This window comes from Megascapheus bottae, chromosome 15 (genome assembly GCF_031878675.1).
Source record: "Megascapheus bottae isolate mThoBot1 chromosome 15, mThoBot2.hap1, whole genome shotgun sequence".
NCBI classification, from domain to species: domain Eukaryota; kingdom Metazoa; phylum Chordata; class Mammalia; order Rodentia; family Geomyidae; genus Megascapheus; species Megascapheus bottae.
The window spans coordinates 38,897,674-38,969,762 of record NC_143523.1 but is presented as its reverse complement, the minus strand read 5'-3'; the positions used below and the strand labels follow the sequence as shown (position 1 = coordinate 38,969,762).

Genomic DNA, 72,089 nt, shown 5'->3' with positions numbered 1-72,089 from the left:
CAAGTCTTAGAGAAGAAAAGAAGGGGGAGGAGGAAGCAGGAGGAAGCAGGAGGAGGAGGAAGAGGAGGAGGAGGAAGAGGAAGCTGAAAAAGAAGAAAGAGGAGGAGGAGGAGGAGGAGGAGAAGGAGTGGAGGAGGAGGAGGCAGATGAGAAGGAGAAAGAAGAAGAGGAGAAGGAGGAGGAGGAGGAGAAGGAGGAGGAGGAGGAGGAGGAGGAGGAGGAGGAGGAGGAGGAGGAGGGGAAGAAAGAAAAAACTGGTTAGAATATAGAGAGAAGTTTCTTGAACCACTGCTACAGCCCTGGAATTCAAAATAACTTATAATAATTCTGTTGCTAACTTGCTAACTTAAGGGTCCTAATTCAAGTCTCTGGGATTCTTGTTTCTCAGAGTGAAGTGAAGACCTTGGAAAGAATGACAAATGAGGTCACTTCCACTCTTCAGATTCTGTGAGCCCCCAAGATGATATCACGTCCTCCGTCTTTGATCCTTGTGCCCTGGAGAAACAATACGTCATTCAGAGCCTCCTTTCTTGGGGTTTGGAATCTGTTTTGCAGGGAAACCAAAGAAGATCCTAGTATCTCCAGGCCCCTAGAATCTCCAGAAGCAATGTCACAATCAAAGATTTCGTGTTCCTGACATTTGTCCTCTATCCCTGTCTCCATGGAGACCTGTCATATATGCAACACAAGCCAGGAGGAGGAGTACCCCGAAGCTTGATTGCACCCTGGGGAAGGCCAAGAGAATTATTCTGAGTTTGCTTGGATTATGTTGAGCACTTTTCCATTCTACTTGACTCCATCCTTTAACAATGGTGAAAAAATCAGTCCAATACTTTTCCTTTTTGGTTTATTCGAGATCAAGTAATCATTTTGACTGATTTTTCCTTTTATTAACCAGTTTTTTGGCTCCTCTATTTTGAACTTGAATCTTCAGGTTGCAGCATCCTGAGTAGATAGAATTACAAGTATGAGCTGCCAGCATCCAGCTAACCAAGTGCATTTAATTTCTTTTCTGCTGGGTAAACTTTGCCTCTGAATTTTAATGCATTGCTAAGATAGCATGTCATCTGGGAAGCACTTGATGATGCTCTTTCCCCAGGAAGAAGTCCTGTCCTCTGTTTATTGGGTGCTGTGCACTCCTTTCTTTCCTGGTGTCTTGCCATCTTGTAGTAGAAGAGGGAACAGAGGAAGCATTTTCTGCTTGGGAAATACTTGGGAAATTTTCTCCTTATGAGTATGCTGAGGCTAAATGACATACTTCATAGAACAAAATGTGAGAGCACCTTTGGTCATGCAGAAGAAGAAGCCATAGTGGTTAACGTTACTGAACATTTTGCTTCTTGTTGTTTCCTGTAAGTGAGTCCATTACAGCTTGACTTTTGGTGTGTGGAATCATTCACAAGAAGATATAGAGATGTGGGGGCATGAGGAATGCCATCAGACATCTTTGTATGTATGTACTTACGTGTTCATTTAGTGCTTGACTGATTTGGTAATACTGGAAGTGGAACTCACTATCTCACACTTCTAGGCAAGTACTACTCCAATCGAGTCATGCCTCAAAAATCATTTGCTTCGGGTTATATTTTTGGATAGAGTCCTCCTCCCCATTTTTTCCAAGATCCTCCTATTTCTGCCTTCCAAATAGCTGGAATCATAAGCTTGTAATGCTATGCTGGGTGTATTGATTGAGTTGTGGAGCTAACTAGCTTTTTGAACTGAAAGGTCTTGAACTGAAATCCTCTTGATGTCCACTTCCCAACTAGCTGGGAAGACAGGTATGAGACACAATGTCTGGAATGAGTCATTTTGTCCTGAAAGAACTCGTTCTTTGCATTTACCCAGAGAGTAAGCTATAAAATAACTGCTTCATTCTTAGATAGCACTTTCCTACTACAGAGTAGTTGTCTGAAGTCTGTTTTGTCTTGAGGAGAACAATCTAGTCTAAGAATTATATTTCATGAGATTATCCAGAAAGAGATGCAGTTAGGAAAATTTGGATAGTATCACTGCTGGAAATCTACCAATTAGCCTGGTGGTCAACAAATTTCCTATCTTACATATTTAAAAGTTACTGGCTTATGCGATGTTTCAGGATTTCAAGCCTCTAAAGGTTTTTTCATATACTTTTTATTGTAATTAATAGAAGGGTTACATGATATTTGCCAGATAGAAGGTGCATTAATTCACATACATTGATACCCTTCCACCTGTCTTGGTCCCCATTTCCCTCCCCTCCACCCCCACCCCTCATCTTGTTTTCCCCCCATTCCCTATCCAATTTCAAATATATTTGTATTTGGTTATTTGAAATTGGATAGGTTTTTTTTTATTTCTCTGCTGAGTAGCTAAAGATACCTCAGTTTACCCCTTCACTATCCATCACTAGCAGTGCAGGTGCCACAGGATGAATTTGCACTGTCTGTCCACTAGGGGCCTTTGTGGGGCTTTTTGTTTGTTTTTTTTATTTTTTAAACCATGGGGCATTCTCTGATAGACTCTTACAGTTGTAATATTGGTGGTGCTAGAGTCAACCATTTCATCTATATTTCAACATAGGGCAAGAACAAAGCCCTACCAGGTGTTCATGTGTTCTTAATGATGGCTGGGAAAACAAATTTAGTCCCTGTAATCTAATCCTTGAAAATATAAAAATGTAGTTTATAAAAGACACCATCCAATCATTTCTAGGTACTGAGCACTGCTCCAGGTCCTTAGGAATACATCAGTGAAGAAGAACAAGATCTTTGTCTCCAGAAAAAAGAATGTACTCAATATGGAGAGTAGACAGAAAATAGACATAATCAGTAATTTCTCTAATGTGCTAGAAGATAGCAAGTGTCATGATGAGAAGAGTCAAGACTGAGGAGATAGGGGTTAGGATAGAAAGCATCCCTTCCCACTCATATGTACGTTTAAGGCTCGATCCTCGGCTGAGACACAACTGACAATAATTGGGCTGTGAGGTTTACTGACCTTTAGGTGACTGTGGTCATAGCTTTGAAGATTATAGCTTGTCCTCAGTTCATTTTTTCCTTCACTCCTCTTTCTGGCCACCATGAAGTAAGCATCTCTGCTTCCTTTTTTTCCTCTTCTACCATTTTTTTGCCTCATTCTGTATTCAAAGTGATGGGATCTAGTAGCCATGGATCGCAGCTTCTTTTAAACTTGTTTCTCAGGTATTTTGTCACAGTGATGGAAAACAGACTAGTACAGTGGAGTAGCAGTAAGTACTGTGGATAGGGAACATGGAGATGATTATAGATAAACAAAGACCTGTAGAAGGTTAGGGAGTTGGTCAGCATCCTACCTCTCAACTTTTTCCAAGTTGAGAGACTTGAAGAAAAATATTCCAGAAAAAGAAAACAGCAAGTGTGAGGATTCTAATTTGAAAAAGTCTCTATCCCATTTAAAGAATAACAAGGACACTAGAGAGAAGTAGAGGTAAGAAGAAAGATCATGGGTTGAAAAGGATTACTTTGATCCAGTCAAAGTAATGGACAACATCATACATAAACCAAGGTAACATGGATACATTTTTCCAGAGAAAATCCCGAAAATAGGATATTTCATCAAGAAGAATCAGAAGATATCACATGCAAAGAAGAGCATTTGGATTCTACATTTCAGAATGTCACTGTGGGTGTACTGTCATGCAGTTTGATTGAAATAGCCATTATATCCATATTTATAACAGATTCCACCCTTCTTCCAGACTGTCTTAGAGTAGTTATTCTCTTCATTTACAATTGTAAATGAAGTTGTCTCTTCATGACAGTTCAAGTAAAAAAGAAACCTTCTGCAAGCAATGCTCGGCTGTCAGAGAATATGACAATTAATACACAGGTGGGCACTATATAATCTCTGTTCTCTTCTACAGTTCTCAGAGAAAATTCTAATTCTTGATCTTAAGTTGATGTACTTATCTGATAGATATCTGGTATGTGCTTTTTTTTAGATAATCAGTTGTTGTTGGAGAAGAAACATGTGTACAAACTCATAAAAAGGTCTTGCTTGTGAGTCTGGATCTTGCCTAATATAGATAGAGTTCTGGGTTGTGTTCTGTTAATATTTTTTGAACTCACTCTTTCTAGGCAGGTATTACACCTCTGAGCCATGCCTCCAGACTTGGCATTGATTATTTGAAGATTTGAGTCTCATCTTCTGCCAAAGGTGTGCACCTGGAACCAGGTCTGCATATTTTAGCTAGAATGATGGACACATACCATCATACCCAGCTTACTTCCTTTGAAATGGAGACTTTCAAGGGTTTTTTTGGCTGGGGCTGACCTTGAACTATGATTTTCTGAATTTCAACCTCCCTTGTAGTTGGAATGACCATCTTGCTCTATGCAGCCCAGTTATTGGCTGAAGGTATGCCCTGACTGTCCTCCAACTACAGTTCTCCTTATCTCAGCCTCCCAAGAAGCTAGGATTACAGTTATGAACCATGGAAATCTAGATCTGGTTGAAATTAACTTTAAGTGATTATTTATGGAAAGTGACAGATTTTTGACTCATCCATCAAAATGGCTGGGAGTAGATAAAAATGGTGGCATGCAAGAACAGAAAATTTCAGGTTCTTAATGCATTGTCTCTAAACCCAAAGGGTAATGTCCAATCAGAGAGCTCATAGTAGTGGTAAACATATTCCACAGGTACAGCTGAGAAGCTAGAGAGCTACCAATTATTTTTAAAAGAAATTTTAATTTATTAATTTTTTGTCAGTCTTGGGACTTGAACTCAGGGCCTGGTCACTGTCCTTGAGCTTTCTCAAGGCTGGCACTAAACCACTTGTGCCATGGTATCTCTTCTGGCTTTTTCTGTATAGGTGGTACTGAGGACTCAAGCCTGGGTTTTGTGCATGCTAGGAGGCACTGTATCATGCTCTCATCTGAGCTACCAGTTTTTGTGAGGTTGTCAGAACTCATATTTTTTTTTGCCAGTCCTGGGCTTGAGCTCAGGGCCTGAGCACTGTCCTTGGACTTTCTCAAGGCTAGAGCTCTACCACTTGAGCCTCAGCACCATTTCCAGCTTTTTTCTATGTATGTGGTACCAAGGAATTGAACCCAGGTCTTCGTGCATGCTAGTCAAGAACGCTACCACTAGGCCAAACTCCTGGCCAGAACTCATATTTTTAAGACAGAAAAGCAGGTGTCATGCTAGTTGGCTAAGACTATAGTAATTAAATAGCATAGCCTAGATAGTTTATTTCTTCTTGATTCTAGAAGGTTTAGAAAGTTTAAGATGAAGGTGTTGGTTTTTCAGGTTTCTCCTGGGCCTCTTTCCTTGTCTTACAAATGGAAAACTTCTCACTGTGTCCTTCTATGGACTTTCCTCTGTGTTCATATCCTTGGTGTCTATGTTGTACAAATTCATCCTTCCTATAAGTTATATGAAATTAGTTACATAGTTATATATATTAGTTATATTAGTTATTTTGGATTAGTGCCCCTCTGATAGTCCCATTTTACTTAATCACTTCTTTTCCCAAATACAGCCACATGCTGAGGTATAATGCATGAAGACTTTGACATGTGTATTCACTCCATAACAGGATAGTATTCTTAATTATTCAAGTATAAGATTAGTATCTGAGAAGTGTTTAGGTATTTTTCACAAAGGAAGTTTATTTGCTTAGGAATTGACTCTTGGCACAAAAGGATGAGACATGCTATAGGCAGAACATAGATATCAATTAGTCTTCCAAAGAACAGAATGGAATTGCACAGTCGTCTCATAGAAGTACCTTAGGAGCAAGCAGTGGTTATGGAATGTATTCACATGAAGGACTGGACTAAACTTGGCCTTTCTGTGTTGTTCTATATGATTCAAAGCCAAGTAGGAAAGCAGTGATTGATGGAGAAGTGTTCTTTCACTTAGCATTTAGTTCTTCTCCTTAATTTACGACTATGCAATGATCTAGAAACCTGGCAAGAGATGATTCCCTTCCATGGTTAAATGTCTTTGTGATTACCAAAGTGGGATTTTGATCTGAAGTCTGAGCATGGTCTGACAGACAAGTGCTTGCTTCAGAAAAGGAATGGCTTGTTTCCACACTTCCACTTTTTCAACCCTGTTTTTCTACTTGTCTAGTATTCTCATGAACACTAGACCAATACTTCATTGTACTACAACCTTAACTTACCCTGCAAGTTTCCAAATACCGCTTAAGTCAGAGGATCTTCTGAGTAGAATCACTTAAGAAATCATTAAATTGAAAAGTTACAAAGATACATGTTATACTGCTATATAAAGATGACTGAGTAATTTAGCTGGTGCAGGATGGCAGTTCAGAGATATCTTCACCAAAAGTATTATCTTGGTGGGTCTGCAGTGGTTCTTCAGAATTTTGATTACTAATTATTTTTATACTAAAACATAAATTTTTTTGCCAGTCCTGGTGCTTGAGCTCAGGGTCTGAGCACTGTCCTTGGACTTGCTCATGGCTAGAGCTCTACCACTTGAGCCATAGCAGCACTTCTGGCTTTTTTCTGTGTATGTGGTACCAAGGAATCGAACCCAGGTCTTTGTGCATGCTAGGTAAACAATGTACCACTAGACCAAACTCCCATCCCTTAAATGGTTTTTAACCAGCAAGTTTGTGAAGCCAATCAAGTATAGTAAAGGGACATAGCTATTTAAGAGGACTTGACACTCCTATCTCCTGAAAAGTCTATCTGGTTTCTGTAACATCCTTGGGAAACTATGTTATAATCAGAAGGCTGTTTGGTGAGTCAGACTTCTAAACAAAAGGAGTTACTTGTATAACTTAACTGTTTAGCATAAGGATGAAAGATAGGTTTCATTTCCTGTGATTTCTTGTTGATTGTTAAAGAGGTATGAGGCCATGTTTGGGCTTTGGGGGAAAGCAACAATTGATTAGTGATGTCTTTTCTGGACACAGAATCTGGCAGAAATAATATGTGTGCTATGTTTAAGCCATTCCTAGTATAAAACCATTCATCAGAGGGAATCATATACATTCACACACATACGCACACACACACACACACACAGAGGCACATATGTGCTCATATACACACTCACTAGTGTTGTATAGGAATCTGATTAGCGAAATACACAAAAGACACACTTTGAGAGGTCGAATCAGAAGTACTTATTAGAAATCCAGTGACTGCAAGTAGATTCACATCCCAGAGAACCTACAGCTCGGAATAAAGGCAAAAGCCACTTGATTCGTGTGGGGGAACCAAACCTAACAAAAAAAGTGTTGTATTATATATAAACAAAACAAACTAGCTAGCAGAACAATCACAGGCAATCAAGAGCCAGTTTTGAGGGGATTGGGGTAGCAATCAAAAGAAAGTATTTTCTGAAGCAAAACTTTCCAGGAGGCAAACAACATGACACATGTTACGATTCAAAGAATGATCTATTTCATCTCTAGGGTTGAGAACAGGGTGAAAAGTCCCCATCATCTATTAGGATGCCAGGATGGTGGTGATAACAAGGTGACATTACTTAGACCCAGTATTCATATTTCATTCCCTACTGGTTTTATGAATATGAAATTGAATCATTGATTTTTTTTCTATGAGAGGGCTGCTCTGGGGCCCTTAGGGCCATGAGTATAACTGAGTTATTACAATTTTAAGCAATATTTACAAAACAATTGAGAAAACCTATGGCTAGACCAAAGAGAAGTTGAATTAAGGGCCTTATGATTGTCGATATTGTTAGCCATGAGGACAATTAAACAATTTTCGGAACTTGTCAACCTTTTCTTTCTTGTTTCTATGGTTTGTCTCGCCATAGAGAGGCTCTCTTGAATTTACACAGTTAATGTTATGCATTTCTGACCCTGGGCAGATGCAATAATTAATCCTTCGAAGGCTCTTTTCAACTGACTAAGAGCCACAGGCTACAGCCTGCACTCCTGCACTTCATTATGGGACTTGCTAAGTTTTTTTTTTTTAAAGAGGAATTATCTCTTTGAAAAGGTCATACAAGTCAAACTGGAACTTAACTTGCCCTTGACTTTGACTAGTGAGGTTAGCATAAATATTTCCTGAAATTTCATTTCTTAGCTCATACACCCATTGAGGTCTTGGTTTGTGGGGATTAGCACTACAGACCAGAGAAAGAGAACAAAGAACAAATAACAGCCCTAAGAAGTGAAGGGGTTTGGCCTAGAGGTAGAGTGCTTGCCTAGCATGCACAAAGACCGGGGTTCCATTCCTCAGCACACATACTGAACAAAGCCGGAAGTGGTGCTGAGGCTCAAATGGTAGAGCTCTGGCTTTGAGAAAATCCAAGGGTAGTGCTGAGACTCTGAGCTCAAGCCCAGAACTGGCACACACAAAAAAAAGAGCATCAGAGTCTTAAGAAGTGACAAGATACTGAAGTGACCCAAAAGTCTTAGCTTCAGCGGATCTGAAGTAGCTTGTGCCTCCCATCCCAAGTCAGCAGATTTCAGTCACTTGTGATGGAGCCAGGCAGGGATGCGGCATGTGATGTAGAATCTCTTGCAGTGGAAGTGAGGCCATCTTTGATGAACTTCTTAACCCAAATGAAATCTCCATGTTGGAAGGGATTGACTGGATCCTCTCTGGGCAGTGTCGGCGTCTCCTGGACCTGTTTATATACCTACCACTGAGTTGCCTGTAAGTTCTGTAGAAACTTCAGTACGGAGACATTGCTAAATTCAGCTAATGTTTCAGGAGTAAAGGAGGGAGTCTTCCAGATATTATAGAGTAGCCTATACTCTATAGGGAGTTTGGGTTTTGTTTTGTTTTGTTTCTAAATAAAGCCAGAGGTTAATGATTGGCCCAGTTTTCACTTGTCTCTGAAATGAACTTAATTAAGGTTTCCTTGACTAAGAGTCTGATTTCCTTAGAGTCCAACTTATCCATTGATTTGCCCCAAACTCTGAGGCCAATACGCAGTTAAGTGTCCAGTTAATGTTTAAGACTTTTTCCACTTGTTGGGAAGTTCTTAATGTAAAAGCCAGACCATGATCAGAGCTCAAGACTAAGTACAAGCGGAAGTGAGGTATGCGTTTATGAAATGGTTTTTTAATCACAACCATAGCTGTTTCCTGTCTTGTGCGAAATCCTTCCACCCATCCTGAAAAGGTGTCAATGGAGACTAAGATATTTACAACCTAAGGTGGGGGGTCACTAACTTCAGAGAAAGCTATCTCCCAGTGTTCCTTCCCCAGGCCTTCACTCCTGCCGGTGGCTTTTTACCCTCTTGTACATTTACCTGAGCACAGTCAGGGCATCTATAGGCTATTACTTCAGCTGTCTGTCCTAATTTAAGAATAAAGTAATACCCCATTAGAAGGCTCACTGTCTTAGTTGTTTCCAGGTGAGTTGCTTGGTGCACCTGGCCACTCAAGGTTCTGTCTAGAACTTCACATAAAGAAGTCTTACCATCTGGCTAGATCCACCACCTTTCAGACTTTTGTTTTCCATCCAATATCTTGGCTAGAAGTTATTCTTCCTCTGAGTACACTGTCTTGGATGGCAAGCTGGGGTTGGGAACAGTCAATGTATATTGAGGAATCTCGCTGGTTTTAAGGCAGCTTTTCCAGCAGTAGGATTAGCTGCATGTTTTCCTTTGGCTACCACCGAAATCTCCTTTTTGATGCCTTGGGAAATGTACCAGAGCAACAACTTTTGCTAACCAGATTGCCTCCACTAAGGCCAAGATCTTTTGTTTTTGATGTTTTTTTTTTCCCTGTGGAAGTAAGTACACCTCTTTCTTTATAAATGGCAATATGGATGTGGGCTATGGCAAAGGCATATCTTCTGTCAGTGTGGATGGTCACAGTTTTAGCCCACGGAAGGGCCTGTGTCAGGGCAATCAGCTCTTCTTATTGAGAAGTGCCCTGGGGTAAGACTTGAGCCCAAATGACTTGATGCAAAGTCACACCATGGCTCCTTTATACCTTACCCCCCTGCCTGTACAAAGCTACCACCATCAGCGAAAAGTGCTGCTTCTGGCTCATCCAGTGGAGCATCAGTCAAATCAAGGTGAGCCAGCTGAGTTAAATACATTACATCTACACAGTCAGGGAAGGGCCGAGTAGGGTCATATCTATCAGGAGACTAGCTGGATTCATTATCTGAGTTTTGCTAAACCATATAATGGCATGGTCCGGCAGAAGGTCCTGGGATTGAGTAATTCTAGCATTTGATAGCCAACACTGGTGTGCTGTCAAGCCAAACCTCCACTGCATGTGGTGCAGTGGCTAAGAGTCCCTGTCCCATAGTCAATTTATCAGCTTCCTTTACAAGCATGGCCATGTGGCTATGGCTCCAAGACAAGTGGGCTGTCCTGAAGCTCCTAAGTCTGGGTTAGGACCCCCTTAGCCACCCCTTTTGCCTCATGGATGAATAAATGGGAAGGCTTAGTGATATCATACAGAGCCAAGGTAGGGACTCAAATGAGAGCCTGTTTAAATTGTTGGAAATCTTGTTGCTCAATGTCTGTCAATGCTATGGTTTGATTTCCTCCATGCTTTAACATAGGGGCCTGGCAATTTCCGGAAAGCCTTGAATCCAAGCCACAATACCTCATGGCCCCCATGAATTCATGTACTTGTCTCTTGGTCTTAGGCACTGGAATTTTCATGATGGCTTCCATACGGCTTGTAGACAGGGCACACTTGTTAGAGAGGTTGTCTCCCATATAAGTTACAGTGGTTACATAGACCTGAGCCTTTTTGACAGAGACATGCTAGTCCAGTTCGGATGGTGTCCAGGAGGTCCTCAGTGGCAGCCCAACATTGGGCTTCTGTCTCTATGGCCAGGAGTCAATCATTGATATTCTGAAGCAGGTGCATTCTGGGTGGGTCTGCTGGAATCCTATCAAGTTCTGATTTAATGCATCATCCAACAGAGTAGAAGAATTTTTAAAGGATGCTTGCTTTGCAGAGCCTTGAAATATGAAGGGCAATTCCCTTCTTTGCCTCTAGGCTCATGGGCTATTGTCTTACCCCCATGTGGGAGTGGCATTTGCTGTCATCTGAACCACTACTGGTGTCTGGTGTTGTATCAGTCCTTGAGGGTTGGTCTCAGCTCTCCTTTTAGGTCCTCCTCCTATAACAAACACTCCTCTGACAAGGGACAAGTCAAAAAGAATTCAAACTGGCAGAGGTATCTGCTTGATTGGAGAAGTAGTCTCTGTCTTCCTCAAAAGAAATAGAAACCTGAAATTTCTTAAGGAGATCTCCTCCCAGCAGAGGATAGGCACATTCAGGAAATACTAAAATGGAATGGGTTATGGAACTTTTTCCCAAGTGCACACTTCTTTCTGAAGTCCATAGTTTTGTCCATGGGCAAGGGATGGACTTTCCAGTTGCTCCTTGGATAAATGTCTTTTGGGAAGTTGTAGGTCCCATTGGGGAGATTAGAACTGAATGAGTGTCCACTAGAAAGTCCACTAGATGGTCTCCGATTTTAAGAGTTACTTTGGTCTTCTGGGGACTCATGAGTGCAGCCCTTATCCCCAATCTTCTTGTACACTAAGGACTTTTTCCATTCATTCCTGAACCTTCTTTTGGAGCACTTGTTTTTACAATATCCTTCCTCCTTAAGTGAGCACACCGATTTTTATTTAGGTTCTTCCGTTTTGAGACTCTGGGGTTATTTTCTGTTTCCCTTATGGCCATTGCCAGAGCTCAGGCTATTTACGTCTCCTGATTTTCAGTGAAGGTGTCTCTGTTATCAAATGCTTTTTGGGCAATTTCTAATAGCTGAATCAAATGCATATAAGGAAACTCTTCTAACTTTTGCAGTTTCTGTCTAATATCTCAGTTGGACTGAATCAAAAAAGCTAAAGTGAGAGCCCAAGAGTTTAAGGGGTCTACAGACTCTATAGGGGTATATATTCTAAAAGCCTCCTGGTGGCTTTCCCAGAAGGCCACGAGGGACTTCTGTGCCCCCTGTTTTACTTCTGTGATTTTAGGTAAACTTACAGGCTTTCTTGTGGCTCCTTTCATACCAGATCACAAGATCTGGTGAAAAGTGTTCAATGAGGCCTTCCCTCCTGGTGTGTTAGGGTCACAATACGGTGAAGAGGAAGGAAAAAAATCTCTTCATTATAGTTCTGATTTTCCTCCAGTGAGCCCCTTCCAGATCGAGTAGTGGCTTTTCGAGTCCCTCCCTGTATTCTGTCTCTCTCCTCAGAGGTAAAGAGAATTGCCAGGAGCTGATGGCAGTTGTCCCAAGTTGGACGATGAATGTGAAAAATGAACTCCACCTGTCCAGTGAGAGCTTGAGGCTTTTCTGAAAAAAAGGAGGAGGTTTGTGTTTGTTTTGCCTGTCCTGGGGCTTGAACTCAGGGCTTTGGACAGTTTTTGCTCAAATCTAGCTCTCTGCCACTTGAGCCAAAGCACCACTTCCAGCCTTTTCTGTGTATGTGGTACTGAGGAATTGAAACCCATGCTTCATGTGTGTTAGGTGAGCACTCTATCACTAAGCTACATCCCCCACCACTTGGGTGTTCTTGAAGCCATAAAACACCAAATAATATTCTACAACAGATGTCTAAAGAGCAATGACACAGCAAACAAGGATCCATATTATAAACTGGTACCACTTTTTAAGAAAACAAAAAAAGACCAAAGCAGAACAGAATCAATCCAAAACCTTTGGTGAAATCTCAGCCTTGGTTGGGGGTGGTGGGGCAATGTCCTTGATCATGTCAGATCACTTTTCACAGCAGTCCAGGTAGATCTATCTCCAGAAACTAGAAAGATCTTTTCCTCCATAGAATGACAAAGTTAGTGACATGTCAAGTGTCCATAGACCAGCTGTCAGAAAGGCAGAAAGGCCACAGGGCCCTGCAATATCTCAGGGGGTGCCTCTCCTGTGGAGTTCCTTTCCTTTGGCAGCCCAATCACCAAAGGCTTCAAGGAACCCAATTGTCCCCTCGACACTAGATTCTGCTGGAACCTCCGAATGTTACATGGGAATTTGATCAGCAAGACAGACATGAACCACACTTTAAGAGGTCAAATTGGGAGTCTTTATTAGACTGCAAGTGAACTCAGGTCCCAAAGAACCTGCAGCCCCAAATGTAGCTAGTGTAAAGCTTATAAAGGCAAAAACCACATGATTAGGGTGCATGCCTTACAAAAATGTTACACATAAGCAAAGCAAAGTATCTAGGGGAACAATCAGGTGCAATCAAAAGCCTGTAATTTGGGGAGGGGCTTTAGGGGAGAGAAACAATCAAGGGCAGGTACTCTTGGAAGCAAAACTTTCCTGGAGCTAAACAACATGTACTTGCAATTCAAAGCATAATCTATTTCACTTCTAGGGTTTGGGGAACTGGGTGCAAAGTCCTCATCATCTATTAAGATGCCAGGATGGCAGTGAGAACAAAAAGATTTAGACTGGGTACCTACACTTCATTAGAAATGAGGCTCATCTCAGTTGGACATGACCAGGGCCACCAATAAGCAGATGAGGGAGGAGGACCAGGAGGAGGCCGCCAAGAAGAGAAAAATGAGTCAGAAGGGCAAAAGGAAAGGAGGCCGGCAGGGTCCCGCGGGCAAGAGAAAGGGTGGCTATAGCGCCCCCCCCCCCAAGCCAGGGAGGGAAGAGGAAAGGAGGCTCGGGTGGCAAGATGCATTCCAGGCTGCCTGGCTTGGGTGGTAAAAGGAAAGGAGGGCAGCGCCCAGGAGGGAAGGGGAGGAGGTAATTCCCCCCGCCCCCCCCCCTGTTGAAGTACTATTGTAGCAGGGCATCAGAGGAGGAGGCCCTGAGTTTGCAGGAACAGACTTGGCCCTCCCCTCAAGAGAATATGAAATATTAATGTGGAGCTGTATGAATTACTGTTCATCCCCACTGAGACTGTGGTTGACTTTGGCTGGATGTATTTCAGAACATATGAATGGGTGGAGAAATTGGTGGGAACTGGAAATAGTAGCCATCTTTACCATTTTTCATTTTAACTTTGGATACAGGGTGAGAGTTGGTCTTATTTGAGAGAGTTGACAGTTATTTTTTAACATTAAACTTGTAATGAAAGAGTACATGTACTAGTGTTGGTAGGAATTGTACATGAAGCCTATGATCCAGATTCCCAGTATAGGTTATTTTTTATATTTTCTACAGCCAAAGCAATTAAATTATGTTTTCAACAAGGTGACTTTTACTAAGAAAACTTAATAAATATAGTAAAAAACATAGTTCAAAAAAAAACAAAAAAGAAATGAGGCTCAGGCACTATGAGCAATGTATGGTTCACAATTACCAGCATCCTTTTTGAATATTTCCATGTGAGATGGCTCATTCATCCAACCAACCCCTCTCTTCTGTGGATATGTTCATTCAGGTCGGAGTCAGAGCTGAAATATGCCTATAAAAACTATTTCTGGTTACTCATCTCTTCATTCTCAGAAGACAAACATTTAGCATATGGAGGACACCTCTCTACAGCCATTTTAAATGGAAAAGAACCATCTATTTTAGTGATTTTTATACTTTAGGAGAATTTCAATAGGTTAAATCAAAACTATGGGTAGGTTTCTCTGGAAATCTCCACTTTCTGTTGTTTCGTAGACATTTCATATTTTTCTCTGCGAAAATATTCTGGGAATGCATGGATTATTATTATTTAAAAATCACTCATCTAGTCCTATTCCTTCATCCCAGATGTGAGAAAATCGTGGCAGTGGAAAATAAATAGCTTTCACTGAAGGAGGAAGACTAACCATCTCTTTATTCCTTATGTGGCATTCTTTCCATGAGACCACAGGACTGGGCAGATAATACATCAACACTCAATGGCCTAGCTTTGTCAAGATTGTGAGCCCACCAGAGGCGTCATGCTAAGGCCCTCACAAAGGAGCATGGCTCTCTTGTTTTTCTTCCATTTCATAAGTGAAACCTGACAGCATAGATTAGAAAAATAATAAAAGGCCATCTCACCTGTGTTCCTTATTTATTACACATTATACAGGTATCTGGTTGCAAAACCTGCACTCCTACTCCTCTCTCATCGTGAGCAGTGTTTGGAGCAGAACACACTGACCTGCTTCATCAGATAACATCGGCATTCAGTGAGGGCTCCCTTTCCAGGTGACTTCCACCCTTCCTCTCTATCCCTTTTCTGCACTCTCCAAAAAAAGTGAAATAGGGGAACACTTTAATTAGGAATGAGTACCATTCCTTTACAAAAAAACGATAGCTTCTATATCCAATGTGTGTGTGTGTTGGGGGGGGGGGGAATCAAGGAGAATAAAAACTGTACTCCTTTAAAAGGAAGTAAGTAGACTTCTGAAGTTGTGCAGTTAGAGATGGAGGCCAGTTTTTTCGAGGAAAGAAAAAAAAGCAGCATTCTTTCATGTTTTGTCAGACAGAAGAAGGGGAAGGAACGGAAAAGAAGAGAAGAGAAGATGGATGGAGAGAAACCAAAAGAGAGAGATGGATACTGAAGTCAGAAAAGATGGGGCTAAAGACAAATAGAAGAACAAGAAGGAGAAGATGAAGAAAATGACAAAGGGAAATAGAAAAGGGGGTGAGGAAAGGAGGGGAAGGAACTTCGTTTTTTATAAGGTATAAAGTAATAACAAAGTGAAACGGTCCCAGACTGAAATGCCATTTAGAAGCCCAAGGTGGGGAGACCTGGAAAAGCCCAGATCTCATCACCACCACTACTCTTTGTCTCGTTGATTATGTCCTTATTCTTATGGAAAGGATATGTGAGAGGCCTGGAGCATGTCTCCCTACCCACCTATGTCCATCAACTCCAGTCCTTGCCCTGGGGCAGTGTTGAGTCTGTGCTGAGGAGACACTAAAAGGAGAACTAGGCCTTTGTAGCAGGCTGAGGACCAATACCTTGAAAGTGATGGGGGCAGAATGGAAGCATTTTTGTTGTGAAGGAAAGCGTGGGGGGTAGGCAGTTTGCCAGAAGCCACTGACATCACCACAATACTTGGAACAGGCCTTGGTGAGGTGGGTGGGAGCCTCAGGGAGTGGGCAGAGTTACCTGGTGCAAGGATGGAGGGCCTGCAACTGGCCTGGGAGCGATAGGTACACTTGTGAGTGACCCATGGGTCTTTGCAGGAGCAAGGCACAAGCACTTTGGATGCAAAGATCGGAGGTAATTGTGTAGAGTTTGGCAAGTCCTATCTCCATGCACTTCCTGGGTTCAGGTCTTGGGATGGAAGTCAGAAACTCTTGGTTTTCTTCTCAAATAAGTACCGTCATCTCTAGGTAAAATCCATTTGTTCTTCTCTGGACCTGAAGTCAGAAACAGTCAATACAGCAAATGTTGACATTTTCCTTCTTTCTTCTGCTCTCAGAGCCTCCCTGATTAGGAAAAGAAAGAGGCTGCCTCTGTGATCGGGTTATAGAAGTATCAGGAGGTGTTTCTTTGCTTCAGGTACAGCCTCTACTAATATATCACAGTGCTTTAAATTTCTACACTGCTTAAGCCACTTTTGTGGGAGCTAAGCATTGCCTTCTCATAGATTGTCAGTATATATATATTTTTTTCATCATGGTAGACAATACCATAATTAATTCCTGCTCTTTTCTGTTGGGTCCGGATAGTTCATCACAATCCCGTCTCCATTCAGAGTCCTGAGCAGGCAATGTGATTGGAGTTCGTTCCTGAGATTGAGAAACCTGTCACCATAGCTTATCACCATAGCTTAGGGTAAGTTACCAGATCTGTTACTTTTGGACAAGAAAGTCCTGGGGAAGAGTGGGAAGGAGTATTGTGGAAAGCTGTGAAGTTAAAAGAGAGATAAAAGATGGATTATAGATCCAGTACCGAATGCTCTACTACTTGAGCCATGTATCAATACCCCTTTTTTCCACTTGCTATTTTCAAGGTAATGCTTCACTTTATGCCTGAGCTGGTCTGGGCTGTGATCTTCCCAACTGTACTTCCCCACATCATTAGGGATGACAGGCCTGAACTATGGAGCCCAGCTATTGGCTGAGATGGAGTCTTGGGAACTTCTTGTGTCCAATCTGGCCTCAAACAATTCCTCTGGATCTCTGTTTCTCAAATAGATGGAATTATAGGCTTTAGACACTATACCTGGCTGGTTAATATTTTACCTTCATTTTTTAAAACTTTTCCATTGATTTCTGAGACCTTTCTTCATTTTTTGGCTCTGTGATTTTGTCTTTCCCCTCTCCCCCAACCAGGATACAGGATGTTGTTTGAAGTAGGGCACTGCTCACAGATGGAGGTACAGGAATAATTGTTCACATTGCTGGCATTCATTTGCCTTAGGAAACTGGTTTCTATGTATGCTTAGAAGACACCTTGAGAAGCCATCTTCTTCCTTTGTGAGATCCTTCCTTCTGTAATGTCCTTAGGAATGGGAGTGTCCTTACCTCATGAGACAGCTCATGTCACTGTTGAATGACCTAACTGCTTCAAAAATAGTCAGCTCACCCTGGGTAGAAATCTCTTGGGTTGACAAATCCACCCATTAGTGCTGGTTCAAAGAACATGTCTGCTTCCTCCTCCTCCACACCACCCTTTCAAGTAGTTTAAAAATGGCTATCCAGAGCTCCCTAGATTTTCTCTTGTCTAGGTGAACTGGTCCCCCCCCCTTTTTTTTAATCCTCCTTTGTCACAGGTGGCAAATTAGAGTTACTGACTCTGAGTAACCACCAGGTTGTTGGTGATTTCCAGCTGACTTGTACCCTAAGTTGAAAAGTTTTTCCATCCAATAGCTATCTGTGTGTGTGATATGTATTTGTTCAAGTGTATTGTTTGATTTTTGTGATGTAGAAATTATCCTTTTATTTATGTGAAGATTTGAGGTTTTTTTTATAATTCTTTCTGTTTTACAGTGTGTTAAACTTCTGCTTAAATTGCTTTCCCAGGAACTACTTGCCCATTCTGCATCCATCAGCAGGGTTTTGAACAACTAATTATGAGTATTACTAAACAGGAATGCGTATTGGCTACCTATTTTTGTGTAGTTCTTTGCTGGGTACTGGACCAGAAAGCTATGTCCCTAAGATATGTTCTTACATATCCTATGTCCTTACATGAATAATTTGAAAATTATTCATTTAATATGTAATTATTCATTCAGTCCTAATAATAATTAAGACTAGCTTTTTAGTAGACAATTTGTTGGCATCAAAAATTTATATATTCTTAAAAATTTATATATTCTTATTCGCAAAATAGGGAAAGGAAGGAGAAAACAAGTGATTGGGAAAGGTAGGGAGAGAGATATGGGGACAAAAACAAGAGAAGGGGTATCAATGTTCAAGCAGTCATGTATCCACTGCCAGACAAATGTAACTGTAACCCCTCTATACATTACCCTGACAATAAAATACAATAAAAATTTTATATATTCTTAGTATTTGTCTAGCATTTACCCTTATTTTACAGATCAAGTTATCATACTATCCATTTGATGAACATAAATATATATGTATAAGTATAATAATTGAATTATTGGTTTTATTTCTTTTTAAATAAAAAGCAGCCTCAATTTTCTTGAACAATGGCTATGTATAGTACACTCCCCCTGGATTGTCATCTTACCATTAGTATTGAGTTCAGTCTATATATGAAAATACAGAATGATATTCAAGATATATTGAAAAGAGAAAAATATTTTTAAAACATAGTAAATTAGAGGTATTAGAATCTCCTTTGTGTTCTGACAAACTCAAACAGTATTTCTATTTCTATATATATATATATCCATGTATATATATACATATATATAGAGAGAAGTAAACAAAGAGTTAAAAGAGACACAGACGATAATTAAAGGAAATTTTTTGTTCTAAGAACTAGAGGAGAATAAGAATGGAGGATTTTCTTCCTCCTAAATATTTTTATATGATTTGGAATTTTACAAACATTAAAAATTGTGGTTAAAATAGTTTCATATGAAATTGCTCTTAAAACAGTTTTTTAAACCACAATTTTTAAATGTTTTATAGAAGGCAGAGTAAATAAATCTCTAGCAAATACTAGAAAAAGATTTCAAAGATGCCAAAGGTGTAGTCTTCTTTCTAAAACAACAACAACAATAACAACAAAACATCACTTTAAGGAGCCAGGCACCGGTGGCTCATACCTGCAATCCTTGCTAGTCAGAAAGCTTCGTATCTGAGGATTGCAGTCCTTGAGAGACTCTTATCTCAAAACCACTGAAAAACTGGAAGTAGATCTGCGGCTCAAAGTGGTAGAGCACTAGCCTTGAGCAAAAGAGCTCAGGGGACAGTGCCCAGGCTCTGAGTTCAAGCCCCACAAGTGACAAAAAATAATCACTATAAGGGATGAAAATACATACTTAAGGATGGTGTGACTCTATGCAAGTGGTGGGGAGTTTGGATGAGGCAAAGGTCACCTGTGCATGGAGACATCAGCAGATGGAGCCCAGTGAGTGATGAGGATTTGACAAGGGATAAAAGCCATATGGTTTTGTAGAAAGGTGGTGTCTTCTCTGGGACTATAATACAGACAGAGTTCTGTGTGCCCAACATCCAGGTTTCTCTATAATTAATATCTTGTGTCAGTATGGTACATGTGTCTTAAGGAATAATCTGACATGATATGCTGATCCAATTGACTAGTGTGAGATGATATATTGATATGTTTAGTCCATACTCCATTTTCTCCTCCTATTCATTTCCCATCAGACAGAACACATCACATTTAGCAGGTCTCCCAGCTCCTCTTGGTGGTCAGTTTCTTAAGCTATCTCATTCCTGATGATCTCCACAGTTATGGAGACTTCTGATCAGGTATTTCGTGGAATGGACGTCAGTAGGGATTTGTCTAATTGCTTTTTTATTTTCCATAATTAGATCAAGATTATATTCTTTTTGAAGGAAGATCACACCACATACGGCCAATATTACATCATTGTTGAAATCAACCATGATCACCAGACTTATGGTAATTTCTAACAAGACCCTTTCATATAAAATTATGCTTAGATTTCCTCCCTTCCGCCATGGACTCTATGAGAGGAAGAAGGAAGTATGTACAGCCGTACCTGGTCATGAGGAATAATGTTCTACCTCTGCAATCACAATACCAGATCTGTGGAAATTATCTGGACGTTTTCAGTGTAGAGGATTGTCTGTTTTCCCTTATTCATCCATTTAGTCAATTATTTATATCAATATGAATGCATAGTTAGTTTTATGCTTTAGCTTATGATGTAATACTATTTTATTTTCTTCTTCCAATGTTCCATTTTGTCCTTGGAAATCTTTGAGGTGCTTCTAATATCTTTCTGACAGACCTCCATCATTGTATTTTTAAGACATTTCTTTACTTTCTGATATTACAAGATAGTACTACCAGATCATCTTGTATGATCATCTTCTATGTTTTCAGCCATGTTTTGAAGGTTTGTGGTTTCTGCTATTGGAGAATGGTATTAGGAACTAAGATCGAGGTTATAAGTGTGTTCTCTACAATGCGTTTTTGGTATCTGTTTGTCTTTCTAAAAACTAAAGAATTATCTCTGTCTGTGTGCTCTTTCTTTATTCATTTTTTACTGTCTTCTGTTTAATTCCTCATTTTTTCTTGGGGCCTTGCCCCCAAGCTTAACTTTTTCTCTCAAGGCTTCTATTCTACCACTTGAGCCACAGCCCCACTTCCAGCTTTTTGCTGATTATTTGGAAATAAGTCTCTCAGACTTTTCTGCTTGGGCTGACTTTTAACCAGTATCTTCAGCTCTCAGACTGCGGAGTAGTGCCCAGCTAAGATTAATTGTATTAGTATATTTTTCATTTTGACATTCGTATGCACTTATTTTCCCCTCTCCGTTTTTATATATTTTATTGTAATTAATAGAAGGGTTACAGTTATATTCGCAAGAGAGAAGGTGCATTACTTAACAACCATTGCTACCTCTTCTCTTGTTTTTGTCCCCATTTCCCTCCCTCCCCCACCCCCTACCCTTATCTTGTTTTCTCCCCTTGCTTATCCTATTTCAAATAAACAAATAAACATATATTCAATATATCAGATAACAAGGTAAGATATTGTGACAATATGGGATAACCAAGGGACAACAAAAGAGGTGAGAACATAGTACATTAAGAACAACAGTCATAACTTATTTGGCTCTTGTTTTTATATCTTGGAAGTCCTTTCATTTAGCCTCATCCTATATAGCCTATGTATCTAGGTTTTGCCCTATTGGAAACCTCTTCTAGGAGAGTCCAAGGTTTACACTAATTATGACAAATGCCCCTCTCTTCTTTTTATCTCCATCACAGATAAAATCAGCCAGTTAGCCCCTGGCTTTGTTATGGTACTAGTTTTGGGGCTGGTTCTATTTTTGTGCATTCCTCTACATTATAACTTATGAGGCTTAGGTCAGCAACTGTTTCTTGCCCCTCACACTTATTACATGAAGTAGTAGTGAAGAGAGAGCGTCGGCCTGTGGTCTTAATCAGTGAATGTTTCTGTTCCCTTTACTTATTCCTGTTTACTTCCAGGAACTGAGCTCCACGCAAGACTCTTCACAAGACTGGCTGAAAACTCCAACATATTCTTTTATTTTTGGTCATGGGACTTAAACTCTTTGGGTCATAGGCCTGGGCATTGTCCCCAAGCTCTTCAGCTCAAGGCTAATGCTCTACCACTTGAGCCATAGCACCACTTCCATCAATATATTCTTATAGTTTCTTTTCAGTTATACCAAATAGCACATGTTTTTTCCCCATTTTGCAGTAGTAATTTAAAGTTTTCTTTTTTCTTAGTGTTCTCATTTTAAAGTTTTCTTTGAAAAATATTTTCTGTATAAAATAGGGTGCTGGTGACTCGTGCCTATAATTCTAACTACTTAGGAGGCTGAGATCTGAGGATTGCAGTTCAAGACCAATGCAGGCAAGTTTCTTAACTTGGGACTCTTATCTCCAATTAACCATCAAAAAGCTGGAAGTGGAAATGTGGCTCAAGTAGTAGAGCATTATTGTGCAAAAAAGCTTGGGGGTAAAACGACATCGCCCCATTTGTTAGGAAATGGAAAGACTTAGAAAAAATCATATTAAGTGAAGTAAGCCAGACTCAAAGGAACTTAGGCTCAATGGTTTCCCTCATTTGTCATAATCAGTAGAAACCTTGGGCTCTACTAGCAGAGATCTGCAATAGAGCAAAATCTTGATACATAAGGCCATATAGTATGAAGCTAATTGAAAGGACCTCTAGGATATAGAAACAAAAGCCATATAATGAGTGATTGTTGTCCTTAATGTACTATATTATCTCTCATCTCTGTTGCTGCCCCTTGGTTACCTCATATTGTTACAGTATCTCACTTTGTTATCTGATATATTGGATATATTTGTATTTGGTTATTTGAAATTGGATAGGGAAGGAGGGAAAACCAAGGTGGGGGTTGGGGGGAGAGGATAATGGGGATTAAGACATGTGAAAGGGTATCAATGTATGGGAATTAATGCACCTTCTATCTGGCAAATATCATGTAACCCTTTTATTAATTACAATAAAAAATATTAAAAAAAAAAGCTTGGGGGCAGGGCCAGGAGTGTAGCCTAGTGGTAGAGTGTTCGCAAAGCACAAAGCCCTGGGTCTGATTCCTCAGTACTGCATACTCAGAAAAAGCTGGAAGTGATGCTGTGCTCAAGTAGCAGAGTGCTACCTTTGAGCTAGTGCACAGGCCCTGAGTCTAAGCCCCAGGACTGGCAAACAAACAAACAAACAAACTCAGGGGCAGTACACAAGGCATGAATTCAAGCCTCAAGACCTGCAGCAATGTATGCATGCATGCATGCATATATTTATCAAGATACATTTAAAAATACAAAGTAAATAGCAATACAAAAAAATAAAAATGACTGAAGTTTAAGAGACCCAGAATTGAGGTTACACTGAGGCTCCATAATTCAAATATTATTAGTAGGCTATTGGCAGGACTAGCAGCTGGGTCATATCATAGTCTTGAACCTGTATGCATACCTTCATATAGAGTAACCTTCACAGATTGTCCTATGCAGCCAAGGCATATCTGTCACAGTTTAACAGAGGGATGTCATGTGCCCAACAGTGCTGTGGCAGAGTGGACATGGGGGCTACTGGTCTGAAGGATTTGAAAACTAGAGGCTTGCTCAGAGGTGTACTGTGAGAACCAAAACAGCCAAGGCCAGCCCTCCAATAAGGTGGCTCATGACACTGCTGCTCCTTATCACGGGTGGGGAATCCTCAACCCCTTCCTGGCACAATGTCTGACTGTAGTCTGGGGATAAATGACAACTCTAGAGGTGACTCACTGCAGCCTGGAAATTCTCAGCTGCACTTTAAGAAAAATTATTATTATCATCTCTGACTAATAACTACCAAACCCAAAGTGAAAAATAGCTCTGTGGGAGATGAAGAGAAAGTGCTTTAAAAAAAAAAGAATGCGTTAAAAAAGAACCTTCAGATTAACTGCAAAGTACTATAAGGGTGGGGGGAAAGCGGATAAGACATCTCAAAATATTATATGAGTAATTATGTCAATTAATATTTCATTGTATCTGGGCCCATCCCATTTTCTCTCTAATAGCATCATAGGTACAGTTACTGCTGTAAACCTCTGCAAGTTAATTAAAAATCACTGAGATAGAACCAACAAAAGTCCATTCTTTTTTTAATTCACTGAAGTTTAATCAATTTTTCATTCTCAAAAATTTTTTGTTGTTACACTTCTCTTGTACTTCTGTGTGAAAACCTGCCCCCACCACAAACAGGGCAGTATAAGGAAGCTTGATATGTCTGATCTTCCAAGTTCTGATTTTTTTCTGGTCCCTAACCCTACAGGACTGCCCTGCTAGGAAAGGGCTTTCCCCTGATTCTTAGACTTTGTTCCATTTTTGGACTCCTGGGAGCTTCCAAGCAGAGATGCAAGCCAAAGTGAGCAGGTTGCTTGTTCTTCTTCTACTCATTGAGTGGAGGCAGGTCTCCCACAGGAGCTGTCTGCAGAGCCTGTGCAGAGGGAGGCTAGTTTATCCAGTGGGCAATGGTGGCCACAGCTCCAGGCAGCTGAGGAAATTGTCTTCAGGGACTTGATGCATCATGGGGTGCCCCTTTCTACTGCTGTTAACGTTTTAGGCTGAATTTTTATTTTCTATCCTTCTATTAGGTAAAACCAAGCCAGCATGATTCATGGGCCACTTCCTTCCCTCCCACAGCCACATACCCACATCTGTGAGGTGTCTGTGAGGTGAATCTGAGAACAATATACTAAGGAAAGAAAGTTCAGCTGAAGCCTCTGTTTTTTGAGTACTCTGCTCTCTCCTCCACTGGTTGGATTTACCCATCTTTGCCCAGAAGAAGAAAGGTCATTAAGAATACATTTTTATGGTTTTCAACTACACTAACTGAACTCTTTCTCAAGTAAATTCTCAGGATCCCTTAATTCTACCAACTGGCTGTGAGTGTGTGTGTTTGGAATACATTCCCTGTGACTACGGTGGATGAATGGAACAATAATTATTGATCATCTTCGGCAGTCATCCCCCTGAACCAGGTAAAGCATAGTAGGCGTGGTAGCTAGAGATGGCATGAAGAATGATCTTCATGTCTTTTCCTCGCTTCATTTCCCTGATCCACCCTGTGTGGACTGCCTTCCTGCCCCAGGCCTTTAACAATATTTTGAACATGTTTGATTATATCTATCATGCCTTCCCTACCATCCAACTTACCAGTACATTTGTCTTAACTTTTTCCTAATAATAAATCCAAGATATAGTCATTTTTTAATGCCCTACTGCCTCTTGCTTAGGCTCTAGTACCTTTTCTACCTCAAAAATACTGGATAACTTTTGCTCATTTGGCCCACAATTCTGTCAGTGATGTGTGTGTGTGTGTGTGTGTGTGTGTGTGTGTGTGTGTGTGTGAGTGTGTGTGTTTGCATGTGCGTGTACTTATGCCAGGACTGGGGCTTGAACTCAAGACCTGGGAGCTATTCTTTAACTTTTTCTCTCAAGCTAGGCGCTCTACCACTTGCATCACATCTCAACTTCTAGCTGTTTGGTCATTAACTGATGCTAATAGTGTCACAGATTTTCCTGCCCAGGATGGCTTTGAGCTGCAGTCCTCAGAACTCAGATTCCTGAGTCGTTAGTTAGGATTACAAGCTATACACTACTGTCTGTGACAATTTATATCTGACCTTTCAGATGCTTTTGGAGCATGACTATAAGGACTAACTTCTTTCTTTGCAAGCCCATTTTTCTCTTCACATCACCTATTGATTTGCATGTGTGTATGTATTTTAAATAACCAGGCTTAATAGTAATTAAGTCAACCTATTCTTGATCAACTTATTCTTGATTTTCTAAAAAATATATAAATTGTAATTTCTTTTCTGCAGCTCACATTAAAATACTTACTTGAAATTAAGGTAAATCTACAGGAGTCCCATTAGCATATTCAAAGCCAAATGTTGTTAATAATGGTATTTACTTACTGAAATTTAGCAGTATTCATTCAAAAACAACATGCAGCCCTAACTGCCTTTGATTAAATATTACAAGTAACTTTAAGGTTCTGTACTCTAATTAGATAGAAAAGCACAATTTCTTTGCCTCTTTTTAACTGTCTCCTTCCCATTATGTCACTTAGAGCAGAGCTTTCAGTTGGAAGAATTAATAGAATCATGGAGACTTACCTAAGATTAAAAAAGGATAAATCACCCTATTTATAAAAGAAGTCCCAATGGTTGAGTCTCAGTTAAGTCTTCCTTCAAATATAGCTCGCACATATATCTAAGAATTGACTTGCTCCATCCATTTGCAAATGCCTGGGCATGAGTAAAATAGCAAATAGCATTCAATCAAAAAGATTTCTTGGAAAGTAATCCCTCTCAGGATCATCCAACCTCTTCCTGAGAAAAAGCAGGGCCTGATTTCTTTGCAGAAGAAGAGAGGTATCTTCTATCTCCCTCTATCAGGACTGGCAATGCCAGTTTATATGGGATGCCATGGGCTTCCTCATGCATCTCCAAATCCAGAAATAATGGGCTTATATGGGGCCTTACACACCACAAAAGCTAATACCTCTGCTTTACACATGGAGAAGCTAGATCTCAGGAAGCCAAAGGCAGTGCATCTCCTACTAGGCCTGTTTAATCACCAAATTATGTCTGCTCCTTCCTCTATACAAGTATTGTCTGGGGTCCAGGATATATAGCCATGGCCAAGACTGGTATAGTCTTTGATCCATAGTGATAATGCTAACTATACATGAAGCAAGAAAATGAAGCACACAGCAGATTCGTAATGAAGATGAGTGATGAGGACTGAGAAGGAAAGGCTTGTGCTAAGATATAAACAAGGACTAGACAAGGATGACCACACGGTAGGGACCATTGTAGACAAGGGAACAATTAGTATACATGTTCTGAGATGGGAAAGGGTCAGGAATGTATGAGGGATGGCTGAGCATGGTGAGAAAGTAGGAAGAGGTGCGAGGTGTGATTGGAGGGATAAGACAAAGCCTATTCATATGAAGACTTATAAGTCATGGTAAGATCTATGGATTGTAATGAGAAATCAGTTCATCATTAAAATTAGCTTCTTCTTTATTACTATTGTTCATCGAGAGATTATAGGGACTAGGATTCTGACAGAGCCAAGTCAGAAGTGGTCCAGCCTAGGTGCCTGAGAATTTCGATGCTTGCAAACTACTTCCTGCCATTTATCAATGATTGTCTTGCAATAACTTCTAGGCAAGAATGAAAAAGGTGGTGGGCTACCTGTCAGAAAAACAAATTGCAATGGGGCCAAAAACTAGTAACTGCGTGATCATCCCTAAACACACTGTGGCATAGGTTAAGTGTGGAATAAACAAAACCATGAAGGCCATCTGTTGCTAAGCTGATGGATTTGTCTCCTCCCTCTGGTCAGGCAGGTCACCCCAGTTGAGACCCAACCATATGTAAGCCACCCCACACAGATGAAAATCTCTGCTGATTACACCACAGGTTGATAACTCATGGTGGCAATCAGTGAGTCAGTGCCAACCTCCCAGAATTGGGACAGATGATGAGTAGAGGGGATAGAGTGGAGTTGGTGGGACCCAAATTGCTGTCAGTGACCTAAAGACCATGATTTGGCTGGTTGAAGGCTATTGCTACCTTCATGCTAGCAGTTCTTACCACAGGGAGGTATATGACACAAGGGTACAGAACAGGGTCAGCACACACCTGGGGGAGAAAACACATGACCTAAATGATAACTGGCCATCAGCCATCCAAGTGTCTTCAGGCATTGCACAAGCCTTCGTATGCCTGAGGCTTCCCATTCGCAGTAGATGGGGGATAGGGCTGAACTCTCAGTACCTAGAGACTGGGCTGAGTATGCCACCCTGCCTCTTCCTTAGCTAGATAACCTTTTTTAAGTCACCTGTCCTCTCTGGAGCTCACTTGGCTTTTCTGGGAAAGGTGACTATGGCCTTGCCAACATCCCAAGGCACTAATGTGCATGTCGACAGAAGTAGTGCAAGAGAAAAAGACTTGGAAAGGTAGAGTGGCACTCTGAACGTCTTATTGGGCTTTGTAGCCATGGGGAAGCTTGGGGAATCAGAAAAATTCATCAGAGAACTGATTCAGAGAGCATATGGGCCAAAAGGCAAAAATGCTGAGGACAGGCTGTAGGAGCTGAGACTTTTGTCCATGCTGAAAAGGCCAAGGGCTATATTCCAGCCTGTGACTGGTTCTTACAACATTGTGACTACCTTCTTTCAGAACTCCTGAGGAGAAAACAAAATAAAATACATAATGAAGAGGGGGTAGATTCTATCTCTGAAGAATGTCTTGGGAGAGTATTATACTTCGGAATGAATTACCAAAGTAAGTCTGGTATTTTTTCTCTATGGCCTTAGGAGAGATTCATACCTGAGTGTGGGTGGCTTAAATGTGATTCTGGCTAAAGACAGAGGAGGACACTACAAACCCAGTGTTCCCTTTTTTGGTTCATAGAATGAATTCACAAGAATTTCTAGGATGAGGTTGGGGATGACAGAGTTTTGTCCACTGGTGCTTTCTAAGCACCTAGCATGTTACCTGCATTCCAAAGGTGCTTGACAAATATTCACTGACTAGATTAAGGTCTCCTGTGAACTTACACATGTGCTTAGCAGTGGGGTAGGACCGACTCTCTGTACTCCCTCCTTTCTTGCTTCACCTGGCTGCTTAGCCATAGTCCCAGCACCTGGTGGACTGAGCCTCTGTTACAGCAGTGACTTCCAGACCTCAAGGGGACTGTGACATCTGGAATTTGCCTGGCTAGAGCCAGGCACCCTTGTTCCTACTAAGTATACATATTAGCCTTCCTGATATTTTTCATTAGATAACGGTCCACTCAAGTTGCCATTATTTGAGAATACTTTGGGAGGCGAAGCCTGAAATGCAGGGGAAGTCTGGGTCAGAGTAAGACTTCTTAGGCTTTCTGAGCATTAGTTAAGGGGACTAAAACAGTTTATTTGGAGCATATCTTTGATGTTTTCTTTCTTCTTTCTTTCTTTCTTTCTTTTTCTTTCTTTCTTTCTTTCTTTTCTGTTTTCTTTTTTTCATGTAACCCAAACAGAGAGAAAGGACCTAAAATTCCTCTAGTTTTTCATTCTCTCTCTCTTTTTTGAGACTTCCATGAACTGTTGCCTAAATGATCATATTTTGAAAAAGCAAACTCTTTTATTCAAGAAGGCTAGAACTTGCCAGGTCTCTGGGGAGGTACTGATTGTGGATGTACTAGGCCATTGATTGAAATTGTTCTGGGAATCAGTGGTGGGTGTATTGGAAACACAACAGTCTCACAGACGCAACAGCCCTTGAACAGAAACACACTTTCTAGTTAATTGTTAAGATTCAAGAAGTATTATGACCATGTGCCTAGCCTGCTCTTAGCATTAGGAGAAACAGAGCTGCCAAGTACCAGTTCCAAATGCTTCATATGCCTCTGGAGACAGGCCTCTCCCAAGTCCAGATGAAAAGGAATCCTCAGACCGGGACCACCCACCAATATTTGGAGGATAAAGCAAATACTCGGAAAGGGCCTGGGGATTTGTCAGCAAGCAAACAGGTTCAATTCAATGATTGCTCTTGTCTTGAAATCATAAACCTAGCCCTTTCCCTACCCCAAATCTATGTTCACCTCTGCAATCTGCCCTGGGAGACAAAATTGCACTGTACAGAGTCTGTCCTACTTTTTGGAATGTGTTCTTAATCTCTTTCCTACGGTTCTTCCTCAGTGCCTGGACAAAGGAGCATTGACACAAGCATTGCTTGGCTCCATCTTACAGATGAGGGAGCAGAGGCTGACAGAAGACAAGTGGCCTGTCTTGTTTCACAGGCTGGGTATGTAGAGACTTAAGAGCGCAATTGACAGAGTCAGATCGGAGATCACATCTTGGTAACTTTGTTAACTCAGTTTCCTCATTCTTAAAGTCCAGAGAATAATCATACCTGCTTTATGGGATGGTAAGGAGGCTACAATAGATAAGGCATCATAATCAGCAGATGGCCCAGGATTCTCAGTACTCAATAAATACAATTATTTTTGTTGGTGTTGAGAGCATTACTATTTTGGAGATGCAAGTGCTGACCCCAATTCCTACTCCAGTGCTTCTTTTTTTCTTTCCCACTACCCAGTTTTACATCTTGTGCCAGATTCTTGCATTCTCCCTTCATGTCACCTTCTTCCCCACCCTCCACCTTCCATCTCCACCTTTCCCACTCAAAAGAAAGAAGACACAAACTCTCTTTCTAAACATTGTGGCTTTGAAAGCTGCTATTTCATATTTTGGCAGGCATAAGGAGATGGAGTAAATCTACATTTTTGTGGCATATTATTAGGAAGTTACCATCATAGGTAGTTTGTCCCAGTATCAACTACCACCCTGAAATAATGCCATCAGACCATAGCAGAGGAAAAATCTTGAAAGGGATCTTAGGACTACTTTCCCTGTATCATTTCTTTTTTATTTTATTTTATTTATTTATTCTTTTTGCCAGTCCTGGGCTTGAACTCAGGGCCTGAGCACTGTCCTTGGACTTTCTCAAGGCTAGAGCTCAGCACCACTTGAGCCTCAGCACCATTTCTGGCTTTTTTCTATGTATATGGTACCCAGGAATCAAACCCAGGTCTTTGTGCATGCTAGGCAAGCACTCTACAGTTAGGCCAAACTCCCGGCCCCCTTTCTTTCTTTTTTTTTCTCATACAAAAAGGTGAATTTATTAGGGGAGTAGAAACACAGTGCAGACTCGGGAGCTAGCAACTGTGGCCACGAGTGGTCCTCACGCTGTTTTTTTTATTAAGGAATTTATTAACACTGATTTTTTTCATCATATTTCAAATGACATGTTTAACAAATAAGTATTCAAAAAGGGAATCTCTATATACAATCCCTGGCACTTAGATTTTAGGACATACTTAAAATTAGGCTGAGGGTTTGTATTTCATAGATGCATATTAATCGATGTAATAAAACATTATGTCTATAGAGTCATAAATTTTATGTCTATGTAATTGTGTTTATACTGTATAAAATCCTTGGATGTGCCAGGCTTCTCACTATTGAGAAAGTGGACAGACTATCTTTATTCAGAATACCACATAGAATACCATGTAGAATGGACTGTAAACACCATGCACACTTCTGAAGTGAAAGGATTACAGAATTTAAAATATGATGGTATATAAAACAGGCGGGAAGATCACACTTGGCAAGTCTTTTCCATGGGACATACAGAGGTTAGAGATGCCCTTGATAGAGCACAGTCTCATTACATAGCCAGGCTGGCTTGAAACTTGGAATCTTCCCTCCGCAGCCACCTGAGGGCTGGCATTATAGGCATGTGCCACCATGTCTGAATCTGATTCAATTATTGTTCCATATCCCCAGACTTCCCTGAAAGAACAACGCTATTGTTAGGCATTTTCATCTTTCTGGAAAAAAAGATGTTACATTAATTATATTACTTTTAATGTAAGCTTTCCAAGTTTAGATGGCATTTTCCACAACAGTATAGTTTTAAAATTACATCTCTGTCAGCTATGCCTTCCAGATTTTCATTCTCTTTTCTCTTTACACCCCAACCAGAAAGCACCGCTGAGATATTATTCTTAGGAGCTGGAATGCAGAGTATGAGGAAAGATATCATTAATATTTCATATCTACCTTTGAAGACTAGCTACTCTTTTGCTTTTGTCCGCTAAGGCTTGTTCTGCATCACATGATGTAATCGACACATGGGCGTAAAGAAGCCAAGTCTGGGTTGTGGTTCTGCAACTCGAGGCAGGAACCCCGGGCAAGCTGCGAATCCTCCTAGCCATAGTTTTTTCATCTATAAAAGTGGGATAAACAGCTCCGCTTTTCGAGGTGGTTACGAGTGGAGAGGGTAACTAGCATTCGATAATAGCAATAACTTAATAGCAAAAAATGATGAAATACTCACTGTGTACCATCTGTGCTTTATAGCCTTTAGGATTCAGTGGGTCTACTTCTCTAATCAACCTAATACTTTGCCCACTTTATAGATGAGAAAACTGAGCCCCAGAAAAGTTAGGGAAATTTGGTGAAGAATGCACAGAGAGGGAATGGAGTTTGAAATGGAGACTAGCCAGGCGTACAAGGCTCATGCCTATAATCCCAGCTACTCAGGAAATGGAGATATGAACAGTCGAAGCTGGCCAGGGGAGGAAAGTCTTTGAGACTCTCCAATTAACCACCAAAAAGCTGGAAGTAGAGCTGTGGCTCAAGTTATACAGTGCTAGCACACTAGAGCACAAAATGCTCTGGGACATCACCTAGACTCTGAATAAAAAAAAAAAAAAAGAAAACCACTGGAGATTGTTCTTATATAGATTATTCTATTGAAGTATAAAAATGTTTGTTTGTGTTTAAATGCTGTGAGACAATTGCTCTGACAACTGTGTGCACTGACTTGCCTGGATCTTTTGTCAGTATCAAAACAATGGTTGTTTTGTTTTGTTTATTTTTTGGCAGCACTGAAGTTTTAAACTCAAAGCCTCCTGTTTGCTTGAGGCATACCTCTAGCCCTAAAAACAAAGCTTACTGAAGTCTGACATTATTTGGAAGAGGGAAACTTGCTTCACAAACCTGGTAATAGAAGCAGGCTAGCAATATGTACAATAAATAAATAAAATAATCAGTGAGTGTTTCATTCATGGTACGCATCATTTTTATATTATTAGCATATTATACATAATAAATTAAATGTAAAAGCTGAAAGATTAAGAAATATAGAGACATTAACCGAAATGGTTTGGGATGGTGGTTTTTTACAATGAGTTTTTATGACCAAACTATCACTTACTTATTAACCTGGACTACAGATTGATATGTACCTTGCTCAGAATAATTGTGATAAACGATGCACTGTCCTTGATATTTTTTTCTTCCAGCAATGGAAATGATCCGTAGATTCAGTATAATGTTACTTCTGGGAAGCCTGTGCTAATACACAGTCTATATATTTTTAATAGAACAAAATCCACACTTTCTGTCATTTCCTTTGAGAAGCAGTCAACCAAATCATTTGTTTTATTAAGACTGTCACAGAGACACAATACTGATATCAGCAAGCATATGTATGTTCTCCTTGATGAAACCTTGTTGGCAAGTTTTTACTCATTTGCAGAAGCTGAGTGGTAAGAAAGAAAAAATACCCTAACATGTAAAAATTAGAATGCCACTGTCATTAGCCAGAAAAATAAAAATAGCAGAGAAAGAAAGGGGAAAGTCTTAGAGGTGAAAATCTCTCTACAGTATCCATCCAGGCTGCCTGTCTTGGCTACCCTCTGCCCCAGTGCACCAGGCATGGAAGGTGACCTGAAGCTTTCCTCCCACACTGACTTTCTCTATTCCAAACAAAGAAAAAAGAAAAAAAAAAGCATTTTGCTTTCTCCCATTTGAGGTCTTCCCCATTTCTCCCTGGAATTCTCATTTCATGGATTTTCCCCTAATCCCTGAACATCCATCAGATCTCTGCTCAGAGAAGTATTCCTCAGCTTCTTCCATTCCATGAGATTTCTTTGTGTTCTTTTCTTTCACTGGTATCAGTCATCACTGTAATGGTATAATTGTGTGATGTACCCTATCACTGTGTGGTACAAGCTCTATGTAGATGAGAGCCAGGCCTGGTTCAGGGTATCAGTATATTCCCACAGTTTGGTGTGGTACTGAATATATGGTAGATGTTGGGGGCAATAAAGGGCGGGCTTCTTAACCACCTGCTGCTTGGGCCAACATTGCTGTTCCTACAAAATAAGATCAGTAAGACGAAAATCTGATCTCAGCTCATCCAGATCATTATACAATAATACTTTACCAGTTTGTTCAGCATGTAGTGTAGTTGCATGGCAGAGTTAGCTACTGGCCTGATTTTCACTGAAGATGTCCTATGAGTTGGAAATCTATACTCTGTGCTTGTCCTGAGATAAGGGACATACTGGCATTCCTTTACTGTTCACTCCAGTAACAGTGGAATGGCAGTGAACGCAAATGACATTACAGTAGGTAAGTAGAGCCTGTTGTTCATGCATCTTTCTTTGTAAACTTACATGCAAATGTTAAATTGCTTGTGACTTGCCTCTGACTGGTTGCAACCACCTCATTGTGAATGACAAGTGTAAGAATGGGACCCCTTCACCCTTGGGAATAAAAGGTGAACACTACTCCCTACCTCCATGAACCTGCTGCCTGTCTCCCAAGCTCATTCCCACCTTCTACCTCATTCCTACCCCCAGAATAAGCCTACTAACAAAAGACTTTCTTTGCTTTCTTCTTATTTTGTTTCCAGGTCTGGAATCTGGACAAAGCAAATCATAATCTGTGGTGCACTTTATTGCTGCTAATAACCGTGCTAATAACACATTCTTAGTGCAATCCGGGTATTTTGACAATTCTATTTTTAAGTCCATTTATTTGTTGTGTTTTTATCAAAACATAAGAGTTCAAATGCTGGAACGTAGACATCATGCTTCATCTTTGCATTAAATTCCTACATTCCCCATCCCCCTTTTTGTTCCTTCTACCGAACAGTATCTTCCTCAGTCATCACCTTGGGAGTTTAATGCTCCTACTTTGCTCTTCTCTTGCCTTTTTGCCTACAGGAAAGGGACTGTGGAGATGGCTTTTCTTAGAACAGTGCCAGTAATATGCTAGTTCTTTTCCAATCTGGTCATTCCACCCACAACACAGGTCTGGAATCCCCAAACTCAAATTCTTTTTTAGACAAAAGGGGCAAATCCACCCATAGACCCTTCTCCCACCTCCTAAGAAAGCCCTGACCCCAGCTTCCCTCTCCACAGAAAAGTCAAAGAAAGGAAGTGAAATTGACCAAAGTGATGTGTTTCTTTCCCAGTAGGCAGATCCAGGCTTCCAGTTCTCCAAGAACTGTTCACTTGCTGGCACTGGGTTTTTCCTAAGCCCAAGATGTAGCGGCCCAAGCACTGTACTTGGATTCAGAAGACGTGGTGGTGGCAAGTTTGAACTCGACTGATTCCCAGCTGCGTGGCTTTAGGCAAGTCACTTTTTAGCTCTCTGAACTTATCTATCCACAAGGGTGGCTGGCTTGAAACGTGGGCTCCTTAGTTTTGTTCTATCCCAGCTGGATTTAAGGGTTTGTGTTGAAAGAGACACACTTAAAAAAAAAAAGTTACAGGAAGTATCTACTGACCCTTTTCCAGCTGAGGTTCCGGAAAGATCTCCTATGACCTCCTAGGACTGGCCGCAGGCCTCCTCCCAGCAGCTCGGCGCAGCGCCTGCCCACACCCATCCCAGGCTCTCCGCCGGCTGGACTCCAGCAGGCTCTGCTCGCGACCGACGGGGACGAAGGGAGTCCTCGGAAAACCTGCAGTCCCACAGGATCTTCCTCTTCTAACCTGCCCGGCTCGTGGCCCTATTAGCCTACTGAGCCACGGGCGCGTCGCGGTTACCCCTCTGGGGAATCCACTCTCCCCGGCCAAGCATCAGCGCCCTGCTCGCGGGGCGCTCCGGCGTCCAGGAGCTCCCCCTCGGGGCGGCGCGCGGCGGCAGCCGGCCGGGTTGGCGGCCTCGCTGGGCGAGGGGTGGGTGGCTCTGACACTTCACCCGCCCGCCCGCCCACGTGCACCGAGAGGAGCGAAGCGCAGCCGAGCACTTGCCTGGCCCGCGCCCGCCGCCGGTGGGTGCCTCTCCTGGGAGGCTGCTGGTGGTTGGTGGTGGTGGGGTGGGGGGGCTCGTAACCCGAGCCCCCACCGCCGGACCTAAATACATTTGCATAATTTGTTCTCCCCCTCCTCTCCTCCTCCCCTCCCCCCACTTTCTTTCGGACTCAGGCTGGAGATGAGAGTCGGGCTCCCCTCCGAGGCGTCGTCTTGCCCGTGGTCAGCGCAAGGACCGCGGGAGCCGCCGGAGCGCAGGCGGAGCGGGCTGGCGCACGTGGTAAGAACCCGGCTTTTCTTCTCTCGGCCGTCTTTTAGAAACCGGGCCTTCCACGCTTTTCCTAGCGGATGGATACTGAGAAAGGCGCTCCCTGCGCTCTTTCTGGTCTTTTCTCCTTTCATTTACACCATCCTCCCCCTCCCCGCCGCCCTCACCCCCCCATTTGGTCAAGAGCGCGCACGGCAGGAAACTTTCCCAAATTTGCTCTGGGCGTTCGAAGTCAGGGAAACGTCAGGTCCCCAAGAAACAAACTTTTGCCTCAGGCACGGGGGAGGGGGGAGAAATATAGTGCAAGGCTGCCTGGGGCCGCTGACCTCCGCGGCGCGTCGGTCCCGGTCCGAGCCGGTGCGCTCCGGCGGTGGCGCCCGCCAACCGCAGGTGAGCGGCGGCGGGAGAGCGTGTGCAGCGCCGCGCTCCCTCCACGGCGTGGCGCCGTGACGCCTGCCCGCCCGCCCCGGGCCGCGCCGGGCTGGGTAGGCGCCGGGTAGGAGGCGGGAAAGCGAGGAGCGGAGCCGGCTGGGCTAGCCCAGCGCTCTCTCCCTGGTCTCCAAGACTTCCGAGTGGGCAATGGCGGGGCGGGGTAGGGGTGGGGGGCTCACAACCTACCCTAAGGTCGCGAGGCCCAGCTGGCACCGACGAGCCGCGCTGGGAGCCCCAGGACCCAACACCCCGAGGCCCAGAGAAATTTTGGTGTGGACTTGGGAGCGCAGGGAGATGGGAGCGGTGCGTCCAACAAGCCAGAAGTTGCCCCAGTTTCTAAAAAACAAACAAACAAACCCAAACTTGTGCATAGCAATGCTTTGGGAACTATGTGAGAACGCTTTCCGCAGGGGGCCGTTTTGGGTTTAGTTTGAAAATTAACTCGCGAAGGGTGACACCGCGGGAGCGATGGCGGCTGGAAGCGGGTGTTTGGGCAGTCACTCCCTGCGGTGGGCTCCCCGTAGCTCGGCTTTTTTTTTTTTTTTTTTTTTTTTTTTTTTTTGGCTAGGAAGGGGCAGAAGTCTCCTCTTTGTGTTGTGGAGTAGGGCTTGAGGACGGGTCGGGGCAGCCCTGGAACGTGTTGTGGTCTCGGGGGTCGGGAGGGGGGGTGTTGGCGGAGGCTGGGAGGTTAGGCAGGTGAGGACGGTGTCTCTGCAGGGCGTCCTGTCTGGCTAGCGCTCGGTTGCCCGCGGAGTCTGGTTGGCAAGGCGGGCGCGCAGGCGAGCTGTCAACAGGGAGGCGTGTGTGTGTGTGTGTGTGTGTGTAGCTTAAGGTGTGAGTGGGTGTGTGAAGAGGGTAGCGGAGGAGGGAGTGTGTATAGCGGAAGTGGAGTGTGTGTGTGTGTGTGTGTGTGTGTGTGTGTGTGTGTGGCGGGCCCTGGGTGAGTGTCCAAGCCTCCATCTGGACGCCCCCACGCAGCCGTCCGCCCCAACACGCCGGGAAGGGCGCCCGCGTCGCGCGGCAGCAGCTGAAGGGGGGCGGGGAGCGCGCGGGCCGTGGAAGGGGGTGTCTTCGGGCAGGGGGCTGCTCTGGAAGCTCGTGCACTTCTGCTCTTCCTAGGGTTTGCTCACCCCACCCTGCACAGAGACCCCCCCACACCAAAGTGCCCAAAATACTTAAACAAATAACTCAAACTAGTTCCGTTTTCGCTCCTGTATAAATAGAACAGACTTTCCAAAAAAGCAATACCGCATTCACTCTTATCACCAGCCACTTCTTTCCACCAAGTAATTCAGAAAAAAAGCAGTCAGCTTCCGTGAACGCGTGTAGCTGGTTTTTTTTTTCTTTTTTTTTTTTTTTTCTTCACTGCCTTCTTTTGCTTGCGGTTTTGAGCTGCCAAGAAAGTGAGTAGGGGTTTGAGTGTAGTGTCTCGGCTCCGCTCGGTTTCTTTCCGAAGTTTAATTTTCCGGAATGGCTCCCAAACAAGGGCTGGGGAGGCGGAGCCGCCGGTACCGGATCTTCGCCTTTTTTGGAAAGTCCCGGAGAACCGGAATTCCTCCCCGCCCCGGGGAGGCAGAGCCGCGATCTCGACTCGGCTCACTCTCCAGCAGTAGCCCGAGCGGGGTCGGCGGCGCCGCCCGTCCCCGCTACGCCCCGGGACCCCCCGCCTCCGCCCCCGGGCGGGACGCAGGCCGTGCGCCTCCGACCCTCGTGGATTTCCAGCGGCGGCGAGCCGGTAGTTGGCGTGCCCGGCGGAGCCCGCGCGCCCGGGCCCGTATGCAAATCGGCCATGTGACGGCAAGAGCCTCCTGGCCCAGCCCTGTTCCTCAGTCCATATATGGGCAGCGACGTCACGGGCATTGAAGACCTGCCCATAAATACTTCGAGCAACACTTTCCGACTGAGAGAGCAGCAATTGATTAATAGCTCGGCGAAGGGACACACTGACTGTTATAATAACACTACACCGGCAACTCCAGGCTTCTTAACAGCCGGAACACAGACAGCAGAGAGTCAGTGACAGATAGCTAATTTTTTTATTTCTTAAAAAAAATCAAAAAAACCCCAGCAACTTGTTTGCTAGTTTTTTTTTTCTTGTTGGATTTTTGTATTTTATTGTTGTTGTTGTTTTTGGTGTGTGGTGGTTGTTTCTAAGTGTGGAGGGTAAAAGGAGATACAAGACTCAGTCCAACTCCAAAACGGCTTCTCTGGCACTCCAGGTAGCGAGGGAGTTGGGACTCCAGGTTGTGCGAGGAGCAAATGATGACCGCCAAGGCAGTAGACAAAATCCCAGTAACTCTCAGTGGTTTTGTGCACCAGCTGCCTGACATCTACCCGGTGGAGGACCTTGCCGCCACGTCGGTGACCATCTTCCCCAATGCCGACCTGGGAGGCCCTTTTGACCAGATGAACGGAGTGGCTGGAGGTAAGCCCCGCGTCCTCTGCCCCGGCCAGGACTTTCGGGACTGGGAGGGCGAGGGTGGGGGAGCAGTGGGTGTGCGGGACTCGGAGAAGCAGGTTTGGGGATCCGGGTGGGCTGGCCGACTGCACTGCAAGTCCGGACTGGGGGGGGGACGTTTGCGTGTGGGGGGTCTGCACAAGAGAACGCAGACCAGGGTGCCAAGGGTGGGCGCTTTGGCGAAGGCACCAAGTCACCAAGTGAACTGGTGTGCGTGCGCTCTGGCGCGCCGGCGGGACGCAGAAATACGAGATGGAATGGGCGCCTTTCCGGCTTCGGGGTTGGCACCGGCCCTTGGGCCGGTCTCACTTCGACCTTTCCCCTCCTCGGGATGGGGCAAAGTGATGGTAAAGTTCGGGGTTCCCGGTGAGAGCGTGGGGTCTGGAGAACAGAGCGCCCAAGGCGCGATCGCCGGTCGCCCCGCTCGGGGCAGAGCCTTCCAGGGCAGATCGTGTGGCGCGCGGGGCGGGCAGGCGCGCCTCCACCTGCGCTTCGCTGGCCCAGTGGAGGGATTTGCTTAGGAAGACGCCAGCTCCTGCGGGAGAGGCAGGGAGGTGGTGGAAGGGACTGAACAACAGCGGGAAGCAGCCCCCGGACTGCCGAGGGAGGCCCGCGGGGGCAGCGGAGGCGCGGGTTTCCTTGGCGATGCTGTAGAAAGTAGTCTCCCGCAGCCCCCGCGCCTTGCTCCAGCCCAGTCACCGTACTCGGGCTGGGGCGGGAACGCGCCGGCGAGGCTGAGGATACTACGAGGAAAGACACCTGCCTCCGCAGCCCCCCCCCCCCATTCCCTCTGTCAGCCTTCAGCGGCGGTATCCGCCTTAGAGATGGGGAGAAGGCAAGGGAATAGGAGCTACTGGAGAGAGGGGCCACACACCCTCTTTCTCAGGTTCCCCTTTTCCAAGAGCTGGAACCTTCTCCATACTCTTTAGGATTGGTCGTGGGGGACCATCAGCAAAGGAGTGGGAGAGAAGTTTCAGGCAGATGGGAAATTTTAAAATATTGTTGTTGCTATTATTGGGTGTTGTTATTGGGGACTGGAGCCACAGATGGCTGTGGAGGGAGGAGGCTGGGAGAAGCTCCGGGCACTTTCTTGGAGGTTGCTCTAGAGACCCACACGCAGGGTCGTCTTGTGCTGCTGTCTCTGGGCCTTAATTTCCCCACCTCATCCTGTTGGACTTTTGTCCCAGCTCTGAGGTGCTGGAACTCGAGAACGGACCCATGGGAGAGGGGTGAGAAAAGGTTCTCGGCTGTCTGCTCACAGTTCCACCTCCATTCTGCCCTGCCCTCCTTAGATGGCATGATCAACATTGACATGACTGGAGAGAAGCGGTCCTTGGATCTCCCGTATCCTAGCGGCTTTGCTCCTGTCTCGGCACCCAGAAACCAGACCTTCACTTACATGGGCAAGTTCTCCATTGACCCTCAGTACCCCGGTGCCAGCTGTTACCCAGAAGGCATCATCAATATCGTGAGTGCAGGCATCCTGCAAGGGGTTACTTCCCCGGCTTCAACCACAGCCTCTTCCAGCGTCGCCTCAGCCTCTCCCAATCCACTGGCCACAGGACCCCTGGGTGTGTGTACCATGTCCCAGACACAGCCTGACCTGGACCACCTCTACTCTCCACCACCACCTCCTCCTCCTTACACGAGCTGTCCTGGAGACATCTACCAGGACCCCTCTGCGTTCCTGTCAGCAGCCAACACCTCCAACTCCTCTTCTCTGGCCTACCCACCACCACCTTCCTATCCGTCCCCCAAGCCAGCCACGGATCCAGGTCTCTTCCCCATGATCCCAGACTATCCTGGATTTTTTCCATCTCAGTGCCAGAGAGATCTACACAGTGCAGCTGGCCCAGATCGAAAGCCCTTTCCTTGTCCCCTGGACTCCCTGCGGGTCCCCCCACCACTTACTCCACTCTCAACCATCCGCAACTTTACCCTGGGGGGGCCCAGTGCTGGAGTCACTGGATCAGGAGCCAGTGGAGGCAATGAGGGCCCCCGGCTTCCTGGTAGCAGCTCTGCAGTTGCTGCTGCTGCTGCAGCCTATAACCCACATCACCTGCCTCTGCGGCCCATTCTGAGGCCCCGAAAATACCCCAACAGACCTAGCAAGACACCAGTGCATGAGAGGCCCTACCCGTGCCCAGCAGAAGGCTGTGACCGGCGTTTCTCTCGCTCGGATGAGCTGACAAGGCACATCCGGATCCACACAGGGCATAAGCCCTTCCAGTGTCGGATTTGCATGCGCAACTTCAGCCGCAGTGACCACCTCACCACACACATCCGCACGCACACGGGTGAGAAGCCCTTTGCCTGTGACTACTGTGGCCGCAAGTTTGCCCGGAGTGACGAAAGGAAGCGCCACACCAAGATCCACCTGAGACAGAAGGAGCGGAAAAGCAGTGCCCCCTCCTCCTCGGTGCCAGCCCCCTCGTCAGCCTCCTGCACTGCAGGCTCCCAGGCTGGTGGCAGCCTCTGCAGCAACAACAGCAGCACTATCGGTGGAGGGCCGCTTGCCCCGTGCTCCTCTCGGACCCGAACACCTTGAGAGGAGAGTCAGGTTGACACACCAGTTCCTCAAGGCCCCCGCAAAGGCATTTTGTCCACTCCAGCTACACGACTAACACTACCACCCTTCCCTGCTCCCCCTTCCATTTGGTGGGCAAAGGGCCTTGGTAGAACCCAGTCAGTCCTGCCCTTCTTTTCTTTAGAAACAGGTCTTTCCTAAACCCTAGCACATCTTAGTCTCTCTCAGGTCAATTGACTCTCACTGCAAGGCAATAGGGAGGAAACCCAGAAGGAGGTTGAGTGAGAGCCCTTGGCCTACAGGGCTGAGGCCTGGCCCTTGCTTTCAAGGGTTGTTTGACTAGGTTTGACTGCACCATCCTCTTTGTTGACTGGAGACATTTTCTACAATAAGTTGGGAGAAGCTGGCCCTTTAGAATAGGGACAGCAAAAAGATAAGGAAAGATATTGTGCACTTTATGGCTTGGGACTGATTCGGGGGACAGTGTACAGTGTACAGTGAGTAAATGGCCTTTACTCTGCCTTCTGTGGCCCTAGAACAGCTTATCTAGTCGTCTCAACCCTTAAAGCAATATGTATTATAAACCTAGAGAACAGAAGTGCAATGTGATGGAGGGGACATAGCAATATATGCTCCTTTTGTTGAGTTGTGTATAGACTATTTTTTTTCAGTGTATATCCATTCAGATTTTGTGTATTTTTTTTTTTGATGTGCACTGTTCTCCATGTTCTAAATCTTTGGGAAAAATGTAAAGAATTTATGATCTCTTGAAATGAGTCAGAGGTTAACTTATTTAAAGGGGGATGTACATATGTTCTCTGAAACTAGGATGCATGCAAATGTGTTGGACATGTCCTTGGTGCCTTGTGTGATGTAGACAATGTTACAGGGTCTGCATGTAAATGGGTTGCCTTACTATGGAAAAATAATCACTCCTTGGGTTAAGTATGGCTGTAAATTTCTGCCTATTAATATTTGGAATTTTTTTAGAAAGTATATTTTTGTATGCGCTGTTTTGTGACTTAAAAGTGTTACCTTTGTAGTCAAATTTCAGATAAGAAAATGTACATAATGTTATTGGAGCTGTTCTGTTTGGCTATTAGCTCAATAGTTGTGGAAAAACAAATGATCTATTCTAACACAAAACCACTAACTAGAGTTCCGAAAATGAATGGTTTATGACTATAGTGTAAATAAATGCTTTTCAACAATATTTTTGTTGCAGAAATCATTTGTGAGATACTTACTGGGTGGGAATTAAGTTTTTCAGCACTTGTGGAATTACTGAAAACAAAGCTGCACTAAATAAGCCTCAATAAGCTAGAGCTTTGACTAAGAAAAGACCCCCGAGCTTTCTTTGCTATGCTCCATAGCAATCTCCATTCATAATCAACACCAGTGTCTTGGGGATTTCCCCCAATGCATTAGTGTAAAAGTGTAGGGCGTTGTTTTGACTCATTGTTCCGTCCTCTTTAACAGCCTATAGTTTCTCTCTGCTCCTGAGTGGGCTCTGGAGAATAAACACTTACAAACAAGTGCCCACTCGGAGACTACACATTTGCAACTGCTTTCTGAACTCTGACCAGTGTCTGGAACTCAAGGATGTGGCTTTGTGGAAAATGTGGTGGCTGGTAGAGCTGGAAATTAATTTCAGGCTCCAGCATCAATCCTGTAACTAGAAAAAAAAATTGAAAGCACTATAGCCTTCAGATCAAAAACATTCTCCAGCACTGCTGATAACAGCATTCATAGGTTGCCAGGACTTACCTCAGGACTCATTTCTCTGTGGTCCTCACCTCCCAATTGATTACCTTTATTCAGAAGGCTCATTCATCAGTGAATGCTTTTGTGGGTCTAGAAATGACTAAAAATAACTAGCTGGGGCCGGGAGTTTGGCCTAGTGGTAGAGTGCTTGCCTAGCATGCATGAAGACCCGGGTTTGATTCCTTGGTATCACATACCTAGAAAAAAGCCAGAAGTGGTGCTGAGGCTCAAGTGGTAGAGCTCTAGCCTTGAGAAAGTCCAAGGACAGTGCTCAGGCCCTGAGCTCAAGCCCAGGACTGGCAAAAAAAACAAAGCAAAAAACCTTGCTTGTTAATGACAGGTGTTCACCAGCCTTGAAAAAAATAATCTTAAGGGCATATATACAGATACAATCCTCCTTGGTAATGGGTTTGTAAACAAATACACTCTGAAGGTTCATTTTACTGGAAGCCTTTTTAAATTTTAAAACACAAACTCAACACCTTTCCCAAACTGTTCGTTTACCCACTTTTCTATCACAGGAAACAAATAGATCATATTTGTGACATTATTTTTACTCCAAAATCTGGATCTAAATATCTTAATATCCCATGCTTCTTAAGCAGATTCACATACTGACTGCTGCACTCCATCTGAGAAATCACTTCATCGGCTTAGTTTTCCAGTCCTGGAGTTCCCTTGGATGTGGCAGTTAATTTTGATAGCCTGTAGAAGTGTGACAGTCACAGCTACTCACCTTTAACCTTCAACAGCACTGGAATCCGACAGTTTATGGAGTCAATAAAGCCCTTTCTTAGAATGATCAGATTTCAGAACTCGAGAGTTAAGATTTTTTTCCCCCCCTACATAATACCACCCTCATTAACCAGTTTTAAGTATAAAAATTCTAGTTTGATAATTGTAACAAATACTCCTTTCTTACCAAGATTTGATATTTAAATCCGGTATATACCCAAATCTTGTGCAATATGTAACCAATTCTTTTCTTAATGTGTAATTTCAGACTTTAAAAAAAAAGAAATCTAGATTCTGCACACCATTGTTTAGAAAGCAAGCAATAAGCTAGTGTTTTAAAATTAAGTTTGAAAACATGTTGATGGGATCTGGTTGCACCTCACTTGGACACCGGCTTTCTGAAGTAAAAGTAACATCTATTGTAAGAGGCCACTTTTCAAAGGCATCTCAGCTTTTACTTTGCTCAAGAAATGGGCATCAGGGTTGTTGTGCTTTATGGGTTATTATAAATGCCTCTGTTACTCTTTATTAGAAATTTTGGAGAACAACTTAAAATGTATGCTTTTGAGATGGCTCCATAATTATAAACAGGTTGATTAAATTTAAACTTGTGTTCATCAACTATGCTATTCAATTTCAGTATCCTTACTGCTGAGGTTAAGTAATTTTTTTCATACATTAAAAATTGCTGCTGTTAATATCTAATCTAATGTGTCAGTATGCTTTGTGTATGTGGAGGAAGAATGGTCAACTTCAACAGATATTTTAAATGCAAAACAAACACATAAATTCTATAGGAAAATGAAAATCAAAAGCAGAACAAAATATTAAAGTCTGTAAGGTTTTTTTTTTATACTTTTTTTTTTGCCAGTCCTGGGCTTGAGCTTAGGGCCTGAGCACTGTCCTTGGACTTTCTCAAGGCTAGAGCTCTACCACTTGAGCCTCAGCACCACTTCCGGCTTTTTTCTATGTATGTGGTACCGAGGAACTGAACCCGGGTTTTCATGCACGCTAGAGAAGCACTTTAACCACTCGGCCAAACTCCCGGCCCTGTAAGGTTTTTTTTTTAAAAGACAAAAATTGTTTTTTTGTATTAACTTTAGGCAAAATCTGAGCTTTTTGCTACAGCAAAATAGTGTATTTACACATTCGTTTATGGTATTTTTAGTCATCCTGTTTCAAAGCACCAATTTAAGTTTGTACTATTTCTTGGATTTTTCTTACAATATGACCTTATAGTTTAAGCTGAAGTTTTAAAGACATTGTGAAAAGGTAATGCTTTCCCTTCTATGTTCTTCAATAACAAGATTTCTCTAAGTATTTTTAAACACATATTTATTTTTCATAAACACCTGATTTTTATGGGAAATGTAAACATCCCTGAATTCAAAGATTCAGTATCATTAACAAAGATAGTTCCTGCTTTGCTGGGGGAGCCTCAGTGCAGTGGAACTGAACAGCTTCTGGGTAGCCTGAGGTTCTGAATTCAGACCTGCAGTTCCAAGAATAACTGCTCTTGGGATAGAATTGAATAGCAATGGGAAGAGGTCTGAATTGAAGATCCATTGCTTCTGTACTGGGCCACAGCCTTAAAACACACAAGATCCAGAAATTGTCTGCAACAGAGGAGCGATCAGAGTCCTCCTGAGAAGCCAAGACTAAGGCACCTACAAGTTGACAATAGAATGTGGGAAAATAAAGTGTATACATCTTGGGAGAAAAGCTATTTATGTTGACAGCTCAGCAAACTCACTCTTGTTAATAAAACACATATTGCTTAAAAAGCAGACAACCATTTTCTTTAATAAACACCATTTGTTATAAAGTCAAATCATCCAATCAGGCTTAATAAAAATCAGTTCTGAAAGTAGTATATAGGTAGATACACAAAATTTCATATTGACATAACTGGTCATTGATACAGCTAGAGGATGAAAAAGCTTCAGAAGTGTTTAGACAATTTCTCATCCATGAGGCAATTATTGCATTTATTATTCAATAGAAAATCAACACCATTGTGCTCATTAGTCTTTCCTAGGGGAAGGTACCTTCTATCTTATAGCTGTTACTAAAACAATCTGTTTTGCAGGACTACATGAAAACACAATAGCAGCAACACCAAGTCAGTTATGACTAATAGTTTATGCATAGAAGTGTGAAGTTTTTTTCTTCTGTACATTTTGTCTTTGTTTTGAGCATATTCTCTCAGCATGTGCTCATTAAAGTCATTTTGTTTACACCAGTTACTCAATGAATCAAAAATTTCACTGTTCTAATTGAACTAGATCCAAAAGATATCATATTGCTGTTTTCTCAGTCACTCTTTTGAAAAGCACCTAGTTTTCTTCTAAATTGCTTATAATTGAACACTTTATACTTTTTGCTTTTTTTTTTTTGGTAATAGTGTCCTTAAGAAGTCTTCTTTTATATCCTGTTTTCAGGGTGAGTTTCTATAAAGTAGTTTAATATAAGATTATACCATAACAATTACATTACTTTCAACAATCTTTGCACATCAACAATGTAATTTTAAACACACACATACACACACAATCATTGCTGTGCTGCACAAACAAACTTTTGTGAATCTAAGGAAATCATCTGCCTATCACCACTGGTTTTCAAACCGAATGGCATGCTGAACTGCTTCACACTGTCTTTAAGGTATTTTAAACCACACAATGTGAAACTACCATTTTAGCAATCCTGGACAAAATGATTGGAATCATGCCTGTGCTATGTGTTACAACAGGGTTTAGTAGCAGTTAGGCAGAGGGTTTTTGTTTTTTAAAGATAGCTCACTATGGATTCGCTCCTTCATATTATTAAAAATGGAATACTCCAAAACCCTGCTCTCATAACATGGTGTGAGGCAAAGCACATATTGGTTTCCCAGAGGGTCAACACTTTCTGCCAGTAATTGTAAATCTCCCTTTTACAAATATTAGAACTACTGCCACAGGGGCAAGTCAATCAAGAGGGCTTAGACAACAGCTGGGCAAATTTTAATGTGTTTATTTCTACAGTTTGTTCTCATGAAAAGGTTTGTGAAAAAAAGGAACCCTATAAATAGTAAAAAGGGGGAACAGTGCTCCAGAGCCTGAAGCAAATGGTGTCAGTACACTTGTAAACAAGGTAAAGTTGCTCAGCCTATTGAAAGGACAGAAATAAAGTATAGATAGCACAACTGTTAATTCCAAGAGTTCAAAGTGGGTTTGAATCCCAAATCTGGAGCTCTAAAAGAGCTTAGTTAATTCTCAATTTTCCAGCCTAGACTACCTGTATCTATTGAAAATTTGACACTGGAGTCAGCCAGCGCTGGTTCTCTTTGAGGGAGATGCTGAGATAACATCACTAGCAATTTGCCTGGGACCACAGCACTCCTGAACACTAGAGTTCTTGGGAAAACATCAAACAGCTATCAACATAATTTTTCTACCTTTTTTCAGGAAGATATTGGAAGTAGCAGGTAGCTTGGCTAGCAGTCTTACATTCAGTTATTTGGAAGCATAGCAGATTCAGCTCCTCTGAATCGTCTGATTAGAAAATAAGAGAATAACCCTATCACCTTTTAAAGTCTATTGAGACAAGGAAAACAAGACTTGAGGATAATTGTTTTTGCATTAAAGGTGAATCTACAACAACAACAACAACAACAACAACTTAACTGGCTGATTTGGACTCCAGACTCCTGCTGCGGAAGATGAGCTGCAAGGAATCAGCTCGTACTGAAACGGGAAGGTGTTGGAGGGGCTTAGTAGACACTGCCTGAGTAACTAGATTTTGCAGGGTAAGAGGGAAAAAAAAATACTTGTCCTTGACATGCATAGCTAAGTCTTGGGGTCGATCCCCAAACTGAAAAAGATGACTTAATTTTCATAGGGAATTAGGAAAGTAAAGACATCTCACTTTTTAAAAAGTAGCTCACAAGGCAACCCAGTTTTTACCAATGAATTGAAGTAAAACAATCCAAACCACTGGGTCATGCACAATCAGTAATAAGTTAAAACTGTAAGGGCGAAAAGGTGGAAAGGGCAGGGAAAAGAAAACAATCTCTGTTCACTGAAGGTGGGGGGGGGGCACCACGTCATGTATTGGTATAGTATGGAGAACAGAGGAAGAATATTTTCATTATGGCTTAAGATGGAAGCGCTTCGGAGAGTTCCTTGCCCAGCTCCCCAGAATCAAAGCCTTGATGGCAGCTGACAGTACCCAAAACAACCTTGCCTCCTGCCCGCCCCTGACCCCACCACCGTGCCCTCTGGCTGTAGTCCAGTCACTGTAGCTTCCAGCGGCTGCTAAGGATGCGGCTACCTCTGCCCCTCCAGTAAGATCCAACACCCAGGCTAGAGGGCAGAGAGAGCAGGAAGGAAAGAGGGGGTGTGGGGAAGGGGAGGAGGGATGGGGGAGAGGGGAGGGAGAGCAACAGAGAGCGTGTGCAGGAGATCCAGAAAAGGGGAGAGCCCTTGTGGTGGGGTCCTGAGCAACCAGGCCCTGATGGGGGGGGGGGCAGGGCACATAACTTCAGCCCACCGCTCCCAGGGGGTTGGTGGCTTCAGGGCAGGACCTTAGGCCCCGGATAGGGCTCTCCCTCGCACCAGAAGTCATCAGCCTGCGGGGTCTCCAGGAGCCACACTTCTCGAGGCAGGTCACTGGTCGAGCCGGAGGCCCCTTTGGGCCTGATGGGCTCCAGCACCCGGTAATAGTGGCAGTCTCGGCCGTCGTCTGGGTCGTAGGGCGGGGCCAGGATGTCCAGGAAGGCGGCGGGTCCGTCCACCGCGTCGATCTGGTGCAGGTTGTCCCGGTACGGCGTGAGGATGCAGGGGCCGCTGGCCTCGGTGTACTCGCCCTGGGAACGCAGGACTCCCGGCCGCACGGCCTCCCGCTCTTGGGCTAGCAGCGGCGGCTCGAACTGCTGCTCGGGCGGCGGAGCCCGCGGCCGCGGCCCGCCGCCCGCCTCCAGCTTGTCCATGCAGCTGATGCGCACGGTGCCGTAGAGCACCTTGAGCATGCCGTGCATGCCCGGGTGGTCGTGCAGCGGGATGGAGGTGCCGCTCTTGAGCAGGAACACGCCGAGGCTGAAGCCGTCCGTCTCGTAGATGTGCATGTAGGTGACCGGCGGGTGACTGGGCGGCAGCGGCTGCAGCGTGGCCTTGCGCGGGGCGATGTTGAGGTCCTCGGCGCGGACCTGGGTCAGCAGGCTCTTCAGCTTGCTCAGGTTCTCCGGGAAACCGGGAGGCGCCGGCGCTTCGGCACCCGACGCCACGCCGCGGTCGGAAGCCCCGCGGCCGCCCCCGCTGCCCCGGAAGGTGAGGCAAGCCTGGCGGGCTATCCGTTGGATTAAGGAAGCCATGTTGTCTCGGGGCATGCTCGGAGGATCGTCCGCGAGCCGGGGCCGGCCCCCTCCTTTCCTCCGCCCCTTGCGGTCCCCGGCGGTCGCCACGGCGGCCCGCAGCTCCTGGGACGTTAGGCGGGAGGCCCAGCAACTACCGGCCCGTCCGGCGCGCGGCGCCGCCGCCAACTTCAACTGCCACGAGTTCGCCGCGGGCCGACGCGCCGACCTGGGGTCCTCCTCCACCCCTGAGCGCGCAGGCGCACGGCTCACGGCCCGCACTCACGCTCCGAGAAGCAGGTACCGGCGGTGCGGACGGTGCCAAGCTGTGCTTTAAACCCGGCGCTCCATTCATGCGGCCCGCACCTACTACGGCGGGCAGGGCGTTCCGGAAACCGCGCGGAGCACGCCGGGTCTTGTAGTCCACCGTTCCGGCTGAGCGCTGACCGCTCTCTCGTTGCTTACCGGAAAAGAGCAGCAACAGGACACTCGTTGAGCATAAAGCAACCTTCCTACCAGCTCTCCTCTTAAGATACCGGAGTAATTCTTGTTATTGTTGTTACTTTGAAAAGTGTTGATTGGGAGATGCGTGAGATTCAGCCGCTGGACTACAACTCCCGGCAAACCCCGTGTCTTGGGTTGTGCACTTCCGGCAGCTGGCCGGTGGCGTGTCCAGAACCTTGTGCTACTTACTGGCAGCAGCGGGGCCGGAGGGTCGTTAACCTTCCGGCGCCGCAGGCTGGAGGTCTGGCGTTCGGGGTGATGGTGGTGGTGGGGTCAACTTCTTTGCCCTTGCCCCGGATTCTACCTTAGTTGCACGTAGCCGTCCGGGTCCGCCGCTGGGGTTTCAGAGCGTGCTCTCGTCACCTGAGCTCCGGAGGTGGAGCGGGGTGGGTGGGAGTGTGTGTGTGTGTGTGGGGGGGGGGTCCTGTGGTTACTCAGTGCCGCCGGCGCCAGCTGGTGTTTGCATCTGGGCCCTGGGACCCTGCCGTCTGGTTACGGAGGAGAGCAGTTCCTTCCTGGGAGGACTCCAGGAGCCCTTGGCCCTGGCTACAGCTTCTGTTAGAATCAGGCTTCCTGAACCTTGGTTGACTCCGGGACGAAGCCTGAGTTAAGAGCCTCTTAGAACGATTTCGATTCCACACGGCCGTGGAGAAATGGATTCATTCCTGGAGAAACTGCGTGGAGTACCTTTCACCGAGGCATTTCACTTCGCCAAGTGCTGACTTTTGACAGAAGGAGGGGAGGCTTGGAAAGCAAGACCCTAAGATGCCATGACTTCAAACTTCATCTCGAGTTTAAGGGTCCCCTTGAACTTCCAGAGCTAAACATGAGCTTTGGGTAACCAGTGGTTTACCGAAATGCCATTCAATTAAAATAGGCGTGCGTTTTGAGTGGGTTATGTAACTTAGATAATGAGGACTCAGAGCTTCCGACAACTGTGTTAAGTGTATTATGTAATGAAAGTTATAATATTTAATCCTCACAGAAACTCTTCGGGGCTGGGCACTAATAATATTTATCCTAGTGAAAACGAGGAAATAAGTTACACAAAGATAGCAGGTTGTAACTAATAAGGAGCATCTAAGTAACAACAAATAGGATTCTTAAGATTGGTTTTCATGCCATTGTTAAATATACTGTCAAAATTTACTGTGTAAGGAATCCCATGCAATCACTTTCTGAAGTTATTTAAGAGAAAATTCCTTTCTTTAGTTTACAAAAACAGACTTTTCTGAAGGCATTCTGTCTTCTTTGACGGTATACTATATACAGATTGTACAGAACACAGACACTAGTTAGCCAACAAGTCATGCTGAATTTACTTGTCTCCACATCCTTACATGAAGTTCATTGTTTTGTCTACATATTGGAGTAAGATAGCTGTGTAAATCAATGATGACAACACTTAAAACCATACTAGCTGCCATAAAAGAGTAGCAGCTATTAAAATGGCTAAAAGTTGTACTTAAAAAATCTAGTGGAGGCCCGGAGTTTGGCCTAGTGGTAGAGTGCTTGCCTAACATGCAGGAAGACCTAGGTACCACATACATAGAAAAGCTGGAAGTGGTGCTGTGGCTCAAGTGGTAGAGCACTCGCCTTGAGGAAAGCTCAAGGACAGTGCTCAGGCCCTGAGTTCAAGCCCCAGGACTGGCAAAAGAAAAAAAAAATAGTGGATTCAGTATTTAGCAAATACTGAAATGGAACTTGACTTGTGTTGAAAATCTGCTGCAAGGTAGAGATAAAAAAGATTATTATTGGTAAAATCATCTTCCTGGTAATACCACCCCCCTCCAGGTTCGTTAGGTTACCTGCGTAAGAAATACCTGGGGCTGTATGTCCAGAGTGCAGAGTCCTAAATTGTGTTGAAACCTGAATTAGAGTCTTTCACACACTGAATTTTTTTATGCTGCAGCATATGTCTGCAGTCATGTAATTTTTAGGCCACAGATTACCTTCATATTTCATTTTGATAAGTGTTCTTTTGAGCTGCACTAATGATACTGACCCTAAGGCCTTTGACCCTTAACACATTGCTTGGCTTTCTGTCCCATGGAGTATCATAGGGTGAGTGTTTTTTTTTTTTTTTAATTACCATTACCTTATTTTATGCTCTTGTCTGTTTTCCCAAGTGATGGTATAAGATCGGGAGAAATCCAGAAAAGGGAACAGATGAGAAAAGAACACTGATAATGAGTAGATGCTAGAGAATACATGGCAGAATCCAGTTTGGGAGAAGTTTGGAATAAATGGACTGTACCACCCATTAAAAAAATAATAGCCAAGGCTGGGAATTTGTCCCAATGGTAGAATGCTTGTCTAGCATGCACGAAGACCCGGGTTACATTCCTCGGTACCACATACATGGAAAAAAGCTGGAAGTGGTGCTGAGGCTCAAGTGGTAGAGCTCTAGCCTTGACAAAGTCCAAGGACAGTGTTCAGGCTCTGAGCTAATCCCAGGACTGGCAAAAAAAAAAGATGATAGCCAAAGCTGGGTGCTGGTAATGCTAGCTACCCAGGAGGCTAAAAACTAAGGATTGCAGTTGAAAGCCAGGCTGGGTAGAAAAGTCCTAGTGAAACTCTTATCTCCAAGTAACCACTTGGAAACTAGAAGTGGTGCTGTGGCCCAAGTAATAGAGTGCTAGCCTTGAGCAGAAGCTCAAGGACAGTGCCCAGGCCCTGAGTTTAAGCCCTACAACTAATAAAAAAAAAAGATAGCCTGTACCAGACATTGCTCTAGGTTTGGGGGATTCAATAAGGAACAAAGACAAGATTTGATTTCCCTAGAATGTACATACATACAAGTACTGTGTTCGTATTTAGGGAGTAGCGAAATGTGCTGTAGTTCAAATGTGTCTTTCAATGGTCTGTGTGTGGATACAGTTTATATATGTTGATATTTATAGGCAGCATCTTTAGTCTGAATTGGAGTAAGTCTAATAACATTAAGAGCTTCATAAGAGAAGATGAGATTTTTTTTAATGTACTGTCCTTTCTGATATGTCGAGAATATCCTTGACATACCTGAAATCATGAACCGCCCAACCTCCAGATCTGCAAAATAAATCCCTGTTCTCTAGACATTTGTCAGTCTCGGGTATTGTGCTATAGCAGGAGAAAAATGAATGGAGATAGAGTATTTGCAATTGGCAACATTTTAAGGCAGCAGTAACTTTGACAGAGTGGTAAGACAATATATTTGCATGTAATATTTATTATTTATTAAGTAGTTGTACAGATTTCAATCCCATAAGTCAGATTATGAGTATGGTGTATCTTGATCAATGTCACTCCCTCTTCCATCCTTCTCCCTCATCTTTTCCTGTCCCATTCATACCCACAAGTTATGTAGTTCAACTTTTACCTAATGTTCATTCAATACACTGTTTTAAGATGAGTTAGGAGTTAAGATTTGATCTGCGCTTGAAATCATTGCGTTAACTACTGAAAACCTAGGGTCAGCATATTCTAGAATGAGGAAACAGCCTGAAGACTGTTGAGCAGGGTATTGGATACCATGAAGCTGACCAGGTAGGAAAGAATGTGATTCCTCCCCTGTAGGAGGGATAAAAATAAATGCCTGTAGGGTTATTACATAGTATACTTCAGGGTTCATGCAGGCAGATGTAATGGGAAAGTCAAGCACAAGGATCAGATCACCTGTAGAGTATAAGCTATGGGAAGGGGGTCTAGGGAGCTATTAGCAGAGGTAGGGCACTGGATTTTTTTTATAAGTGAAGTGGGAAGCCTTAAGGAGCTTTGGATGAGAGAATGAGTTCATCTGTTTTATGTTTTTAAAGAGATTGGTGGTGGAATATGTGTAAAAGAAGAGGATGCAGATACAAACCAGCAATCTAGAGGAAAGATAAGAAAACAAGTGTAAAGACTGGGAATCTATTTTATAGGTACAGGTGACAGGGCTTTCTGATGAGCCATTGCTTTGGCAATTTATTTTAAAGTATATTCTCCACATTTTCTCCTTCACAAGTTGACAGTTCTGTGGTGATAGGTAAGACTGATAAAGCTTAAATCCCACCTTCTGCCCACGTCTATTATATTTAGGAATGGGGAAAGCACACAGAGGTATGAATAAAGCTGAGATTTTTTTCTTCATCTTTACACTTGCTTAATTAGTCAAGAAATAACTGGAAGAGCCTCCAGGCCTGCATCTGTTTAACTCACCTGCTCATTTATAGGATCTTTTCATTCTTTAGGAACCCTGCTGTTTCTTCTATCATCCTTCTTTCCTTACTCCTTTTCTTTATTTACTGACTTGTATATAGATCTTTTATAATTCATTTTGTTCATCTCTTGTTCATGCTGGAACTCAGTTGGAAGAACACAAGAATACTGATATTCTTAACTTCTCAGAGTCCCTAGCCTCACTTTTGCCTTATTCTTGTCTATAGTGTAGGCTGGAAAGTTCTCTGTCCCCAGTCCAGTAGTCATTGCCACCATAACTCCTATATTCACCTTTTATATTAGGGTAGAACATGATATGATAATTTTTTTGTCAGTTGTGGGGCTTGAACTCAGGGCCCTTGGCACTGTCCCTGAGCTTTTTCACTCAAAGCTAGTGCTCTACCACTTTGAGCCACAGGGCCATTTCTAGTTTTCTAGTGATTAATTGGAGATAATTTTTCTTCCCTGGGATTGCTTCAAACTGAGATCCACAGATCTCAGCCTCCTGAGTAGCTAGGATTACAGGTGTGAACCACTGGTGCCCTGCTCTGATAATGATTTTCTTGTTTTTAGAAAACATACATAGGCTGTGTGACATTTTGGACTCAATTTGTGACTTTTCAGATTACCAAAAATGTTGGTGTCCATTGCTTATCCTATATCATAAAATGAATGTCAAAATTGTAAAACAACTAACTGCAAAGTCAAAACTGATGGTGTAGCTTTGCCACTACCTATACACTACTGAGGATTGGCTTCACTGGATTCCAGTTTCCTCCTGTTGTGAGAGATGATTTGTATGTTTCTTTCCGTATTTCCTTTGCCAAAATGTAGGATGGAGAGAACTATATGAATCGTTCAGACAAAACCAACCACACATATTTTCTTTCACTGTATTTATCTCCTGTTACTACATATTTCTTAGCTTAATCAGTCTTCACTAAGATCTTGCGAAGTAATCATGCTGTGCTCTAGTTGAGCGCTGCGTACTTATTCAATATCCTATCGGTTCTTATATAGGGAATTTAATTTGCTAAGATCAGGAATTGTTAAGGGGTAAATCAGGCTTTAGGAGTAAACATTGCCTTAATATGGTGCAGAGGTTTGTGTTGTATAGCACACAACACTATACTTACATGCAGAATTAGGATAGAGAAAGATTCCCATGGATTAATTTCATTTTTATGTTTTTTTTTGTGATATTCAACCAGACATACCACCACAGGTCATGTATTACTATTTTGGTGTGTGATTTGAAATTTTAGCTGCCCTTTCATCAATTTGATATCAGAGTTTATCCTCTTATTCTTTAAGCGATGTAATTATTATGAAACCCAAAATAGTTGTGAACTGTAAATTAAATCCAAACACTTTAGTTCTCTTAATTACCCTCTCCTCCTTTCATGCTTCTTGTTTTTCTTTTCCTTTTAGATATTTTTCTTCTAAGAAGACATTTTCTATCTTCACCTCCCCCGCTTTCCCATCTGTCCTTTTCCTCCCGGCTGAAAGAGGGATAAAAAAAAACCCTTTATATTTATTTTAATTAATGAATTTTAAACAGAAGTGGTAAAACAGTTGATGTTCAGCTTCTAGAGGCAGTGAAAGGGAATATCATTCCCCCTTACTCTCCAGAAAACTCTATGTTCATTGCTGGTGCCTGCCTGAAACATGACAGAGAAGGGGCCAGGTTGAGGTTCTAGACCTCTGTATTCTTGCAGGTCAGCAGAGGTCAAGTTCCAGAATCAAAGGAAGTTAAGATGGGAAAAATTCTTTAGAATGAAATTGGGCTCTTTTTGTAAGATGCCCTTTCTGAAGGATTCTTAGCACATAACTGTTTTATGATCATGGACCACAGATTTAGGATTAATTTCCCTAGGAATGAGATAGTAAGCTGCAAATGAATTCTTTGAACACTAATTAATAAAATGCACTTTAAGTTCAGCATTGTTGACCAAACAAAAACAAAGTACCCTTAAAATAATCACCCTAGAGAATTTATCTTAAAAGTACATTTGATTAACTTGAATTAAATAGGTAAATTATTACCTGTGTTGGTTTCTTTTTTTTTTTTTGTAGAGGTAAGATGCTGTAATCAAAGATACCTTTAGAAAAGCAAGCAGGTAAGCAAACAGAAGGATTTTGTGTAGGTAAATGAACAGAAGGATCTTTTCCATGTAGATATTATGTTATAAAAATGTGATAAATGAAAGTACAACTTGAAGCCGGATGCTGGTGGCTCGTGCCTGTAATCCTAGCTGCTGAGATCCTGTAATCCTAGACTGAGGGCTGAGGTCTGAGCTAGCCCAGGGAGAAAAGTCTCTGTGAACCATTTATCTCCAATTAACCACTCAAAAAACCAGAAGTGGAGCTGCGGTTCAGTTGGTGTAGTGTTAGCCTTGAGCTCAAAGAGAGTCAGGAACAGGGCCCAGACCCTGAGTTCCAGCCCTACAACTGACCCCTCCCCCACAAAATTGCAATTATACAAAAGTAATAGAATTTCACACTGAACCACTGAAGGATATCACAAAAGATACTTTAAACATATTTTAACATAAGTGACATGAGTGACAAGAACACCCAGTTATAAGTGTGCAGATACTTGATTGCTGTTTTGTGTTTTTGTTGTACTTAGAATTTAAAGTAGGTTTTATTGACTTTTCCAGAATATAGATTATTGAGTAAAATGAAAAAGAGTTTTTGTTTAAAATGTTTCCCCTTATTCTTAGTTTTCATAGTGTATTTTTTCAAAGGAAAACTTTTTTCCTTCTAAGTACAAATTATCATGCAACCTGAGTGCCACGTATTGCTATGGAGAAAAGCAAAACATGCCTTGAGTTAACTACATATTTCAACAGGACCTGCTGAGGTAATTGTCAAGCAACATCACAGCGCGTAGAAATTCCTCTAAGGCAGCAGAGCTTTAGTTTAATTAGATAATTAGCCCTGGTCAGCCTATAATGAATGCCCAGGCAATTAGCAATAAATTTGGGCGGCTAGAACCTATTTTTCCTCTTTTGTGTTCTTTTGCTGTTATTAACAACTCGAACTACTGAACAATTTATATCTTCACACTAACAATCAAGTTTATTATCAGCAAACTCTTTGCAAGCGATAAAGCAATAAGAGCTGATGTTGGTTGCACAACATTAAGTGATTATGTTAAGCAATGCCATTTATTTGCCTAGTTGTCCTGCTGTTGTATTATGCCAAGCAAATGGGGCTTTTAAAAGCATTGCACACTCCATGATTTTGATGATTGCTTTATTTGTCAAATCCAAGCAACTAGCAAAAGATGTACCTCAATTTGTAGTTCTTTCTCAATAGCTTTCATCAGACTTGAAAAAAAGAAAACAGTTCCAAAAGTAAGGCCTTAAGAAGAAAGCCTTTCTTTATGGATTAGTGATCCTTACATTTGGAAAGCTTGAGGTAAGTTTCAGTAAGTGAAATACCTTCCCTAGGTTGGCCACCTTCTATGTGGGAACAGATTTTAGTCTCCTGGGTGACAGAAGAAACCATTATGGCTTTTCCTCACATTCTTTACTGCCAGTCTTTCCCATAGTGTTTCTTAGGAAGTGACAGAATCAGACATGACAAAGGTAGGTGAGAGAACTCTCAGAAGCTGAAATGCAGGAGTTACCAAAGAAGTGTACATTATGTATCTAAAACAATGTGGATAATATGAATGCATTAGGTAGCTCTAGTTCTGGATCTTGAAAAATGGACATTTTTTTCTGTTGTTTGGGGAGTTATAAATATACAAAGAGAGAGCATTTGCTGTATGTAAAGCCCATAATATAGAGAATGTTTTTCTTCTTTTTTTTTGGACTGTGATCAGGACTTGAAGTCCTGCTTATTACATGGCATTCTACTACTTGAACCGTGCCTCCAACCCCTACAGAATGTTCTTATACCAACTCTTGTCTAGTTATTAGTAATCTAATAGGATTTGTGAGATTAAATCCAATTGTCATTATCAGCTTATTAATTAGCTGTGCTGCTTATTATTTAAGCAGAATTTAAAATGTACAAACAATTTTTCTACTGATTGGAATATGAACATTGGATTATCATTTTTATCTTGAGACTTCCCATCTGCTGGGTCTTGGAAATAATTTTTTTCTACTAAGCAATGAAATAACTAGCAATTAGAGTTTCAGAAGTGCCAATTTTAATCATAACTTCCAGTTCCAAAATAGAAAAACTTGCAGGAACTATACAAGGCATCTTCATTTTATTCAGTTGACTGTTTTGAAAAGTAATTTAATTCGGAATCATGGTTAAGATATCCTAGAAATGTTAAGAAAAAAATTCAAATCCTTCCAAACAGTGGCCATTTCTATTCTAGCTGGGAGCTGTGATTTCAGTTATATTGATGTTTATATCTTCCAGATATCAACTCTATACCTTACGTGGAGCAGGGCTGGCTTACCTAGAGAAGCTGTAGCACTTTGACATTTGGTCCAATAATTCTTGCCATGTGTGATGAAGGGGATTCCATAGGCATGTGTAGGATGTTTAGCAATATCCCACACTTCTGTCAATGAGGTGACAGCAGAATCACACACGTCTCTCCACTGCCCCTTGTGATTATTGTCATCATAAATATCCATCTGTTGCCATATGTCTTTAGGCTGGGGAGGATGTCTTTGTTTGAGAACCTATGATGTAAAATGAGACAATAGCATTTTTTTTTTCCTGAAAGCATTTCAATACAGTGCCAGGTGCCAGTGGCTCATGCCTATAAACCTAGATCCTTGAGGTTGAGACTTGGAAGATCAGGGTTACAAGCTAGCCCAGGCAGAAGACTCCAAATTAACTAGAAACATTCTGAATTAAGTGTGTGGCTCAAGTGATAGAGTGCTAGCCATGAACAAAAAGCCAAGTGAGAGTGTCAGGCTGTGTACAAGCTCCAATATCAGTGTCCATGTAAATTTTAATATAAAAATCATATATGTTGAACTTTGGTGTGTAAGTAGTCTTTCGTACATTTTAATTAGAGACTGAACAATCAGGGCCAGTTTGGTGTGACATGGGGACACTGGAGAAAAAAATCACTCCTGCTCTCAAACTCTCACTTAACTTCCCAAGTGGCCCACTACAGTACCGACAGATTCCTTTCTTAGAAATGTGTTTCTTCTATTCAAATGTAGATGTTTCTAAGAGAAGCATCCTCACATTAAAATGGAATCTTCAGTTTTTACCTACACTTTTATTTATAGTGCAGTCTTTTAGGAAGAGGACTCGGAAGAAACATACCAAGCAGCTCTTTTTCCTCTGGGATGTCTAAACAAGCTATAGTGTTTTTATTCATTCATCTATGAAAGAACCTCTTAGATCCTCTTTCATTACATTTTTAAAACAAGAATAGGATATAAAGACAGATCTAGGTACAGAATAAACCCACAAACGTGCTTCTCACATTTCTCTCATCACATTTTTTCTTACTCAGCCTTTTAGCTCCAATTCACTTAAATGACTTGTATATTCTCAATGCTATCAGACCCACTCTTTTAACTCATTTTTCTATAAGATTTAACAATGATAATGACTCATTAATAATAGTTACAATAGTATACCATGGCCATGTGGCACCATTATGACTTCTCATTTTCTCCCTGAGCCCTGAAGCTTCTGCCACTTTACCTCTCTCCACATTCTTCACCCAAGTATGATGTGGGATTGAATTTAAGAACAAAGAGCCAGGCACTGGGAGCTCTTGTCTGCAACTCTAGCTACTCAGGAGTCTGAGATCTGAGGATCATGGTTCAAAGCCAGCCCAGGCACAAAAGTCTGTGAGACTCTTATCTCTAATTAACCACCAGAAAAACAGAAGTGGTGCTGTGGCTCAAATAGTAGAGCCTGGTGTTATTCTCATAGGATTCAGTTCTTTGTTTAAATGATTGGTTATCTCATTCTGTGCAACTTAATGTATGCTGAAGACACAGCAACAATGAACAATATCTTGTGTAGATACTACCACTCTTCTAGCATCTTTCCTCCCCTAAGATTTCAGTTATACTTGAACTCTAAGTCATGAATATTGGAAAACTTGACCACAGCTACTCAGCCCTTTAGCTCCAACTCATTTAAATGACTTGTATATTCTCAATGTCATTGGACCTACTGTTTGATTTTCTGCTTTTCTCTGTGTGTGTGGTCATGCTTTGTTTTCTAACTAGCCTTGAAATTCCTTCAGGTCAGATTCTGAGCCTTTACTGATTGGCTGTCTGAACGTAGATGGTTTTCAATGGCCAGAAGTGATGACTACTGTGACATCTTCTTTTTCTCCCCCTGCTACCAGCAGGAAGCAGGGTAAGCATATGTCTTATCTTAAGAAGGCAGCCATTTAGCACCTTTGCGTTTAAGTTGGGAAAGAGAAACCGTGTAATAACCTACAGAGATATAACTTCATGTTATATCACTATCATTATTGGGTATCATTTGAATCTTGGTTACATGGCAACATTTTCATTGTTTATTAACAGCTTCTGTGCAGGGCTGGGTGATACTTTGGTTGGCTTGAAACAAAGCAGTTAGAATATGAATTTGAGTTTTAGCTGGCAGAAGGGATCTTTGTAGCTTAAGGTCATCTATGGGCATTTTATTTTGGGATCAGTTAGAATACTACAACTAAAAAGTTTCCTTGTCAGTTTCAGGGGATTTTGCCATGATGTGTAACTTTCAGTTGAACTGAGAATCTCCCACTTAGTTTTCTTTCTGTGCTGGGGATGGAACCCAGGGCCATGCATATCCTAGGCCAGAGCTCTACCACTGACTACATTTCCAGCTCTGCTTTCATTTTATTTTTTGTGCCTGTCCTGGAGCTTAAACTCAGGGCCTAGATATTGTTCATGAGCATTTTTTGCTCAAGGGTTGTGCTCTACCACTTGAACCACAGTTCCAGTTCTGGCTTTTTTGGTAGTTAATGAGAGATAAACATCTCAAGAATGTTCTTGCCTGGGCTGGCTTCAAATTATCCTCAGATCTCAGCCTCCTGAGAATCTAGGATTATAGGTGTGAGCCACTGGGGTGTCCAGTGAGCCCTACTTTTATGATTATCTTCCCTCATAGAGTGGCATAAGTCTTTTTCCACCACTGGCTTTGCTCGTTCTCTGCTGCAGGCACTAAATCATCTCTCCATCTACAACCTCAGCTGCTATTTCTTCCTTTCAAAGCCACAAGTGCCTTTTGTGGTCCCTAGCTCTAATTCCAAAACAGCGCTTTGTACCAGCAAACTGTGGGTTTTCCTTAAGGTAACTGTGGGTGGCCCTTCCATTTATTTTCTTGCTTCCTTTTTGTTTCTGTAAATTCTGCCCTCTACTTTCCCCCAAGGCACATGCTGTTCATGTAATCTGAATGGCCATTTAGAGGAAAGATCAGATGTTTGTTGTTTCATTACCAACATAAATCAAAACTTTGTGTTCACGCTGCAATCCGAGTGAATCCAGGAATAGCTTTGGGATTGCTAAGTGTCTGGAGAGCACTGACTACAGACATGTTTTGAAGCTGGTTATAATAGTTTCTACAGCTGTTAACAGTTCACAGAAGAATAGCAGCATTATATATCAGCGTTTAAAATGTGCATGACTTGCATTGCACAGAAGTCAGATTTGGATAGAATTAGATTTTTTTTTTCTTTACTGAAATTCAGCCAGGAAAGTCTTCAATAACTACAGAAATTCTTTTCACTGCTGAAATCAACATGAAGGACATTGTGTTATTATAATTGCTTATAGCTCACCATGAAAGTTGTCTTTGTATGACTGATGTACAGGCTGTACTGTTTTGTTTTTATTTATTCTGCATTCTTTATTCTAATGTTCTTTCCTTTTTCCTGACCAGAAAGATTGTTATTGAGCCCTTCACAAAGCTGAAATAATGTAGTGTGTTAAAAAATGTTAACAATTCAAAGAAGTTATAAAAATTTATAAGTTCACTGAATACTTGGGAAATATCTGCATATTTTAATATAAATAGATAATGCAAATATTTATTCTTTGCATTGAGAGGTGCATCTTTTTTCCAGAAGGCCTTACTATTTACATTAGATATATTTGAAATTAAGGAAATTTCCATTTTGAATGATGTTAAAGATTAAAATGACACTAGTGTTATCAAATATAAAAAAAAATTGTTAAATGTGTTGTTGTACCAGTGGCTTAAAGTTTTCCAAAACTAGTAGAAATCACTTCATGCTAGAATTCTCATGAAGGTAACTTGCTTTTAATATTTAATTTTTAATTTATTTTGATTGAGGATTTTGATTTTACCGGAAAGGAGTTATAAGGACCGTACCTTGTCAGTTTCACTGTGTGTTTAAAAATATATGGACAATTTTAAGATAAGCATACTATGAGATGAATATCATAGAGGAGAATAAGTAAAGGAAAAAACTGTTCAAAAAAGAAGAGGGAAGCAACCAAGTTTCCTAATCAAGATATATGCATCTCTGGTATTCCTGGGTCAAGAATTTTTGTAATAGGATTAAGACCTAGGGTTCAGGGTCTTTCTGAAGATCTTTGTCAATTCTCACAGGGAAACCAGAAGATAAGGAAAACCTACCCTGTGGTATTGGCTTCCAGAGGAGAGATTGAACTGCCCCAGGGAACACATTTCCACCTGGGCTATCTGACTTCCTGGAGACTTTGGACATGAGCAGCTTCCGTAGCCAAGGACATGATAGAGCTCAGCTACAAGATTAGAGAGAACCTCCCCACACGCCCCAATCCTTCTGAAAGTCCTAATTCTCACACCTCACCTTCCTTAATGTCTCCTTTGCTAGCCAGTGCTTTGGTGACTAGTAAGATAATGAAGACAAAGGGATACAATACTAAAGGATGAAGGAAATGCCATAGAGGAGCAAGTGTATCCCCACAAACTAAACAAATTTGCCTCACACTACCTTCCCTAAAAGGCACTGGCTGGCTTGCAGTCAATACCCTGATTTTTTTGTTCCCAGTTCTGGGGCCTACTCACTATCCATAAGCTTCTTCATGGCTAGTATGCTACCACTTGAGCCACACCACCACTTCCAGCTTTTTCTGTATATATGGTACTGGGGAATTGAACCCAAGATTTCATGCATGCTGGGCAAGCACTCTACCAATAGGCCATACTTCCCAAAACCCCGTCCTTCTTGCTTGCACCCACAGAGCTATGGACATTTTCTCTACAGCGTTACACCTGTGGGAGACTGTAGGAAGTCAGCACACTCAGGTGAGTCTGCCATCCCTTGGGAAAAGTGGGTTAGGAATTAATTTGATACTGTTTTCTAAAGAGAAAATCCAGGGAAACATGAGCTTTTACCTTCCTAAGCTGAAGGGTCTCACTTGACTGACAAGGTTATTTATTGAGTGCCTATGATGGATCAATCACTACGTTAACTTGTTTAGGAAAGGATGTCAAACTGAAAGGCAAGTGCAAATCAAAATGACTTTACAATTTCATTTTTCCCTAGTCAGAATGGCTATCTCAAATAACCAGAACAAAAAGGGCTAAGGGTGTATCTCAAGCAGCAGGGGTCATATACATTCATGACACCCTGACTATCACCAAACAGGAAAGAAAAGGAGAGCAGTGGAGAGGAGAGGAGAGGAAAGGAGAGGACAAATGTTGGCCAACTTGGAAGAGGAAGGAGGAATAAACTTATCGACTTTATGTACTGTTGGATTAATTCATCTACTTTGGAAACCAGCACAAATGTTCTTCAAAAACTTAAAAGTGAAATTACCATATGATCAGGCCATACCACTCTTGGACATATCTGAAGAAATACAAGTCAGGACATAATTGAGATATTTGTATACCTAAGTTCATGTAGTACTATTTGCCATAGTCAAACTATGGAAATAGTCTAGAGGCTCTTCAAGAGATGAATGAATTAAAAAAATGCACATATATGTGTATCTATATAAGCATATTGATAAACTACATACATACATATATATACACTATATAAATATGCATATGTGTATATTGTTTATATTATTTGTATACACTATATACTATTTATACACATATACTATGTATATAATACAATAAATATATGTATGTATTATCCAATCTAATAGAAGAATGAGCTTAGGTTATTTGCAAGAAAATAGATGGAACTGAAGATAATGATAAGTCATATTTTGAAAGATAACTATTTCATATTGTGTGTCATATGTAGTCTGGAGCATATATATGTATTTATATAAAATGTAAATGTGTTTGAGGGAATAAGTAGATGGAGGGAGAAGGAAAGAAAATAGTGGGGGAGTAATATAAAAATATACTCATATTAGGGCTGGGAACATGGCCTAGTGGTAGAGTGCTTGGCTAGTATGCACGAAGACCTGGGTTTGATTCCTTGGTACCACAGAAAAAGCCAGAAATGGTTCTGTAGCTCAAGTGGTAGAGCTCTACCCTTGAGAAAGTCTGAGGACAGTGCTCAGGCCCTGAGGTCAAGCTCCAGGACTGGAAAAAATATATATATACCCATACTTTATATTTATGTATGAAGCTGTTGTAAGGAAGCCTACTAAAACTGATTAAAAATAAGGCTGTAAGACGAGGGGAAGAAAAAGCAATAAAAGAAGTCAATCTGATTAAAATTTACTCATGCATGAAAGTTCTTTTTATTTTTAAAAATATTTTAAAAATTATTATTATAAAGGTGATAATACGGAGGGGTTACAATTACATAAGTCAGGTAATGAGTACATTTCTTTTTGGACAATATCATTTTTACCCTCTCTCTCTCTCTTCCAATCTTTCTCTTCTCATTCCCACCCACAAATTGTATAGTTCATTTTTAATTAGTGTTTAGAGAGTACCACTGCTGAAATTATTCACCTTTATCCCTCCATTTCTGTTCCCCCTTTACCTTTCCAAAGACAGATAAAATAACAAAGGAAAGGGAAACAACAACAACAACAAAAACTCTCTTGTTTCCACTGGAAATTCTTAAAAAGAGATGAGCATTCCCTACTATTCTATGGTTCTAGACTAACTTTGATGGAAAGTGTGTGTGTGTGTGTGTGTGTGTGTGTGTGTGTGTGTGTGTGTGTAATGGTATCATAAAGCAGAATAGTGAGAGAAAAGATCATGAGAAATGGGTGAAGGAGTCCTTTTAGCTAGTGGCAATCAGATCTGACTCATCTGTATTTCCCATCTTCACCTTGATTCCTTGCGATGTCAGTGTGTTTACCTAGGTGAGAACCCAGTTACTTCCAAAATGGCTGGAATACTTTGAACTTACTTTCTTCTTTATGATATTTGAGAATGGTGGTGGGAGGAAGATTGTGATGGAGGAATGATATGAGTCTTGAGAATTGACAACATTTATGAGAGATAGAAAATGGTTTACATAAAAGAGGATATTAATAAAGTCTTTAGGAGTTCTGAAGGATAAATTACCTGTAGGGTGACCAGGAAAGTCTGATCACCACTGGGTCTAAACGGATGAGTAGATGGGTGGAAGAACATTCTACGGTGCAAAATACAAGGCCACTCTTTGTCTGACAAGTACAGCTATCAAGGTAGCCAGAAATAACATGTACAGGGAGGATAGAATCAAGTTGTAAGAGGCTCTAATGACAAGATAGGATTTTACTTGCATACTTGTAAGAGCCTTACACAACTCATCAAATATAAGTGTCTATCACCTATAATTTCTACTAGTATGAGTTTTCACCAATACAAATGTTATAAAAGTAGGACACAATTACTAAACCTTTGCTCTGTCTTAAGTCAAGGGCAAAGCTAGCTTCACAAGTAAGACTCATTGTAAGGTTCAGGGAATCACACACAACTTTAGACTTCTGGGATGTTCTGATTATTTACAGAGTAAATGATGCTGATTATACTCTTTATAAATGACCCAATAGAGACCTCCCATCACAATACTCTGCTTATACTGTGACTCAGACACTTTTCTTATCAAGCAGTGGGATCTAAGCTTTCTTCCTTAGTTTGGCTTGCGCAGATGGCAGGACTGACTTGAAAGGCAAGATTATGAAAGGCCATGAAACTTCCTGCTTTTCTTGGGACATTAATCCTGGAGCCATTCCTTCCTCTATGGCAAGTGAGAGGTCTCCATACTGTGATGAAGACCAGGTACTCTGGATAAGAATTATGAGTAGAAATATTCCAGATGAATCTTTGTCCCAGATCATTCCAAGCCTTTAGGTCCTTCTTACTGAAGGCCCAAATGATACAGAGAATAGCAAGTCATTCCCATTGTGTCTTTCTCATTGTTTTGGTATGCTCCATGAGCATAATCAAAAAGCTGCTTATGGATCTAAATTCAGAACAATTTATGTGTATGCCATTAGTAACGATGGCAAGATAGTTTCTTCCTGTTTAGCAGGACCAGTGTGGGGGAAGGGAGAAAGAAAGGAGGGAGTTAATTAATAATTAATTCAGAAGACAACGTTGGGTGATTTACCTATATTATCTCATCCTAAATTCTCTAACAGTGTGAAATAAATGAGATCAATTCTGTTATACTGAAAACTAAGGTTTAGAGATGTTAAATGATATTTCCCCCCCACCATGAGGGTCATACATTTAGAACATGAACCCAGAGTTGTCAGTGCTTACACAGTTCAAAGGACTTTTTTCCCCCACCACGTGAAGGGTCAATTCAGACAACTAGCCCAGTGTTCTATTAGATAGCATGGTTGCCAAGAAGTTATACCAGGAACTAACAAGGAGATGAAAAAAGAGGCACTGTGTTCTAGTTTTCATAGTCTTGGCATATTGGTTATACCTGATGTCTCAGTGAGATAGGATCTCTTTCGAATAGTATCTGTGCAGAGTATGTGACCCCTTTTGGATCATAAATTACCTAGTCATGCTAGTGTAGTACTTCAAGACTGAACATTTGGAAGGGAATAGAGTGAAATGCTATTGAGTGACTGCCTAAAGGCAGTGACTAATGATGCAAAACAAGTAGTAGTATTCCTTAATTCAACAAAAACTTGTCCATTCATATGCAGCAACAAAAAAGTCAAACAGGTTTTGTTTAATATATATTCATCGGGTGACAGTCATCAATTGGAATTTATAAAAATAATAATTTCCTTAACACATAAATCAGATTAGGTGATTTTGATCAACCTAATTGATTCATGTCTAGCCCAAATAGCAAGGACAATGAATTTTTTCTTGAAGACAATGAGAGTCTATGAATTTAATATAAAGTCCAGGCTATATTTCTTTTATTTGTCAGTCCTGGGGCCTGAACTCAGGGACTGAACACTGTCTTTGGACACCTTTTACTCAAGGCTAGTCCCCTGCCACTTAAGCCATATCTGAGTATATGGTACCAAGGAATCAAACCCAAGGCTTCATATACAGATTATGTTAACATATGTTCTGTAGACTGTAGGTGTAAGACTGCCTTGTAGGGGCATTTTTCTAAGCCTGTACTTCGATCCTAAGTTTATTCTCAGAGAACAGGCCGTGGAATCAGTATTTTTAGCAAGGTTCCAAGTAATTCCGCTGCACTCTGAAGTTTCAGGATATCTTGGATTAGATATTTAGGACTAAGGAACCATTGAATATCTAGAGAAAATCTATTGATTTGGAAATTGTTAGTCTCTTTGTGTGTGTGTATGTGTGTGTGGGGGGGTCAATCGTGGGTCTTGAGTTCAGGATCTGGTTGCTGCCTCTGAACTTTTTCCACTTAAAGAGCACACTACCACTTTAGGTCACAGCTCCACTTCTGGTTTTCTGGTGATTAATTGGAGATAAGAGTCTTATAGGTTTTCCTACCCTGGCTAGCTTCTAACTGCTATTCTCAGATCATAGCCTCCTGAGTAGCTAGGATTACAGATGTGGGCCAGTGATACCCAGCCAGTCTCTTGATTTCAAATTGTTTGCATCAAGAACTCAGACCAATGTATGACACCCTGGGACAGTGTTAATCTTAATCAATACTGTGTAGAGATGAACTTGGTTCTAATTCTAGACTGCTTCTTCACATAAATTATAAGCCCACCCACTAGCATCAGGAAAGAGTTTTCTTATTACAAGAAAAAGGGCTATATGTGAACGTACATCTTTTTCTCATTATTACCTCTGTCACTGAGATTAATCTCCTAGTAGATATGCCAGACATTCACTAATAATATTGAGAAACTGTAGAAATAAAGGAGCTGTGTCAACCAGCATCTGGCTTACTTCTGGCGAATTTTAACAAAGATAGGCAGAGGAGATTAGTGCAGGGGATCCTGAATATTCAGGATGATGAAGATGGAACAGCTCAGGATCCCTAGGCATTTACCAGTGCAAACAGGAGAGCTGAAATCAATTTCTGAGACCCAGCTCTCTTGTTACATAAAGGAAAACTGAGTTCCGAGAAAGGGAATCCTGGCTTTTCTTCTTCCTCTTTGGCATTTACTTGTCACCTATTTTCTCTGGAATATGGGACAAGAGCAATCTTCAGAAAAGATGTTCAGAAAGTCTTCAGAAGTCTTCAAAAAGAGCCAGTTAACAGGGAGAATCTAGTCCCCTTCTTTGTGCCTATGTAAAGCTGAAGCCACAGGGCTAGTTGATAATGGCGCCAGGTCCATATGAGATCTTCTGACTTCCCTACCTTTTCCAGTACATGAATTTCTGTGGTATCGGAAGAGTTCTGGAGCTCACTCATGTGAGATACCAGTGTGTGTCAACCTTATCAAATGCTATTTAAGACCTTTTGGGAGAAGCGCCCCAGGACAATGAGCTCTGCCTCGCTGCCCCCAGCTGCACAGTCTGTTCTCAGGGAGTGGGTAGCCTCTGTGCCCTGTCTGTCTGTGTCCCTGAGTGTTGGCGCATATGACCCTTTCTCTGCACAGAGTTTTCAATAGGAGGCATGAATGGGAAAAGTATGGGGGGTATTGAAGCCTAAGGGCCCTGGACTAATTTGTAGAGTTATATTTCTCCATTTGAAGCTATCTTTGAGATAGTTTTGGGAACAGGGGATGAAACATGTGTCCTCCAAGGCAAACTGCTGGATTCCACCAGCTTCTGAATGTGGAGCTGGAGTAAACTACTAATCCATAAAGAAAATCCCAGTTTCCTCATCTAGCAACTCTATGGCAAAAATATATATCTCACAGGATTATTGCAAAGCTCAGTGAGGAAATTCCCACAGAACAAAGGGTCTTACCCATGGGGTAAAATGGTGGTAGCTTCCTGTTAATTTTTTTATTTTTAAAAATTTTTTTATTGTATTTAATAAAAGGGTTGCATGATATTTGCCAGATAGAAGGTGCATTAATTCACATACATTGATACCCTTCCACATGTCTTGGTCCCCATTACCCTCTCTCCCACCCCCCCCTTTTTTTTTTAAACAGAACTTCATGAAGGTAGAGGAGAGTTAGGGTATAGAGGATTTTTTTAATGGGAAAGACAAGCATGAAAACAATTACAGTTTATAATGCAATAATGTTGTGAATAACCAGGGAATGGTAAATGCTGAAAATGACAATCGATTGAAGATATTTTATGAGCATAAAATTTCAAAGGAATTGGTGATAGCTTTACAAAAGAAATAATGGAAGTGACTCTAAGCTTTCCTGTTTAGCTTCATGAGTTTTCTTTTTCTCCCACTTTCCCACTCATCCCTCAGAATTTGTTAAAGAAAGTAACAGGCCAGAAGTTTCTAACTTTATAAGAAAGCCTGAAAGAAGTTATAATTAGGAATAAATTACATCAATGGAATTCATTCATATTTATACTATTTAATGATAGAAGCTTGATGGTCATAGTATAATAGGTAAGTGAAATATATTTTGCTATGTTTCAAAATGAAGAAAAAGCTTTTAACTCTCTTCAGAATAATTGCAGTCACTGTGAACTAACGGAGATCATGACTGACGTTAAACTTTTGCCTCTGAAGACTTTGGCTGTGGTAGATAGTTAATGCATTAGTCAGAATAAGCTGAGTAATGTTGTTATAACAAGGAAAGCCACAACCCTGTATCCTGAAGAACATTTATTCTTCTTCATATGACATGTATCTACCAGTTTGTGTGACCACAAGAGCTCAGGCTGATGAAGCTGCTTCCACGAGCAGTTATCACTACCTGGGGATATATGCTGGATTGAGCCTAGGCTCTTAGAGTTTCCACAGGAAGATGGAATACATCATTTCAGCAAGGATATACCCACCTGTAAAGAGGTAGAATACATCCTACTATGTGTTTTCCAGGAGAATGGAAATGTTTGGTGACTAATATTTTTTTTTGAATTTTTAAAATTGTAATTAATAGAAGGGTTACATTATATTCACCAGATACCTTTTCTCATGACATGGTACCCATTTCCCTCCCCCCTCCTCCTGCTCATCTTAATTTCCCCCCTTCCCTACCCAATTTCAAATAATCAATTAAGCACGTATAAAATATATCAGATAACAAGGTGAAATATTGTAACAATATGAGAAAACCAAGGGATAGCAAAAGAGATGAGAAATATTGTAACAATATGAGATAACCAAGGGATAGCAAAAGAGATGAGAGATAACAGTCCATTAAGGACAACAATCACTCATTATATGGCTTTTGTTTCCTTATCCTGGAGGTCCTTACATTTAGTGTCATACTATTTGGCCTTATGTCTCTAGATTTTGTTCTATTGTAAATCTCTGCTAGGAGAGCCCAAGGTTTCTACTGATTGTGACAAATGAGGGAGACTATCGGGCCGATGTTCCTTTAAGTCTGGCTTACTTCACTTAATATGATTTTTTCTAAGTCTTTCCATTTCCTTACAAATGGGGTGATGTCATTCTATCTGACAGCAGCATAGAATTCCATTGTGTACAAATACCACATCTTGTTGATCCACTCATCAACTGAGGGACATCTGGGTTGGTTCCATATCTTTCCTATGGTAAATAGTGCTGCAATGAACATCGTTGTGCTAGTGGGTTTAGTCTGTCCTTGTTTCTGAATGATTGGGTAAATGATAAGTAGTGGAATTGCTGGGTCATAGGGGAGTTCTATGTTTAGCCTTTTGAGGCACTGCCACACTGCTTTCCATAGTGGTTGAATGAGTTTGCACTCCCACCAACAGTGTAGTAGTGATCCCTCCTGGCCACATCCCCTCCAGCATCTGTTGTTATTAGTTTTCTTGATCCTGGCCATTCGAACTGGAGTGAGGTGGAATCTTAGAGTTGTTTTGATTTGCATTTCTTTTATGACCAGAGATGGTGACTAATATTTCTATACACATATCACAAACCATCAACTCTTGGGAAGGGGGAACAAAACAATTTTACTTGTTCTTTGTTGCTTTTCTTCCGGTACCTTAGGAAAGTGCTCAGGGTTAGGTGACTACCTGACTGCAGAATTCAGCAGCTAACTGAGACATAAAGGGAAGCAGAGCCAGAAAAAGTGATCTTCCCTTTCTGTCTTTCATTGCATTAGCATTCTGAGTCTGTAAATGATTACCTGGATGATCCAGGACCATCATTTAATGGCAAAATCCTGGAAGCTAGAAATAGGGGCATTGGTGAAGCCTTCACACATTCTAAGATGGCTTGTGCAAAAGCTGACGGTTACTTAGGGCATGGGGCAGTGGCTGCCACTCATGCTTTCCCTGGGGTGGGAGCTTTAATTGACCATTGTGACTGAAATGAGCCACTAAGCCGTTGTCCTGGAGCAAGGACCTACTGGACACTCCATTTCCTCAAATCTCTTCCCCTTTTCATTTGTTTCCTCATCAAGACTTACCTGCCATTTGTCTACTTCCTGCATCCAAGACTTTTTCTTCTACTAGGGAGGATAAAATAATCTTGATTAATTTTATGGCAGGATAGGAATGGGTTTGAAATTATCCCCTCCTTCTTCCCCCATAATCCTAAGTGACTGTGTGACTTACAGGGTAACTCAGCAAGGCAAGACTGGCTAGTGTACTCACAGATTTCCAGTGCATCCAGAATTAAAGATGCCTTGGAGATTGTTTCATCTGATGGTTTCAAAGCTATTTTTCCCCCAGCCTTAATGATAATTGAGACCATTTCCTGTAAAAGGTAAAAAAGGGCCTTTTGTGATTAAGATGAGGTGGACAGCACCTCCTTGCTTGGCTTCCTCCAATGCTGCAGAGCATCTGCACTGGTTCGAGACCAACTCCAGTGACACTACGCTAAAGAATCAATTCTTTGGCCTTAAGGAAGACAGACTGAGGAAGAGATGTAGGATTCTCCAGATACACTAGTACAGAACTGGAATGGGGCTCAGGTCACCTTTGTTGTGTTCTTGCTCTTTGACTTGAAGAAGAATGGCCAGACTTGCCTAGAAGAAGAAGTAGCCAGAACAGAAAGGAGACATTTCTAATGATTCATGAAATTTGCTTGTCTGAAGGAAATTATTTCTTTGTCTTCTTAGGACCTGGGTGACTAGACAGAGATAATAAGATTAAAGAAACCTCAAAAACTCTTTTACCTCTAAGCTACCGGTTTGAATGTAGTACAGCCTGTTAGTTACTCAAGGTTATTGTTGTGTGATGGGTTATCAAAGGCCTATGTGAAATGTGTGGGATTTTTATGAGTTTGTTTTTATTACAGTAGAATATCCAAAGGCCCCTCATGTACAAAGTACTCTGAAAGTTCTAATAGATCTCCATAATAATTTATATAATTATGAAGGTCAAATTGTGCTGAACAAATCTGAGAGCTATTTTTGATCAAATTAGTGGATGAACAGCACAAGAGTTTTAGAAAAAAAAATCTTTTGTTGTTGCTGCTCCTTTCAGCCTTGTAAGTGCAACAAAATGACTTTGCAATCAGGAAGGTGGCCTCTCTGATG

General features: G+C 42.2%; 2 protein-coding genes across 2 annotated transcripts; one reads left to right on the top strand and one right to left on the bottom strand.

Annotated features, from left to right (window-relative positions):
• The first annotated feature begins 37,728 nt into the window (after window positions 1-37,728).
• Window positions 37,729-42,006, top strand: Egr2 (early growth response 2). Its single transcript, XM_090346396.1, has 2 exons — window positions 37,729-38,233; window positions 39,559-42,006. Exons 1-2 carry the CDS (start codon window positions 38,068-38,070, stop codon window positions 40,812-40,814), a joined length of 1,422 nt encoding a protein of 473 aa, XP_090202522.1. The 5' UTR covers window positions 37,729-38,067; the 3' UTR covers window positions 40,815-42,006.
• A 5,704-nt stretch (window positions 42,007-47,710) lies between these two features.
• Window positions 47,711-48,892, bottom strand: Ado (2-aminoethanethiol dioxygenase). Its single transcript, XM_090346394.1, has one exon. The coding sequence runs from the start codon at window positions 48,658-48,660 to the stop codon at window positions 47,848-47,850; it is 813 nt and encodes a 270-aa protein (XP_090202520.1). The 5' UTR covers window positions 48,661-48,892; the 3' UTR covers window positions 47,711-47,847.
• Window positions 48,893-72,089: the final 23,197 nt, after the last annotated feature.

Excerpts from the sequence above, each read along its gene's own strand:
- Egr2 (XM_090346396.1), top strand. The coding sequence starts at position 38,068 with ATGATGACCGCCAAGGCAGTAGACAAAATCCCAGTAACTCTCAGTGGT. Across the intron at positions 38,234-39,558 it reads GATGAACGGAGTGGCTGGAG|ATGGCATGATCAACATTGAC; the intron begins GTAAGCCCCGCG and ends TGCCCTCCTTAG.
- Ado (XM_090346394.1), bottom strand. The coding sequence starts at position 48,660 with ATGCCCCGAGACAACATGGCTTCCTTAATCCAACGGATAGCCCGCCAG.